The sequence below is a fragment of the Quercus suber genome, unplaced genomic scaffold (assembly GCF_002906115.3).
Source record: "Quercus suber isolate HL8 unplaced genomic scaffold, Cork oak 2.0 scaffold_100, whole genome shotgun sequence".
In the NCBI taxonomy this organism is placed as follows: Eukaryota; Viridiplantae; Streptophyta; class Magnoliopsida; order Fagales; family Fagaceae; genus Quercus; species Quercus suber.
The window spans coordinates 177,180-249,268 of NW_027069565.1; the positions used below are offsets into that span (position 1 = coordinate 177,180).

The 72,089-nt window shown below is 35.3% G+C and overlaps 4 protein-coding genes and 1 long non-coding RNA gene across 7 annotated transcripts in view; 2 read left to right on the forward strand and 3 right to left on the reverse strand.

The window, feature by feature from the left end:
• LOC111992707 (protein SHI RELATED SEQUENCE 1) overlaps positions 1-2,413 on the forward strand; it is a 2,640-nt gene extending 227 nt beyond the window's left edge. Inside the window, exons 1-2 of one of the 2 annotated variants that reach the window (XM_024024566.2) lie at positions 1-1,095; positions 1,721-2,413. The exon at positions 1-1,095 is cut by the window's left edge and continues 227 nt beyond it. In XM_024024566.2, the coding sequence (XP_023880334.1) occupies positions 456-1,095; positions 1,721-2,139 (1,059 nt within the window). In that variant the 5' untranslated portion in view covers positions 1-455 and the 3' untranslated portion in view covers positions 2,140-2,413. Of the gene's footprint in view, positions 1,105-1,720 lie in introns of both variants that reach the window. The other variant, XM_024024565.2, reaches the window with a different exon arrangement.
• A 1,609-nt stretch (positions 2,414-4,022) lies between these two features.
• Positions 4,023-9,086, reverse strand: LOC136068122 (uncharacterized). The gene is made up of 3 exons (XR_010629529.1): positions 8,853-9,086; positions 8,187-8,321; positions 4,023-4,093 (listed from the first exon to the last, which is right to left on the reverse strand). It is a non-coding gene; the product is annotated as an uncharacterized LOC136068122 (long non-coding RNA).
• Positions 9,087-21,003: 11,917 nt separating this feature from the next.
• LOC111992681 (uncharacterized) lies at positions 21,004-32,939 on the reverse strand. The gene is made up of 13 exons (XM_024024540.2): positions 32,662-32,939; positions 32,431-32,589; positions 32,090-32,338; positions 31,874-31,993; positions 31,108-31,188; positions 30,324-30,419; positions 29,183-29,278; positions 28,804-28,857; positions 28,520-28,723; positions 23,480-23,605; positions 22,924-22,989; positions 22,298-22,597; positions 21,004-21,836 (listed from the first exon to the last, which is right to left on the reverse strand). The coding sequence occupies exons 1-13, from the start codon at positions 32,722-32,724 to the stop codon at positions 21,360-21,362; spliced, it is 2,091 nt and encodes a 696-aa protein (XP_023880308.1). The 5' UTR covers positions 32,725-32,939; the 3' UTR covers positions 21,004-21,359.
• Positions 32,940-34,818: 1,879 nt separating this feature from the next.
• LOC111992712 (protein MICRORCHIDIA 2) lies at positions 34,819-55,326 on the reverse strand. 2 transcript variants are annotated; one of them, XM_024024572.2, is made up of 19 exons: positions 55,186-55,326; positions 54,821-55,078; positions 54,653-54,727; positions 54,041-54,075; positions 52,353-52,431; positions 52,159-52,248; positions 49,206-49,281; positions 48,384-48,462; positions 48,161-48,289; positions 47,845-47,943; positions 46,009-46,116; positions 45,258-45,407; positions 43,220-43,312; positions 42,798-42,849; positions 42,603-42,714; positions 37,889-38,066; positions 35,939-36,027; positions 35,396-35,438; positions 34,819-35,273 (listed from the first exon to the last, which is right to left on the reverse strand). In XM_024024572.2, the coding sequence occupies exons 2-19, from the start codon at positions 55,050-55,052 to the stop codon at positions 35,157-35,159; spliced, it is 1,836 nt and encodes a 611-aa protein (XP_023880340.1). In that variant the 5' UTR covers positions 55,053-55,078; positions 55,186-55,326; the 3' UTR covers positions 34,819-35,156. The 2 variants fall into 2 exon arrangements, with proteins under 2 accessions (XP_023880340.1, XP_023880341.1); XM_024024573.2 differs by having other exon boundaries at positions 54,821-55,062; positions 55,186-55,323.
• Positions 55,327-67,925: 12,599 nt separating this feature from the next.
• Positions 67,926-69,305, forward strand: LOC136068133 (uncharacterized). Its single transcript, XM_065774863.1, has 4 exons — positions 67,926-68,002; positions 68,432-68,678; positions 68,766-68,856; positions 68,932-69,305. The coding sequence occupies exons 1-4, from the start codon at positions 67,926-67,928 to the stop codon at positions 69,303-69,305; spliced, it is 789 nt and encodes a 262-aa protein (XP_065630935.1).
• Positions 69,306-72,089: the final 2,784 nt, after the last annotated feature.

The following is a 72,089-nucleotide window of genomic DNA, read 5'->3' on the forward strand; positions in this document are numbered from 1 at the left end:
AGCACGGTGCAGAAGAGCATGGCGGCGGTTGCAGAGTGAGTATGTGAGAGAGTGACATAGAAAGCAGCTTCGTTCCTTAAATGCTTTTTCTATGAATTCAACTGTGAAGGTGTGTGTGTATTTGTAGAGAAAAAAATTAAGGGAATTTGAGGCGCGATTAACGCTGTCAAGCAGTGAGGGACGTCTGTCACTAACCGACTAGAGCTGCAATTAACCTCTCTCTCTATCTTAATCTCTCTCTCTCTCTCTCTCTCTCACAAACACAAACACACTCTTCGAGAAACCAAAACATACACTCATATACAAAACACACAACTAGAATTTCCATCAAAGAACCACACCCCCTAAAGAAAGGAGCAAAATTGAGGACTACCCATATCTTATTTGGGTTCCAATTTTTTCAGTGGGAGTGGAATTTCTATTATGGATTTTTTGTCACATTTAAGGTCCGGGTCATGCTTACAATGGCTGGGTTTTTCTCATTAGGCGGAGGAGGAGGAGGAGGAGGAGGAAGAGGAAGAGCAAGTTCAAGCCAAGAAGATCAAGAAACTAACAACAACCCACCAAACGAAATTCCCCCAGAGAGTTTGTTCTGGTACAAGAATAATGAAGAAGTGTCAGCATACAAGGGTTTCGAGCTATGGCAACAACAAGAACAACAAGTACTTCTCCAACAACATCAACAGCAGCAAGATCTATATACTGGGTTAGGTGTGGGACCCAGTAGGAGCTCAATCAACGTGTCTGATGATTCGTCGTCGAGATCGGCTTTCATGATGATGAGGTCTTCTTCATCAGGAGGAGGAGGAGGAGGAGGAATAGGAGGCATAAGCTGCCAAGACTGTGGGAACCAAGCTAAAAAGGACTGCATTCACATGCGGTGTAGGACTTGTTGTAAAAGCCGAGGGTTTGATTGTCAAACCCATGTTAAAAGCACTTGGGTCCCGGCTTCTAAGCGCCGCGAGAGACAACAACTTGCTGTTTTGCAACAGCAACAACAACAACACCAACACCAACTTGAGCATCGTGGTGGAGAACATCCCAAAAGACACAGAGAAAATCCAAGTACTTCCTCACTTGCTCGTCTGCACACAGGTGCGTCAGGTACCCAAAGTTTCTTTCTTTCTTTCATTCTTTGTATATATATATATATATTTTATATATATTATAACTCACAGACACTCACTCACAGTTGAACTGATTGACTCTTTGAAAGAATTTCTTAGACGCAGTATGAGAAATTCTGAAAAGAAAGAGAGAGAGAGAGAGAGAGAGAGAGAGAGAGAGAGAGGGGTTTTGGAAGTATACACTCACAGTTGAACTGATTGACTCTTTGAAAGAATTTCTTAGACGCAGTATGAGAAATTCTGAAAAGAAAGAAAAGAAAGAGAGAGAGAGAGAGAGAGAGAGAGAGAGGGGTTTTGGAAGTATACCCAAAACAAGACCATGATATCGATTGCGTGTGATGGAATAAATCGACCCCCTCCATAGTAAAAACTCCCATCAGCTTTTCCTTTCTTTTATCCAAAATACTGTTATTCAGTAATCCTGACGAGTATATTGACAGGGAAGAAACTATTTTTCGTCTTTGTGTGCGTGAGTGTTTTGTGGATATCTGTGTATGAGCGTGTGTGTGAATGTGCTGCTTTTTAAATATTATCATTATCCGTTGTGTTCTTTTTCCAAATTAACCTGTTGTCTAAACTAATATGGATTTTAGGGTTAGAAGTGGGAAATTTTCCATCAGAAGTGAGCTCTCCTGCTGTATTTCGTTGCGTAAGAGTGAGCTCCATTGATGACACAGATGATCAGTATGCATATCAGACGGCTGTGAACATAGGAGGCCATGTTTTCAAGGGCATTCTCTATGACCAAGGCCCAGAAACTAACTACTCCTCCATGGGTGGTGAGAGTTCTTCCGGTGGTGGTGGTGTTGGTGGTGGAGGAGGAGGAGTTCAACCATTGAATCTTATTGCTGGTGCCACTACTAGTCCCACCACAACTCATGGTGGTGCCGCGGCCATGGTTTCGTCGGCCATGGTTTCGTCAGCCATGGCTCTTCTTGATCCTAGTTTGTACCCAGCTCCGCTTAACTCATTCATGGCTGGTACGCAATTCTTCCATCCCCCAAGATCTTGAAAAACAAACAAACAAAAACCCCCCACATTCTTCTCTCTCTGACCAACTTTTCACTCTGTCAGCAATATTTGATAATGTTGTAATAGTAGAGTAAATTTGACAACCATTGAAGTAAAAAAAAAAGAAAAGAAAAAAAGAAGTGAAACAAGAGGAAATGCCGCCGAAGTCGTTTGTTTTGTGCAATTTCAATGCAAGTTTTTTTTTTTTTAAAAAACTATTGCCATTATTGTTATTTCATTTTCTTCATTAAAATCTGAAGTTATTTTCTGTCCGAGTCCGAGATCTTAGTGTGTCTGTCGGTTATTTTGTTTCTATTTGTTAAAATTTTCTCTAACTGGGTTTGAATTTTTTCATTACGCGTTTCTGGCTAGTTTTGAACTTTGAAGCTGCTTTTTTCCTGTTTACCCGTATGTTTGCCGGTTTGAAATGGGAACGAATTTAGTTTCGTATTTGGTTGGACAAACTACAAGGAAAAACATCTTTTCATTTGGCTATGGCGGTCCAGCCATGCATGAGCATTTAAGTTCAAAAGGCGAAGGAAATTTCCTTGTCTCTCTCTCTCATACGCTCATTCATGTTATATGCTCATACATACATACATTAATGTGATAGTCATACATACATACATACTTGTATCTGTGCATGCACGTACGCACGTGAGTGCGCTGTTTTATGTTGCTTAAATAAGCATGCATGATGTGACTTTGATGATAAATGAGTTTATCGTTTTATCATTTTGCTCCTGTTTAATGCACCTACTAGTGGGAACGTATACACATGGTGCAGATTTGTTACTATTTAGGTAGAGATATTTTGTGTGTATATATGTTGATATATACTAGTATACAGTACATAAAATGAGACTGTTTCTCCATCAGTGAAATTGACGACACTTTAAAATGGAGACTGGTTACATACTTAAATTTTCTTTGAAATGGCCTTTTACAAGCTATCTGCAGACGCGTAATGTGATCTCATATTTTATCATTAATGGCCTCAACGAAAATGAATGTCTCACTTCCCTATAGTACTTTATTAAGTTAAAAAAAAAAAAAAGTTATAGTAGTTTTATTTATTTATTTAATATATAAAAAATATTTATATGAAAATTTAGACTTTCTTTTGTAAAATGTATGCTGTCAGATCATGAAACTGATTGCATATTTTCTTTTGCTTTCTATTTTTATATTTGCTTGTTTGTTTGATTTTTTTAATTTTTTTAAAATTTTTTGTTTGAAATCCTTACATGCTCTTCTATTTAGTTTACATTATATTTGCAATGTAAGATTCACATTTTAGATTAAATAGATGTGTACAATGTTGTACATATTTATTTAGTCTAATGTGAATCTATAATAACCCTTCCTATCTATTTCAAGGAGGCGAGGTATTACCCTTAAGCTAATAAATAATTGTATCATAAAATACACATTATTTTAACTAAGATAAAGCATGACCAATATGTTGCTTAATTAAGTGTAAATTTGTGTAGAATGTCTAATCAACAATGTTAGAGATTTCTTCTCAAAAAAAAAAAAAAAAAAAAAAAAAAACAATGTTAGAGATAGTAAATTTTCTCTTTTTAGTTAGAGATTTCTTCTCAAAAAAAAAAAAAAAAAAAAAAAAAAACAATGTTAGAGATAGTAAATTTTCTCTTTTTTTTCTTTACAATTCGTTGAGGTGGCAAATTATAATTAAAGTAACATAATTTTCACTCAAATAACTACCAAGGTTTCTTTTATTGTACACCAACTGCAATCTGCCATCATCCATAATAACTATGAAAGATGTTATGAAATTTGTTATCTTTTTAAAACTCATTGATGTCTGATAATCAACTTATTGTACTCTAGCTTTGACCATTGTAGTCATCTTTGCAGCTTACCCTTACTGATTTCAGAGTGGGACGCTACTAGCTAGATGAAGTGTGTTCCATTGGGATTGAATTTAGAGGCTGCAAGCAATATAAACAAAGATTTTAACTCGACAAAAATGAAAGTTGCAGTCAAATCAAATCTCTCTTTCTTAACTGCAAATCAAAGTTCTCTTCTTAGTCTTAATATAAGTACACCAATATTAGTCTTTGGAAAAAAAAAAAAAAAAAGCACACCAATATTGAAAGCCACGTGTATATCAATTAACTCAAAAAGTTTGTTTCTTGGTATCAAAAAATGGTGTTTCCTGAAACTATTTTTCGATTTAAGGAAAACAAAATTATTGAAAATCTTAAATGAGTTTTCTATTGGTTATCTGAAAACAAAATTTTAAAAATAATTTTATGAAAACATAGCCAGACAAGTCCAATCTGACCTTGTCTACTTGCGTTCTTCCATGTTATTAATTTTTAAAGCATTTTTAATATTGGTTACTGTTTAAATTATAATTGTGCATTTGTTAATAGATTAGGCTTAGGCATTAATGAAGGCACCGTAGCATATAGCCTTGTTTAATACAACTCATTTTCAACTCTTTGAAAATGGGATGCTTAGAAAAGAGGTATAGGGTATATGATTTTAAAAAATTGTAGTTTGAAAAGGTGTGGTTTTAAACGGGCCCTTAGTTAATCCAAATTGAGCCTTAAAGAGAGTGAAGGGTCTTGCACTCCCAAGTTAGAAGAAAAAAAAAAGAATATATGTGTGTGTACTGTAGTTTGAATAAGTGTGGTTTTAAACGATCCTCTAAACTGGCCTTAGTCACTCAAATTTGAAATTTGAGCCTTAAAGAGAGAAGAGGGTCATACACTCCCAAGTTAGAAGAAAAAAATGGATGTGTGTGTGTGTGTGTGTGTGTGTGTGTGTGTGAATATTGTAGTTTGAAAAAGTGTGGAAGTGTGGTTTTAAACGATCCTCTAAATGAGCCCTTAGTCACTCCAATTTGAGCCTTAAGAAAAGTAGAGGGTCTTACACTCCCAAGTTTGAAGAATTGATTGGATATATGTGTGTGTGGCTTTATCTGACTAATTACTTATTCTTGAGATATTTCTTTTTAGATTATCACTAAAATTGTATGTTAGATTTGGGAATTCAGTGAGCCTCCAATTTAGTCTGCAGGGTTATTGTACATTATGGATAATTATCCTATCAATGTATTTTCATAAAATGAGTTGATCCCCTATAGAACTAACCTTCTTTAGCAAGAATTTAGGTAAAAGTAATGATGAGTAGTATAAGGAATGTATTTGAAATATATCAAGTATGGTATCATGTTAGTTGGAATCAAGATTAAATGCAAGTGTATATATATGTGTATGATTTCTTGTTGATCTCCTTGGTATAAGATAAGATTGGATTGATATATATATATATATATACCATAGACATCAGTTTTAAGAGAAAAAGAGATTTAAAGAAAACTGTTTCATTAAAAAAAAATACATATATGTATAAATATTTTAATTGTCTTGGTCCGTCTCTCTGGTTTTGTTTAGAAAGTAAATTTTGAAATGGATAATAAAACTTAACATGTAATAATCTTAAATCTTACAAGAGCAAATCAATACGACCATTTCAATAATTCTTCATATTTAGGAATGTATGCACATTATAACATGTCCATTTCCACAACATTTTGGTGTGTTATGGGTTTGAATACATTTGTACACAGGTGCCTCTATGTATGTGGATGAATAAGGTTCTTAAGGTAAGTCTTCTCTACATTATAGATTGCCTAAAACTATTTTGGATGATGATGTTGAGAATTTGATTCTGAGATACATGAACAATGAACAGCTTTATAGGAAAATTTAATTGTGGTGCAATGGCAAGAATCCTTCTGTTTTACTTTTAAAAGTTTTTAAGGTTGATTAATTCTATAACATAGGGCTCTACATCATAAAGCAATCTTTAATGATGGTAGAGATACGAAGTCAAAAAATGATGGTAGAGATAAGTTTATTTCTAACAATTGAAAGGTTTCAGAATGGTAATAAGAATACAAGAAAAAGGCATGTTTTTCCTATTTTACTTTTGGTCCTTATGTACTGGCAGATGATATGGCTCAAGCAAAGCTGAACGGTGACAAATAATCTGTGTGGTTGTGTTTTAAGGCTTAATTGAGTTGATTCAATTTTAGATACGCATGTAATTATTTATATCTGTAAGGAATAATTAGTTTTAAATTTAGATAGAAGCAAAATTGCGTCTTTCATGCATTTACAGCAACATGAGAATAAAAAAGAATGTTCTTTTTATGTTTTCTCATATTCTAATGGTAAATAAATTTCTTAAATGTCCCTATTTCGGTAAGTTTTTTTTTTGTTTTTTTTAACCTGTCTCAATCTTTTTTAATAAGTAGATGAATTGCTTTATGAGAAGCTTTATACAAGAACAAAGGAAATAATGGACAAGGAGGAAAGATTACTAAAAATAATGCCTAATATCATAATGTGATGTAAGTACATATGTGAATTTTCCACAAGCAATTTCCTCTATAAGTCATTCCTGGCATGTCTGCCCATAGTTTATTACCATCAGATTTTGATTGCTTGTGAATACTTCAAGCAGAGTTGTAAATGTTTAATCTAGGTAACTGATTTGGGACTGTTGAAGCAATAATGTTACTTGAGCATGAAAACAAAACTGAAGTCAGCATTAAAGCCATCACTCATCAGGATGGGGTCAAGAATGATAGAACTAGATTATGAGTTGAGTTGTATAGAGTTGCATAAATAGAATAATATTTGTTCTTATATAGGATTTGATTTGATCTTCTTTCTACATTGCATTTGATTGAAATCATTAATCAGAAATGAATATGAAAACATATTCCTTTTTTCTTTTTCTTTTTTATTTTATATATATGTATGTGTATATATATATATATATAGAATAATATCAATTTGAAATCATTGATATATTAGACACAATTTGAAATCATTGATGTATCAGAGACAATTTTGAATTTAGTGCGGCATGGAAATATTCCAGAATATGACACTGGTTGGTAATTTGTTCGGAGTTTTCTTAGCTAGAAAGGGAATCTCCACCTTGCATACACTTAACATGACTTTTATGTGAAAGAAGTAGGTTCCTCAATGGTCCCTTATATATATGAGGAAACCTAACTGTAGCATTTGGGCTAGAAGAGTGCAATGCCTATCTGAATGTGTAGAATTGGGTTGTGTGTGATATTTTATTATGCCATAGTTCAGCAACTCCAGTGCAATCTTATTCTTTGTCATTACTTTTTGTCTTTATCCACTTCACCCTTCGTTTCTTTTATTTTAGTGCATGTCTCTTCCTGACATAAAGCTGGAAAACACGTTTCATTAGACTATGCAATTCTGGCCTACCTGATAAACTCACCAAAGCCTTACTTTATTGGAAACATACCCAAGTTAACCTCAAAAAACAAAAATTTCACATTTTACCAAGTGATCAATTCTGTTTTATTTTTTTGGAAAGACTTGCTTTGTAAGAAATGGAGCCCTAGGAAGTATGTGACGTGAAGGTATATATATATATATATATATATGAATTTTGCTAATGTGTATATAATTGTTACCTCACAGAACAGAAGTGATGATCTTTTGTAGCTCAAAATCTTTGCATTTTTTTTTTTTTTTTTTTTTAAGATTCTCATGTATTTTTGACCAGCACAAAGAGCTCTGTAACTCTGCACTTGACAAAGAAAGGATATTCCTTGCTGCTACAACTTGGAAAGCAAATTTTAACTCGTCAGTATTTTAACCCTTTATCGAATTCTCCATTTACGGTGTGGGAGATCATTTACTGTTAAAAATTCGTTGAAGGAAACAGTAGGAATCAAATTGTTTTGTCATATACTTTCTGTGGTACTTGTCCTTCCAAAATCATAGAGAATTTTTTAATCCAAAACCCTAATTATAGATTATTTCACGTTCCAAAACTTACTATATATCCAAGCTTCCTATATCATATAGACATTTCAGTACACACTCAATTGGTTACTCTTCTTTCTTGGATGAATTTTGTATTTTGTTAATAAAAAACATGAAAGTATTTCTCAGCAAAAATATATGAACTATATAACATAATTGTATACGAATTTATAAGGGGAAATATACCCACCTCTATGGTAGTCTCCTTTTGCTATATACAAATCTCTGGTCTTTAGGAGAGCTCATAAGTCCATAGCCCAACACCTCCATTTGTATCGTGGTCTTAATTAAGGCAGCTGTCCTGACGTATTTCCATGCTCAAATCCTGCCACCAGACACTAGCTATTAGCTTCATCAATTTTTCCTTTTCTTTTTGAGGGGTGGGGGGGTTGTTTGGGCAATCATATACTCCAGAACTGTGATATGGCACTGCCTTACTGGTCATGTTTGGCAGTATCTATTTGGCAGTTTATCCTTTATTATTAATTTTTAAAGTGCTAACAATAAATTTAGTGAAACACAAATTTCACAACATGGAGGTGGAGCCTAGTGAGTTAGCAAGTGCCTTCTGTCAAAAGCGATAGATCGTTAGTTTGAGACACCTTTCTCAGACTTCTTAGAAGTAAGAGTTTTGTGTACTAGATTCAATTAAATTTCACAATATATTAAAGTGATCAATTATAAGTGGTGGACACTTTCTGCACATTACTTTTTACATAAATTCACAACATTTTCTTTACCACCACTTCACTGTTTTTTGTAAATGGGGTCCCCGGTATTCTAGGTATAAATATACATAAAGCCAATTTATAGTCTTGTGTGTGTGTGAGAGAGAGAGAGAGAGAGAGAGCCATACGGTAATAATTAAGCATCTCACGCGGATTTCCTTGTAAGCCATGGCACAACTAAAGCCATTCGAGAGAATAGTAGGGCTTGTTATGGTATTAGGGCAATAAAGATGGTTGGCATTTTCAGCTTTGGGTGGTATAGAGTGAGCCCATAAAGATAGGAGTCTAATGCACCATAATGTGGTTCTGTCTGTGGTCCCAACATCTCGTCTGGTTAATGTCTCAGGCTTTTCTGCTGTAAAAGGTTGCTTAGCTCATTTGCTGTTAGAAAGCCCTATTTGCTTATGAGAAAGTAGGAGACAGCCTGTGTGACTATCCTTGTAGCAAATACTTACAATTTTTTGTTCCACGAAATTGCACTGTGTGTGAGCAAAAGAAGGCTGCAAAGTGTGATATTTGAGGTCTGTCTTTGAGGCTCGTTTTGAAGGTCCGAGCTTGTTATCTGATTGAAATACTGAATTGTCTCTTCAATTGGGTCAGCATAACTCTTTGGTTGCAGGAGCTGTGCTGTGAGACTTTCATTCTGTTGCATGTTTCACGAGGAATGTTGTGGTTAAGATTCCTCTTTGACACACTAAACAAAAGCAAATTCCAAATAGAAAATAAGGATGATGTAACGTTGAAATTGAGAAGACAAGAGAATCAAAAGAGAAACCATCTACCTAGATGAAAAGACCCTTTCTTCTTTATACTCCCATCTCTCTTTTCGGGGTTGTCTTAAAACAGAATTTCTTTAATTAAAACTATCAAGTTTTTAATATCTTACTGGATTAGGATTTAAAATAATAACTTGACATGAAGTTTTGAGAATTTGGTACGAACACAACTAATCCACTCCTTTAGGTCAAATGACATTTTCTAACATTTATAATAAAGTGTTTATAGCAGAGATGTATATGGTTCACACTCCTCACTCCCACTTAAAAATGTATCAAAAAAAGTATTTGGTGAATAAACTCATGTATTTCTTCAAACAAGATGTATATATAAGAGCTATATGAGCTATTTCAATAATAGTAGTCTAAAGGCACTTGCCCCTAGGTAATGATTAATATCCACTGCTAGTCTATAATTGAAATGCTGTGTGTCCAATCTACCTACCAATCAAGAGTAGGTTGAACAATTAACTTCAAATTATCATGAAAAAAGCCACATGGTAAAAAAAAGAAGTCTCACTATTGCAGACTACATGTAAAATAATATAATAAGTTTTCTAATTAAATTCAAACACTTGGGTGCATTGGCCAATAAAATAAAAATAGTATTATCTTTTTTAGGAATAATTAAATTCATACAAATCAAATGTTTGAATTCAATTAGGTGATCTAATGTATTGCACTTAAGGTATTTTATCTAAATTTTACCTAAAATCTTAAAAATAGAAAATTTGAAATATATTAGGTTACAATCTTGAAGTATTGTGAGAAAATATAATGAAATATCATACTAATAAAGTATTAAATATCAGTTACTACCAAAATTTCGATCTTGATCACAGTTTCTCTGTGAAATCTCCGATTTGAAATGATCAACATTTTTGGTATTTAAGACCTTGGCCTATCTCTAGTAATAAGCCTATTATGAATAACTAGCCATATTAAAGTAATTTGAAGGGGTTAGTCTAGTAATTTCCAAGGTCTTATGATATCTATGAAGTCTTGAATTTAAAACTTTAGAGTAATATCTTGGGGTCAATCCCAAGAAATTTTTTCATGTAGTTATCTAATGTTTACAGAAAGAGGGACTACACATACCTATAGCAATAATCATATACTTGAAAAATGAATGCCTAAATGAAAGGGAAAAAAAACATATGAAATTGGGGTTCAGCTTCTGTCCAGTGGCCACTGGCCACTGGACCCGTCAGGATACAGACACATGTCCAGTCTTGGACACGTGTCCGCAATCCAATGTGTCCAGTGGCACTGGCCACTAGACAGAAGCCGAATCCATGAAATTGAAGATGGGCATCATTTAGATAACTCAATTAAGATCCACGACTTTACCACTGGTTGGTACCCCTAATAAATGGCTAATTGCGTTTGTTTAGATGAACCCCTAGAACGCAATTAGCCATATAACAAAAATGTTCAACTAACAAAAAATCTTCTTGGGAACCTAAAATTTCTGGAAATGTACTGTATATATGAACTATGAATAGAATTTCCTCTCTCTCTATATATAAGGGGTCCGATTAATGTATGCTCTTAGAGCATACATTAACAAATCCATTTTTAGAAAATTTTTATTGAAAATTGAAACAATTTCCAATAAAACTTTTTCAAAAAATGGTATACTATTGTATGCCTTTAGGGCACACACTAGTAAAATCTATATAAAAGAATAAGAATCTTAGACCTGACTACAAGCCATCTCAAACTGCCTTGTGCGATGACGTACACTAGATACTTCAGCTTGCATAGAACTGGCTGAGCTATATGTAATTCTATGACCATAAATAGAATATATATAAGCCATTATTCATACCATAAAACCCACATGAAATTTAAAAACAATTGAATCTAACCAAATACTAGTTAATTAAAGAAAGAAAGGGAATAATTAAAAAAAAAAAAAAAAAAAAAAAAAACACACACACACACACACACAGCAAGGGTTATGGACTAGTGAACTGTATATAATGGTATGTACTCGGTCCAAAATTTCACAGGTGGTCAGTATGATTAGTCATTATATGCATGATCCAGAGAATGGTTACTGGCAAGTTGCTAAATGGATTTTGAGATGCATTTTGGGAACCATTGATTGAGATAAGATGGTTGTTTTTGTTGTTTCAGACAATGTTGATGATAGAGATAAGTTTTGTTATTCTACAAGCTGCTTGTTTACATTTGCCAAAGCCAAAGCACTGATGAGTTGGAGATCAACACTGCTATCTACTGTTCCATTCAATCACTGAGGTTGAATAAATGTCTGCGATTGAAACTATTAAGGAGGCTATTTAACTATATGGTTTGATTGAAGAATTAGGGGTTAGTAGCATATTTGTGTATTTTGTGATAGCTAGAGTGCAATTCATTTAGTGAAAAACCAAGTTCACCGCTCTCAAACTAAGCACATTGATTGATGTATGCTTTCACTTTGTTCGTGAAATTGTTGATGAGAGAGATATTCTTCTTCAAAAGTTTGGGACTACAAAGAATACAGCTGAAGTGATGGCTATATACCAACTCCTTTGTACAAGTTTAAGCATTGCTTTGACTTGACAGGTGTTTGTGTTGGGGATCAAAGGGGTAAAGAATGAATCAAACAAAAGACAATGACTTGGAGGCACAAGGCAACGTTGTCCTAAGTAATATTTGCCCCCAGCACAATGTTTGCTAAAGGGTTATTGTCAATTTGTCATCAAGATAAAACTAAGTCAAGAATTCAATAAGTAGCAACTTGGAGAATTCATATGATTTCTTTGTAATGATAGGAAAGTTCCGTAAAAAACTGAATATTGAAACACTATATATAGACAATGGGGTGTGGCCCTCAAGAGGCACCTTTGAAAAATCTCCTTAGTTGATTCGAACACCAAAATACGTTACAAGACATTTACTGCCGTTCGAGACAACAAAGATCGTATTCTGTAAAATTTTGTTAGAAAACTTTCTATCTAAGGTCTGCTCAAGCCAGCCATATGTTCCATTAAGTTGGATTTAATGAGCTGCTTGAGCAGCTTGTCACACACTCCCTCAAGAATTTATCAAAAAAACCGCTCCCTCAAGAGGATGCGTTTAATTCTTCCACATGTTTGTTCACTTCACTAAACTAGGATCTGATTGACTTTACTTAGTGGTCTATTTGGATTAACAAGGGGAGAGAGAGAGAGGGGGATAAGAGCAGAGTTGGCTAGAAATTAGTCTAACTTCTGGCCAAGTCTATTTTACTTTCCCTCGTTCTCCCTCCCCCTTCAATCCAAATAAGCCATGAGAAGGCTTGTAAAAAAAAGTTTCTCCAGTGGCTAGGCTTGAGTGTGTGCCACAAATTTATACTATTTTTATTTTTCTATTCTTTAGTATTTATGAGAGATAATCTTTTGAGTTTATTTATTTGAGTAATTTCATCTTCCGTTAATTATAATCTCCATATTTTTGTTAAGGAAATTTTCCCCTTATTATAGTACATGGACATAGGCTAAAAGTTTAACCACATAAATTCTTGGTATTTTCTTGTGTGTGCTATTTTTCTTTCAACTTTCTTGGTTCCTAGTATTTTTCATAGTCAATCTAGTGTGAAAGTTGCTTTTTTATTATTATTATTTTTATTATTTTTAATCGCAACAAAAGCTTCAACTGCTACAACAAAGTGGTAGTATTTGAATAAAATGCTATATAAATTCCACCAAGCAATCTTTCAAACCAAGTCAAAGTAGGAATTTCACCTTAATACATAAACAAGAGTCACAAATTGAACTAAACGTAACAACATTTTTCCACCTTGGCAAAATTTGCAAAGAACCAAAGTTCATGAAATTCCTTGCATCCTTGTAAAGAATTGAGCCAATAAATACCAATTCATAACAAATCTCCACCTTAGTGAGATTTCTCTCAAGACACGAATGCCTCTAAATGAACAAAGTGCATAATACCTAAAATTACCTCCAAATGCGCTAATGAGCACCAAATTCACCCAAATATAATGCCAATCCCAAATTAGAGCCCAACCAAAAGAACAAAGTAAATATCACACTACCTCCAAATGTACTAATTGGTTTTAAAAATGAAGATTGTGGGGGAGATTAGAAATTGAGGAGACTCCAATTGAGACATTAATATAAAGTATATGGATGCCACTTAACCCAAAAGATTAAGTCAATAGATTTGAGCTCAATTATGTTAAATTAATCACTCACTATCATCATTATTTCTTAATGTGAGACTTTACTATTTAACTAACAACACCACTCACACATGAATATTTAACAAATAAATCATTCTCAATCCCTACTTTCCAAATACCAACATAGCATTTAACTGGAAAATGTAAACATAAATAACAAAACAAGAGGTTTTCAGTTTCAAATTAAATGTTTTCCCTCAAATCAATCAACATCTTAACCTACAACAACTTCTACTGTAAATCAAATGAAGAAGTTATTCCTTTTGATGTAAAAGCTCAAAATAATCGAATGCAGAACTGTGCTATATTTATAAAAGAAAGCTCACGTACGTAAACAGAAAAATCAGTACCTGCTGAAACCTTTCCTTGTCCTCTCAACCTGCAAAAGAAAAGTTTTCTTAGAAAACCAACTATATTTATTAGCTAATAAATATAGTTACAGCTAAAGACAATTATTTGGAAACATCAGTACCTGCAAAAAACAATTGTTACAGCTAATAAATATAGTTGGTTTCTTAGCTATAGTTACAGCTAAAGACAATTATTTGGAAAAATCAGTACCTGCAAAAAACAATTGTTACAGCTAATAAATATAGTTGGTTTTCTTAGAAAACCAACTATATTTATTAGCTGTAACAATTGTTTTCTAAACGAATCCTAGAAACCTACATGACACAGTGTAAGAACTCAAGGGAATGAACTTAATGGTATCAGAAAAAGGGAATGAACTTAAAATCACAGCCAAAGTTGTTATAGGCTATAAATACGCGATGCTAGAGCAAAGCTGAATTAGAAGAAAGAAAAACAACACCCCAGCATGGATATGACAGTGTTTATAGGAGAACCCTGGGATAATGCATCCATCACCATGTAACCAAGGCCTAGTTTCACTGATCCACCACAAGGATCCTCAGCCAAAAATTCCAATGACCAAATCAAATGTGATGCATAAGAAAAAGTAATGCTAAAATTTTCGAGTTTAAGAATCTTTCTCAAGCCCCGTGAACAACTATTAGGTTTATTATTATTATTTTATTGTACTGTTGTCTCTCGGCAAATACTGCCTTTTATCTTAAGCAACAAAGATCCCACTAGAAAAGAATCCAAAGAAGCTTTACTATTAAGGCTTTATCCCAATCATCTAACCTCCTAATTGGCAAATTGCAAAACTTTATTTCCTTTAGCAGTAAATACTAAATTATTGTCGGTCAGCTTACGTGTGCCACTCTAGCTTAATCTGTTGTTTCCTTCCAAACACAGGCATTGATTTTTTGAAAGTTCATTAATAACCTTTTTTTGGGGAAAATAAACACATGATAGTTTACTATTCTTGTATAATCAATACAAATTAAACATATTGAATTCTGCCAGAAAATTATCAGAAGCTTTTAGGTGTCCACGAATTTATTCTACCAAACAATTTTTGAACACCTCTAGAATACTATTGATTAGCTTCGAAAATATTCACTATAAAACTCCAATTAATACAGTTTTAAGCTTTAATCAAATCAATTTTAGTTACATCTAGCCACTTGATCAGAGCGTTTAAAATAATACAAATTTCCTAACCATCTTTTGAGAGAAATTTCTAGCTATTCTACTTCCTTGAATGAATGCAAAATTACAAATTGATTAGTGCTTTCAAAATGCAAAAGAGAAGCATTTAATCTATAAGCCATCAACTTGAGGATGCACCTAATACCTAGTGTTACAGCAAGAAGTAGGTATAAAGTCATCCATTCTGAAAGGGTACTTAAATTTTATGCACTAGAGTTAGGGTTTTCATTTATCTTAGCTATTTATGAATGGTTAGAGTTCAGCTAAAAATATGTTTGTTTGTATTCATTTTTTTAACAAACGAGCAAAGTTTAAGCTTAAGTTTGAGTTTGACTATTAAACAAGTTAAATTCAAATATGATAATATGTTTGTGAAGCTCATAAGTATGAGAATCGATTTAAGTATATAAAAATAATATATGTTTACTATATGTATAAATATAAAAAAAAAATACTTATATAGATTATTTTTATTTTTATTTTTTATAATTCAATAGTTGGGATAGAGAGATTTAAACAATGGATATTTCCATTAAAAACAAAGATGTGCCAATTATGCTACAAGGCTATTAGCACTTATATATATTATGTAAGTTTGTAAACAAATTCAAAAGACACTAAATTAATATTTGTAATTAATGGATAATATAAATAGTCTAATTTGTAATTAATAAAAATTATATTTAACAAAACAAGATCAATTGATAATTTTTATAAGTTTATAAGTAAAAATTATTCTATTTATTTAAATTGAATAATATAATTTCAACTATAATTTAATTATTAATTATTAACATTGATTTTTGAAGTAATTTTTTTTTAGTAATAGTGTTTACTGCACATGGAAAAATAATAAATCAATCAAGTAGCTTATGAATAAGTTCGAGTTCATTTGAGAGAAAAATAAATTAAGCTTAAACATATAATTTAATTTGTTAATGAGTTCTAGTTGGACTCGTATTTGAAATAAAATAAAATAAATAATCTTGAACTCTTAATATTTGACTCAACTTGGCTAATTTGCAACCCTAATTAGAGTAACAGCTTGTTTAAAGATACAATAAGAGTAATTGAGTGGAATCATCATCAGCTATGTCCTAAACTTTGTTGTAGAAGTGAGGGTATACCCATAAGGTCCTAGGGCTTTTCCACTATGCAAACTTAAGAGTATTCTTCACTTCATCTGAGTATCTGGCTTGTGAAGAAAAATTTTCCTTGCTTCAATAATTTGATAGTTTACCGTGTAACAATTTGCTGAAGAAGAACCTAAAGTCTTTGGTGAAAATCAATAACTTCATCTTTAATAATAGTGTAACTTTTCAATTTCGTGTCATCAATAGAATATAGATATGTATTAGTAGCCTTTCTAATCTTCACAACTTCAAAGAAATAACGCGTGGTTCCTTAAGGAACATCCGAATAAAAAAAGAAGAAAGGAACCCCCAAATTGCTTTTACATGAAGAAGATTTTACTCAATATGTTTTATTCGATATGAGTGGAAAAAAAAAAAGAAGGAGAAATCAGAACCAAGCAGCCAATTTTCGCATTATAAAAGCTTCTTAAGTAGAACTTAGTTTTCTTCTCAAAAAAAGAAAAAAAAAAGAAAAGTAGAACTTAGCTTAACATAATGGCTAAGATAAATTTTCTCCCATTGAATAATTTTACTATTACTAGGATTATCTAGCAGAACCTTCTAGCCCTATCTAAATCAAATCTTCTTTGCAGCTTTAACTCTATCAGAATTATCACTCATCAAAAAAAGAAGAAAAAAAAACTCTGTATGAATTGTCACTCTCTTTGTTCTTTTATTATCTTTTTTTGGGAACAATCAGAGATATCTCCATATTTAATTAACTTTTTTGAAGGCTTTCAGCTCAAGTTTCTGAAGCTTCATTGTCTTATATAATCTGAATGATGGTTTGCTATTAACATCAGCCTGTTAAACATTTTAAACAGTAAGCATAAATCTTCATGATCAGTGTAGAAGTTGAATTTTAAATGGCTATGATCAGACACATTCTTTAAAGTAAGAGATAAAAATAGAAAAAAAAAAAAAAGTGGTATTAAAACCCAGGAAGCAAAAATTCCACAGTAGAAGTTCTTACCTATGAAGCCAATCTCCTGTCTCCATGTAAACAAAGTCCCATTATAATATTGATGATCAAGTAAATCAGATTGAAGAAGCAAGAAAATGTAGAAGCTAGCGTTGGAGCTTTTTGGGTTTGGAGGAGATGAAATTAGTGGGGGGCAAGAATTCTCTTTATATTGATGGTGTTTTGTGGTAATGTAATGCTAAAAGGGAATATAAATATATGATCTTGGTTTGGACTTTGAACCATGACGTCCCAATTCGGCTTTCAGTCAATACGAGTGGGATTTTCCAGAGACAAAGATACTTTCATCATTTCCCTTACAGCGAATATATCTGGATGTGACGTACAGAGATAACATGACAATGAGAGAATTCGAATTGGAAAAGAAAGCCACGAGCCACGTCAATATTATCCAGAGCTCACAATCAATCATGATACATTATTATATTAAGTGATAATTGATGATACTGGTACAATAAATTTTAGGATAAAATACAGATAACATTTTTATTAATTGGGCTAATATCAGTCAGGTTTAAAATATTTTAAAGTTGACCAATATGATCATTAATCGCTGTAACAAAGATGATAAAAATGAGTAATGGTTTAGGAACTAAGTCGAGTTTGAGGACTAAATTAATCAGTTTTGAAGTATCTCGGAATTGACTAATATTAACTTAAATCTCAAGACCATTGAGTGAAGTTTACTCTAAATTTTACTATGTTAGTGTCTAAGCCCAATGAACTTTAAACCTATCTTATTTTACTTATCTTGTACTTATATTATTTGTAGGGCATGTACTTATATTTGTATAGGAATTTGCACTTACAAGTTGTGTTACATTTTTGTGTCTGCTTATGTAAAGTTATTCCCTTGAATAGTTTTATCATGGAATACAATAAAATTGATTCACAATTATAACATACTATATGAAATTTTATAAATTGATGTATCACCAATCACAATAAAAGTGATTCAAATATTCATTTATCATGTTGTTGAATTTCACTAATGACTTCCCTTGTCATATCAATTTGTAAAATTTATGTAGTAAATGTTGTAATATCTTTAGCATTCTTCATTCATATATTACTTGTGTTTATGAGAAATTCTAGCATTGGCCAATTGCTAAATGACATGTGTGGTATGAGAAATAACGAGTGTGCCAATGACATAGGTAAATTAAAATTTTAAGGCATGTCTTTATTATGTGGCAATCAACCATTAGTTGATCAATCGGTTTATAGTTAACCAACAAATTAAACGAAAGGACATAGGGCTCAACTAGGTAACAATCACAATCCAAAAATGAAGAAAGAAGTGACAATGCATTGATATGACTGTCTCAGAAGATCGAAACAATGACACACGTCCTACAACAATTATCAATAATTGTCAAGCCTCAAGAATGAAATATAAATAGTAAGGTCGACATTTCTAAAAAAGGGCATCGACAATAATGTTATACCTAAATTCTTCTTATTTATCATTCTAATTTCCACTTTTTAATGCAGAATAATCCAAAATTATAGATGTATTGTTATTATAGATACACTCCATTTTGATATAGCCTATGACCCTATATCTCTGGTTCCCAATAACAACAAACCGTTGGGGCGTGACCATCATTGTATAGTGTCCTTAACCATAAGTCCAACCCACTTTTGAGAAAGATCAAAACAACGTGTGTTGTAAGTGAATTAATGGGTCCATTGTCTCAAAAGTGCAAGACAACGTCTTGGTCGCACTGATAGCACGTCATTCACTCATAATGTGTGTCGTTCATATTCAAATTCTACACGAAATAAAATTATGTCAAAGTAAAAGAAATAAAAATATGTCAAAGTTACTATTGAAAATGAGTCCACTCTTAAAAAGCTAATAACGTAAAAGAAAACGTTTTTTGCAAAGTTTAATTTCGACAATCTGTTAAATATATAATGCATTGAAAATGAGTCCACTCTTAAAAAGCTAATAACGTTTTTTGCTCTAATAAGTTTATTTTCGTGACCACAAAAAAATATTTCTATTGACTTGTTTTTTGTGCTAATAACGTTTTTTGCACTAATAACCATATTTTCGTTTATCACAAAAATTAAAAAAAAAAAAAAAAAATCTTCTTTTGCCATTAGGCCATTTTGGAAGGACACAACTTAAATATTTGCAAACACTTCCAAGTCTATACCTAATCTTACAACAGGTTTGACTTAGCTCCAGTACTTTTTAAACTAAATATATTCTTTTATTTTAAATATACAATGACAAGTGGTAGTAAGTTTTACACATTATTTGGATTTCCTTGAACTGAGTAGTTTTGTTAACTCATAACTCAAAATCGATGGAGCCCACAAGTAGCATGCTTGTTTGGATGAATTTCCAAACCATTAACTCAGTGATAATATCTCATAATTTTGAGTGATGGGGTGAGCAATTTTGGAAACACGGTGAGGTTGTTTTCAAGTTAACAGTTTTGAGTTATCAGTGGTAGTTTTGTAAATTTCCAACAAATATGGGTCCCATAGCAATGTTTCGTCCCATCATTGCAGGCTTTTGTGAGCAATGGATATTTTTCCTCATTACTTTCTTAACCACCAGACCATACTCTTCTTCATCACTTTCCCTTTTCCCTTCTCCCAAACCCACAAGACAAGCACAACCCGATCCAAAAGCATTTTTGTAATCCATTTGAAAATCTTTTGCTCCAGTTCCGCCGATCAGCACAAGGCCCAACTCCAACGAAGCTCTATTCACCAATTCCATTTTCAAGTGAGGCCCAAATGCTCCCTCTCCATCTGTTTACATGCCCGAAGCTACTGGGTTCTACCTTTTTTTTTTTTTTTGGCTTTGTGTTTACTCTCTATGTTGGTTGTGAATGCTTGTTTACTCTTGAATACCCTTCTTTTACTCTTTATGTTTATGCCTCTTTTTTTGTTTTTATTTATTTATTTATTTATTTTATTTTAGAAGTTTCTCTGTCTTGTTCCTTTGTTAGAACCATGGTATTATGAACAATGTCTCAATATTTATAACCATGTATTGTGGGAGTTGTGGAGAGAATGGAAAGAGAAGTTGATGAGATTTTGTAGGAAGGGCATGAAGAGGAGAGAGGTATTACACGCGGATAGTCTGTTGCCGTTGTAGTTCTTTTGCAATGTAATCAATGCTATATGGGACCTAGTGAGTGACATAAATGTCAGTTTTTGAATTTGAGATAATTGTAAAAATCTTTAGCCAAACGAGCATAAGAGTGAGTTATGAGTTTTATTGAGTTAGAGTTGTGAGATATTAGAATATGAGTTTGAGTGATGAGATTTGAATTATGAGTGTTGGGATATGAGTAAGTGACAAACCAAACAATGCCTTAATCTTCACATTTTATTTAATTAATAAGTGATATAACAGTGTCTCATTAAAATAAAAATAAGTTCCTTAAAAAAGAAAGAATTGAAAATAAGCTCAACCCTTTCACAGCATACCTTTTCTAATTCAAGTGCATCGTAGGTACTGCCGCAGACATTCAACCAAAAAAAAAAAAAAAAAAAAAAAGGTACTGCCGCAGACAAGGCATCCAAAACCACTAATCACAGCAATAAGTTTTCCACAAATGCAGCTGGTAGGTTCCAAGGATGAGATCAGCAATTTTGGGATAAGAAACAGTATAGAAGGGAAACAAATATATTATAAAATTATATCCCAAAATTTTCTATATGCATGGACATTTCTTAAGCTACATGAAAACCTCGATTTGTTAAGTCCCTGACAACATAAGATTTATAAATTGTAAAGCAACTTCCCCTACAAAGTAAATGAACCGCCACGGTAGAAACAAGTTGAACGAAGGGAAGCAAAAAGTCATCAGAAACTCAGACACCACTGCACCTTCTTTCTCTTCCCAAATCCCCTTTATCCCACACTGCTCCCCAGGTTTAGAAGAGAACTTTCACTCAATTCTTCTACCATTATGTTTGCTTCTCTTATCAGCTGCTGTCAATTTTCAATTAGTGTAACACTAGTTTCACCGAGGACCAGATGAAGGGCGAGGTTTCCCCTTAATGGAATTCAAGTGTTGGGTGACAAATATGACTCCCATCACAAGTATAAGGCAACCAACCAGTGTGCTGAAGAACAGGGCACCTGGTTGCCTGGTTTGGACAAAGCCATATACCCCACTAGGGGTTACAACAATAAGATCAGTGAGTCCATCATTTGAGAAGTCCTCGCAGATAAGGGCATGTGTTGGTGTTCCAGGAAGATCAACTGTTGTTAAGGGACTTCCTCCAGGGGATATCACTACAGCTTCTTGATCTCCTGCTGCAAGAATCAGTTCTTGATTATCATGCACACGCAAGGGAAAGGCCTTTAGTGTGGGGACCACCGTACCAGCTTCCATCATACCCGATGGAGACGGAAGATTTGACCATGTAGCACCAGTTGAGAGCTGCCATTGCCAATCAGCACCATGGCCATGCAAGCCAGGGGAGTATGACGTTACCTGAAAGGAATAGAATATTCGAGTTTCCAATTCAGAGAAACGGTAATGCAGGGTAATGCTACAGGAGGTGTTCAACTAGTACGCAGTACACAATAATCCCATTCCATTAATCATGATGAGCATAATTTATAAAATTCCACCAAAAAAAAAAAATGCACCAATTGTATGCTATAAAAACTTAGATTCAATCAGCTTTTAGAGGCAACCTCTCTTGCCATAAAGGCCATATTTCTGCCTCCAAATGCTATAATAAACTGAAACAGACCAAAGTGCATTGGCTCAAATGGCACCTCCTTCCTAAGGTGGAGGATGAGGTTGTGGGTTCAGGACCCACCAGGTGAAGTATAATTTGGCAGAAACAGAAAAGTTTACTTTGATTTGGTGCCAGAACAGAAACCCCTTGATCCAATTTCAAAATAGGGAGAACAATAGAAGGCAATGTATCAAGATTAGCAGCATACCTCCCCACGATTTGTCAGGAAGATAACATCACCATGGCTTCCCTTACGATGCCTATGACCATCACTTCTTGGGATGAGAATGGGTGTTGCTACCTCTAAAGAATTCACATCTGCTGTTCGGCCATAGTATCTTGAAAAATCTCCATGTTGCAAAAAGTTAAAGGGGGAATGATGACAAATTGAAGCATTGAAGAGTTGTTCTCGTACTGGTACACCAGAGGTTGCAACAGCCCAACATGGTCGCAGCACATCCATGGATCCACTAACAACAGTCTGCTCAGCACCATTTCCTCCAACAGCCTGAAAAGATGATAGATTTGACATTTATTACCCAGATATCTAGCCAACAGCTTGTAATAAATGGTTGTCATCATTTCACGGAAAATTTAGATGAATTCAGTAATTTAGGGACAAGACTAACCACATCCTAAGTATAGAACGTGAAATTATTTGGCTAGTATTAATGCATAAGTATCTTAAAGAAAAGAACTTGTACAAGATATGACTCACTACAAGAGGCATTAATTTCAAACACCAACTGATTGATTTCTCATAAATTTACAAAGTTTTGTAGAACCTACTGAAATTGAGACGAGACTAGAGATAGAGAAGAAACAAAAGTTCACCTGGACATGATCTAGGACTCCATCACCATTAATATCAGCATGAAGGCCACCTTCTTGAAGATGAAGCTGTGGAAATCAATGAATTTCACATAAAACCTTGGAATTGTTAAAGATAATATGACAATAAAATGACAGAACTCAAATGTAATGTAGCCAAAATGGCACTTGTTAACAGGAAGGTGTTAAATATTGTATACATATGCATAAGATCTAGATTTTTTTTTTGCTGAAGACATAAGATCTAGATATTAGACTATTGAAGTGCTGTTTAAAAAACAGGGTGCTTTACTTGACAAATATGAATAGTTGGCCATTTTATAGTTCTAATTGCACCATGTACATATACTGTAAGAAGTTTAACAGCTCAGGAGAGAACTTCACATCAGCAACAACATAATTGTTCCATACTTGATCTTAAGCCAAGAGGCTGAGGGGAAAAAATGCATATCTTGTTAATGCAATTTTTTTAATCTATGCATTGAGTTTCAAAAAAAAAAAAAAAAAAAAAAAAAAAAAAAAAAACTTGACGGAATGTGTGTCTGTCTGTGCTAATTACCTTACAAGCAGTGCGACCCGATGCCAAATGAAGAACTTCTATCCCTTCCTTTTGATGAGCCACAACAACATTAGGAACCCACCAAATCTTTGTGTAGTTTGTTATGGTAGGAATATAAGGTCCTGGCTGCACCAGCAAGTAAAACAGGATATAAAAAGGGAATTGTAAAATACAAGTCTCTTCTTTTAGTTGTGAATAAGCAAGATATACATTTATAAGGTGACCAAGCCAGAAGAAGACTTGGTGGTCAATACTCTCACAAATATGAAGCTCAAAATCCCATGTGGATACAACAAGCGAAAGCAATCTGGGAAATACTGGTTTAGATACTTTCTTAAGCTTACCCCAATTCATTTTAACTTACCAAGTCATTAATTTTCAACTCAAGTCCAAAGCATGAAACTTAATGATGTCAGACTCTCATAAAAAGCATTCCAGTGTCTTCAAGGCATACATGCAATGGCTCATTAGGCCAGTGCGGGAGCTAAAGACTTTCCTTTTGAGGTGTTAAAGACAAGAAAAAAAAATATAGAGAAGCGGAAGCAAGAAAGAGAAAGAACACAAGGATTACGTGGTTAGGCCAACGGCCTACATCCAAAAAATAAAACCCTAGAAGCTACATTTTTACTATATACTCAAGTCATCAATCACAGTGAACCCTTAACAGGGTATATATAGAGACTAGAAGCTAGGGTTAGCCCAATATGGACTTACAATATAACTGGGCCTATTGGGCCATTACATCAACATAAACCCAATACTTTAACAGGGCTGTATAGTGTTATCTTGTAAAATAATATTATCATAAATTTCTGTAATTTATGTCAATTTATTTAAAAAGCACTAAACAGGGGTAGAACCCAAGTATTCAGGAGGCATACAAGAGAAGATATCTAGGAAGCACGGGTGCGGATTCAGGTTCGGGTGCTGGTGCAGTGCAGTGACACAGCAATTTGTGAAAAAATAGGATACCGATGCGGCAGGATACGTTTATTAATAAATTATTAAATATATTTTTATTTTTATTTTCTATATATTGCTAAGCATTTTTTTTTCATATAATGGTAAACATATACCAATTTAAAAGCATTAGTAGATAATAAAGTGAGGGATGGAGGGAATATGAGGGAGAGCTGGACTGCTGGAGCCATGGGTTAGAGAGAGAGAGGAGACGGAGAGAACGAGAGAGACTTTGAGATGATTTTAGGGTTATTTCTTTAAAGTAGGTTGTCAAAACAGTGTGTTTTGATGAAGTATTTTACCCTTTTTTTTTTAACAATTATTTTGGCCCATATCGGCCTGTTTCAGACCGAATCAGCCCAAATTGGAAAAAAAAAAAAAAAAGGTTCAGCCCTGGACATGTGTGCAGCCGTGTCCGTGGCTGCACTGCGTGTCCATGCGTATCCGACTAGGGTGTGCTGGCCCAATCAGAGCACCTGTGCTTCCTAGGAAGAGATACACCTAAAAGATATCATCTAAAACTAAACAAATCAAGAAATTCAAACAGATTAGAGAAGGAATGACCAGTCAAGGTACTCGTCTGACAATACAACAAAAAAAACAAAGCTTTAGTCCCAAAATTTTGGGATAGGCTATGGATTCTCAACAAATTAGTTAGGGTCGGTTACATGTATTTTTTTTCCTCCATTCTATTATATCTAAAGCCATAATCTCTGTTACTTTCTTGATTGACATGCACTTTTTTAATACTTCTACTAATGTGATTTTTGGTCTTCCTCTTCCTTTTTTCATTCCCTCCACTTGGATCAATTCACTCTTTCTTACCAGTGCAAAAAGAGCATTTTCAAGTCCAAAATTGACCTCTCTTTCTCTTCAAATGTATGAGCATTTCTTTCTCTCCAAGTACACCACATCACAATGGATTGCATTCCCAATATCTATATTCCAATGCCAGCCAAATCATCCCTTCCAACAAGCTAAAAATCCAATGCCCTATTAGGCATAAGCCAATAGATCTCAAATGGACAAAACAGCATCGACCACAATCCTCAAGTGATATCACTATGAAATAGTACATGATCTATGGTTTCCCCACTCTTCTTGAAAATGTAACACCGATCCACAAAAACTATATTCATCTTCCTTACGTTGTCCCTCACTAGATCTTTCCTAATGCCACTGTCCATGTGAAAAATGCCACTCTTTTGGGGACCATGACCCTCCGAATATTTTTCCAAGGGAAGGATGAATCACTATTGGCATGTAGAACATTGTAGAAAAATTTTGCCTATAAAAAAATAAAATTTCAGAAACTTGGCTTCTGTATGGTGTCCATCATTTCCTGCCTTCACCTGCACTCCTTATCTTAAAAGAACAGATTATATCAAGAAAAAAAGAAAAAACTTTCAACACTAAATAATCTAGAACTCTAGTGAAGGTAAAATCCCTATGAAAATTGACACTGTTCCAGCTCACCCTGCCGCATAAGCCATTTTAGACCACACACTTCAATAGAATTCTGGGAATGCCTCATTTAGAACATTTTACCAGCACCATAAATCATGCCAAAAACAAACAACATAATATGGGTTATGATATGATACGGGATATGGCAACCTGGCATTTCTTGAAAAAAACTAGGATACAATATGTCAAGAATACGGCAATAATTAATTAATATTTATTTCATATATTTTTGGACATAATTTTTGTTTATTTTAGTTTTAAAATTAAGTATTAGCCATCAATAAGAATAAAAAACTATCTAGATTTCATTTTAAAGCAATAGTAAATAGTAAAGAAATACATTGATACCTACAAAATAATGTTAAAAGTACAAGTCAAGAGAAAAAATAACTACAATAAACGTAGTAACTCAGAAAAGAGTGCTAATACTAATAGTGTTCATTATATAAAAAAGGGAACATGCGTGGACAAAGCTTCTGTGCCACAACCCACAAATTTTGTCACAACTTTGATGTGGATGTGGTTGAGTGATGGGTTCATGTAAAAGTGATATACAATCACTCATAGTTTGCCACATCAGAGTTGTGATAAAAGTTATAGCATAAAAGTTAGGCTAAAGTGCAAAACACACCCCTGAAGTTTAGGGGTCTTTGAATTTTACACTCTAAAGTTTCAGAATTTGGATTTACCCCTTGAAGTTATATTTTATTTGTATCAATAGCCCCTCTATTCATATTTTTTGTTAAGTGCCACATAAACTTGTCATGTGTTCAGTTCATCTAATAAAATGGCATGATAAAAATGACGTGGCAACTTTTTATTAGACGAACTAAACACATATGGCAAGCTTATGGGCACTTAACATAAAATATGGATGGAGGGATTTGAGATCAAGTTCCAAAGTCACCGATCAACAGTGAGAGAGGGAGAGAAAAAGAGGAGCAAGAGGTGATGGTTCCAGAGTGAGAGAGAGATCTCCATGTGGAGTTTTTCCCCTTCATTGCTGTGTCTATCATTCTGTGTTGCCACTGTGTCTGGGCCGTATTCCTTTTTTTTTAAAATAAAGTATCTGGATTTTTTTTTAAATGATCTGGATAAACAGGACACGCTGGCAGGCATGTCTGCACGGTATCAATGTCCGATATGTGTTAGACACATGTACGTCACCCAATTGGCTGTGTTTGTGCTTTATAGTTAATACGAGTGCCATTTCCCACCTCAAATCTAATAAATCTAGAAAAACTTCCCCAGCCGCTCCTAATTTGCTACCTTAGGCTTTACACCATATGGACCACTCACCACCCCTGAACAACCCCTTCCCCTAAAACTCACTACCATACTTTTTATCAAATATCTTAGTGCATCTCTCTCCACTACTTAATGACATTGCAATTTTTCCAACAACACTTGGTTGAATATCTCGTGCTTCTAATATCCAAGCTCCCATGTTAAGAGAAAATGCTTTAAGAATACACCAAGAGTCTTGTAGCTCAAATGGCACCTCTTGGTGTTTCCAATGGAAACATCTAGGGTTCAAATCCCCCCACCCCCCAATTATCAAATTATCATAAAAAAATAAAAGGTTTAATTAAGCATACAGAAGGATACGCAATCTTTCCTAAAGAATTACAAACGAGAAAAATTAGGTTCTAAAACAAAGAGCCTATCATATCTGCAAAGTAACAAGGGGGTAGGTATGTGGCTTACTTATATTGAATAATATATATGGGGGGATATAATTTTTGATATTTAATTTTATTGAAATAATGCATACTAATATTTAACTAGTACCTTTACCTTATTCATGTACCCACCAAAAAAACATCTCGTAAAATCATATGACTAGAAAGTGATACATGTTACGAGAATGGAATCAAATTATAAATGAGATGAGTCATGCGGCCATGGGGTAATTCCCTAGAGGACTGGGGAGCCATGCTTCTATTTACAAAGGATGATGCATCCTGGTATTTTATGTAATGCGGTTGCACTGGGAAAGGGGTTGGATGAAGATGAAGATGAAGATGCACATTATCGCCAGCTCAAAAATATAAATCATACAGCATAGACTATAGAAGTTAAAAGGCAAAGGCGACCACTCTATACATATTAGCCTACTCACAGAAAGTCCACGACAAATAATTTGTGGGTAAGTTATATATGCACTAAGTCTTGAACCCATGATCTTAGCCTCCATCTCCTAGTTGGTGGAGGATGTTCCATTTGAGCTACAGCTCATTGGTAAAGTGGATGAAAAATATTGTTAGATACCCATCGAAAAGAATCTAAGGAACATACTGCTACATATTATTTGGATTTTCTACAATGAACCAACTTAGCAACTCACGCATCTTTTGTTGATGGCATTTTCTTACGCACACAATATAAGCAAGAGGCAACCTCTAATGGTAGGGAGTTTTTTTTTTTTTTTGGATAAGTAATAATGCTTCATTAATGTTGAAAAAACCAAAGGCCTAAGAGCACAGGCACAGGCTGTGTGCTTAGGATACAATAGAAAATCAGTCAAGATGACATCAATCTAGAAAATCTTCTAAAAAACCAACCTCTAATGATAATTTTAATGGCAATATATTGATAAATGGCAAATCTTACCTTCTTAGTCTTTGCTGAATTTGCATAATTTGCAGCCTGTCCAATCAGGTTTGAAATTTTTTTAGATGAGTCTTTCCCTGGAGGATGGTTTTCCTCAGGCTTGTGAAAAGGGTAGTTTGTGGACTTTCCAGCTGTTTTCTTCGTGGTTTTCCTTTTGTGCCGCCTGAAGTGTCCCAGCTTCAACAAAGTATCTTCTCTCCTATCCTGATTAAAATAATATGTATGATGTCATCACTCTCTATCATATTAAAAAAACAATGATGATTTTTCACTCAAATACTTACCCAGTGATGTGGCATTACTCCAAGGATTGATTCTCTGAATTCCCTGCATTCAAACTACAATATGACACTATTATTAGGAAGATGTCCTTAACCTAGACAAATTACTGCCATCCAACAATATATTTTACAAGATGTCAAAACCACGAAGAAGAAAAGCAGTATCCTTACAGAATTTAAATAAAATGCAAAAATGTGTGTGTGTGTGTGTGTGAGAGAGAGAGAGAGAGAGAGATTCTCTCATGGAAGCTGTTTCAGTCAGATTTCAGGCCAGAAACACAATTTTTGTATTTAAAAGGCTAGAATAAAGTAAGTGCAAATCAGAATATTAAGTAACCACAATGCATAGAACATATGCACACTGAACAGCTTCAATGATTACCTCTCCAGGATGACGACTATTCATAGCATGAACATCAAGCTTGTAGTTGTGCTGTGGAATTAACTGTGACGCATCGGAAGATTGTGCTTCAATATTCTAAGCCACCAAAAGATGAAATCAGTAATTAGGTAAGGAAAAAAAATTATATATATATGGAAGTATGAAGGCACTACTAATTAATTAGATGCCAGCATGACAGCAACACAGCCAAACGAGCCACATATAAAGTAAATTAAAATTTGAACATTCAAATATTTTTTGCAACATTTTTTATCGGTGAGTTACACACACCCAATGGATTTAAACCCATAGCTTCACCCTTCACCTACTCTTGTGGCAAGAGGAATTACCATTTCAGCTAGAGCTCAAGAATTTGCAACAAAAGTGAGTGGCACATAATTTCAAGTGAATAACATTGGGTTAAATTTGGTAAGTTACACTTGCACTCTGTGGATCTTGAATTCATGACCTCACCCTCCATCCCATTACAAGAGAGGAAGAAGCGCAATTTGCTCTAGAGCTCATTGACGAAATCAAGGAGTAGTAATCAGCACAACCATTTTTCAAAGAAGAGCTACTTTAACCGAGTGTTTCAAAGTTTGAAGGGAGAGGAGAGTAGAGCATAAGGGGGGAAGGAGAGGAGAGAGGAGGGGAATGGCTACCCTTCACCTTGTTTAGATGTTTAAAAAAAAAATTAAGTAGGAGGAAGGAGAAAAGATATCCCTCCCCTTCATTTGGATTTTTAAGAATTAAGTAGGGGGAGGAAAGAGGAGGGGGGATAGTCTCACATAAATTGACAATTATGAGTGTCATTTGCTATTTTTAAATAAATAGATATAATTGACATCAAGGGCAAAATTGAATTTTTTTTTAATATAAGTGGAACCCTTCCCCTTCCAAATTCCGAATTAAAAATGCAGGGTTTGGAGGGATAAGATAACCCCATATCCCATCAAACCATTCCACCTCCCCTTTAAAAAAAATTAAAAAAACCAAACAAGGCTCATTAAACCCTTCCATCCCCTTCCCATTACTTCCCACTCTAAGATATGATTATGCATAGGATATCATTTTCCCCAAAAAAATGGCGTACAAATTCTCAAACAAGATATAAGATAAAAGAAATTACAAAAGAGATCACCTCATTCTTTCTATCCCATCGAAGTATACCAGACCGACCAGCATATGCATAAAATGCAAAATGGCGTAAATCCACGGTTCCAGTGTTCTCAGGAGCCTAAGTAGGACAAACAAAACATGAAGTATCAATGTATCTTCTTCACTACTGAAAATAAAGAGAAATGTCACAAAAAAAAAAAAAAAAAAAAAACTGAATATGCCATACATGTTTTATTTCTTGAACACATGTTTTATTTCTGGTATTGAATATGCCATACATCAAAAAATAGAACATTGAATTGAGTAGCTCGAAATTGGGAAAGAAAGCATGGATGCTAATATATCGAGACTCGAGAGGTAAGTACACTAAAAAGAATAAATTGCCTCATTTCACCATTTAAAAATTGCCTGAAGAGGCACTAGTTCTTTCCTTATTCTGCTTTCCAAACTTCAGGAGGTGAAAGCTTCCACCAATTATTAAATTGTCTGATTCTCAAAGCTTTGCCCATAAAGATAATTAACTGAGAAGTGTCTAAAATTGATGAACTAAATAGAGGAAAACCACAAGGCTAAAAACACATTTCAATTTTGATAAAATAATTGGATGATATTCAGACTTAGAACATATGACCTGAGGTTGAACTAGTGAGTGGTAACCAACTGAGGAAAAAATGGCTTGAGTCCAATTAGACTAATTGTTCTCCTATTGCCATCTTTCTTAGTTCTTACTATGCCTGACAGGATCTGTAGACTGTACTTCTCAAGGAGAATTCTACAAACCCTTAGGTGAGAAAAACATGATATACCTCTTTTTCAGTAGCACTTCTTCTATGTTGCTCAGCAATTTTTTCTGCCATCCCAATTTCTTCAAAAGGATCCATGAAAATCTGAAACAGTAACAAAGATATTTGCAAGTGCATTGAAGATCAGTGATATTGCAAGTCTTCAATTTTGCACGTAGATAAAGTTCCATACCAAAAATAGTTAATGCTGAGAAGTGCGTAGATAAACATAAAAAGGAGTTTAGCTTTCATTTCCTCGAAGAATTGAGTTCTCAAAACAAGGACTACAGGAACAGCAATCTAAAATCCGATTGGCATGTACAAGCTTAATTTAATCTAGGTTTTTTTTTTTTTTTTTAATAATTTTTTCCATTACTTATAAAAATAAATAAATAAATAAAGACCTGAGTAAGATCAGGCAATACCTTGGTGTCTAGGATGTATAAATTAAAAGAAAATTGTATCCGCTAATCAAATTTTTTATTGATTCTTTTGAAGGGATGGACAAAAAACAATGGTGTTCCTAAGGTAGGACACAAACTTCTCAGCTAGGCATATTAATGAGGCCATCCATGACTATATGTATTATTTGTTGCTTCTTCACTCTGTTTTTCTAGATCTTTAATCATATGAAAAATCACAGGCCGATTAGATTGGGTCCATTTCCTTAGTCCATGTAAAACATTATCTATTTCTAACAGTAAACAGAGTAAAGATAACTTCAATGAGTTGATCTACTGACTTTTCTGTGCACTACATTACAAAAGAAGAAGAAAACAAAAAAACATACATGAGGTTGCAATTCCATTCTTCCACCAACAATCACTAATCCAGCATCGCCATGCCTAAGGGTATAACTGCTAATCGATATTGCTATCTCCCTGTGGTGAGTACTATGCGGGAAATCATTCTGCCAATGAGTAACAAGAATCAGAACTCACTCACAATAGACCCATTACCAGTTAACCCCACTACAAATAATTTAATGGAAATCACAACCACAAACCTGCAAATTGTGTTCCCACAGCTTTTTGAGGTTATGATCAAAGCACATCACGGACCAACCCGCGGTAACAACAACCAGGACCTGTTTCAACTTCTGTCCAGGCCTTTCTCGATCAACGACGCCCGCAGCCATGGCCACGGCACGCCTCCCAGACGCAATGCGGACTTTTTCAGGCAAGAGGCTCACCTCCGCGAGCACACGCGCATCGCTGAACCCCTCGTCCACGCGCCTCGAGTGTGGCTCTAAAACCTAACACGGCATCACACAAATTTTTTCAGCAAATTAATATTTGTCAAATTGCAAATGATCATGATAACACATATTAAAATGTGAAATTGGACCTGAATTTTGGCGTCGGGAGTGGCGACGAGGACTTCTTTCTTGCCGTCGCCGTTGAGGTCCGTGACGATTGGAGGAGGGAGGCGCTCGGATTCGAATTTGATAGGGTATTCATCGGAGAGATGCATCCACGCCTCTCGGAATGAGAAATCGCCCTCGTGCTGAAAGAAAATGAAATGGTTTGGTTAGGGTTTTGTACAGAGAATTATTGGAAGTGATGTTGAAATTGGTACCTGAAGCGAGAAGAAGATGGCGAAAGAGGCGAGCATGAGAATGGCTAAATCTCGCTTCCTCATACTGATTCAATTTTTTGAGTCTCTATATCTCTCGGGACTCAGCTGCAGTTGGTAAAAGCTAGTCTTCAATCAATCTTCGGAGAGAGTGATGGACTCTCCGTGTTGTGTGTGATGTGAGCTCTAACAGTTCGGGCTGCCCAAACTCGCCAACCAGTCTAGGACGTTCGTTTTCTCTTTATTCAGTTATTTGTCAACAAATTAAATCAAAACACCAAAACTTCTTCCTGATATGATATCGAAGATGTTATTAGAGAAATTTATATCATTTTCTAATGGATATTAATTAATTAATATATAATAAAAATTATGTCAAATTTAAATTTATAAATGATTTTTTTTTTCCCTTCTTTCCTAGTATTAGTATATTACTCGTTGGTGTAACGTAACAAAAATAAATAAAATCCCTTTGTTGAATTTTAGGGGCCATTTTGGTTTAACAAATATTTTATCAATGTACCTGTAAGGGCAGGTTTTGGATCTTAAACCCAAAAGGTAAATGGATTCAGGTCTAAAGAGCTCAATGCAATGAATTTGCAGAGAGTAAACTGAAAACTAGGCTTCAATAACTGGGACAACACTCATAATGGGAAAGATGATAAGAAGACAAAGACAAGAAAGTTTTATGTAAAGAAATTCTTCCTCAGTCAAAGTCCGAGGAGGGTAGTTCTTGATTATATTCCTTTCAAACTTGAATACAATTTCGGTTCTTAATGCTATAGTGCTTTCTTTTCAATTCTCAGATGAACCTACTCCCCATCCTTGGAGGATCTCTTATATTATATAGCCTCTTTTGTCTTATCTTGACTCTCTATTTGTTGATTATGCAGGCCACTACTCAAATGTTTGTCCCATCAGACGCCCTCTCAAGTCTTCTGTAAGTTACGGCAACCAATATAGTACTGTTCAGGGATTTTCTCCACATAAATGCAGCAAGAGAGTTTGGTAGGGTGTATTAAATGTGGTGGCAGCTACCATCCCTCCAATCATGTTAGGGCTAACCCCCTCTTTGAAGTTCTTCCTCTATAATGTGGCCCCCTATGGTAATGTGCCATTGACGTGGCCATTGCTCACCTCTTCGGCTTCACTATCTAAGTGTATGGATTCCTCGGAATTGTATTGGCCTCCTTGACCTTGGGTATGACACGTGACATTATTACCTTATTAAATTTCTATATCCCACAATACCATTTTGGAATTACTCACTATATATATATATATATATATGAAACAATAACTTTGTAAGAAGTTCATTGTTTTTGAGATCTCATTAACAACCAAAAATTCATTAAAAATTTTATAATGTTAAAAAGATATAAGAAATACAAAAGCTCATAAAATCTCATATATATATATATATATATGTACAACCCAAAATTTCGTCAAAATTTAATCTATACAACTCAAAATGATATGAGTTTCGTGGAATTGATTAGTACATGACCTACCGGTCAAAATTTTGACCAAGATAAAATAAATAGGTTAGTTATACTGATTTATGCAATTATATGAAAAATTATGGCCATTCCAAATGGTACAAAATGAATTTCAACTTTGGGTTAGAATATAAAAACATATTTTAACAAATGAAGTCATATTCTCTAATATAATATATCATTACTTTTTTCTTTTTTCTTTTTTTTTTTGCACTTAATATATCATTACTTATTACAATACAATACAACATAGTACTCACTCCTCTCGGATGAATAATTGGTCTCACTAATTTATATCAATATCAAATATCTATATAATATTTAAAAGTTAAAATTTAGCATTTATTGTTATCATATTCCTACTGAGTCACATTAGCATAGCATTTCGATCCAATTTAGTCCATTCTATTCATTTCGGTCCATTCGGTCTACTTCATTTCTTAGATCCATGATCCATCATTCATGTGAGATGAGAGAATGCTACTACTTGGAGTATTGAATTAGGAAAGAATCTACTAAGTAATAAAGCTTGCAAGATCATTTGATCCATTATGTGTTATGAATCTATGATGAAAATGGTACATTTCGTTCTTTGAGCAAATTAATACAAGAATCTTTGAGTCCATTTTGTTAGCATTTCAATCTTTAAGAGGTCATCAAGTTGTAGGGTCAAAATTATCCTTCCGTGCAATTTCATTACTACAAATTATACAGACCCCACTACAAACCACGTGTATTTCATGCACCAATCCTGTGCCCATATGAAAGAGCAGACAACAGAAATAAACTTTACAATTCGATCAAGTAAGCCTAATCTCAAAGAAGCTAGCCACATTACAAAAAATGGTTTCCTAGTTCGTACTTAAGACTTGACTATTTACACATGAAAAAGTGTACTATACATAATCTGATAAACTACGAAGGCAACGTAACAATATTCAGGTGAGACTGTTAGTGAGGTATTTTTATAGTACGCTCAGTGCTTCAGAAAGTAATTTCTCAAACATCTCCAATTTGTGGCTCCACAATCTTTTGCTTCTTCCTAGTCTCCAGGTACAAAGAAAGTTGATCACGCTTCATTTTGGCTTCCTTCAACTCCTTCTCCAAGCCCTCAATCTGTTCCATTTCAGCAACACAAACAAAATTCCCTATTACATTATTTATTCATATTTACAAAAATTAATCATCCCCTCCAACTCATGAACCACAAGCATGCTATGAATGCAAATTTTACCTACCATCTGTTTCAATTCATTCTCCTTCTGCATGTGTTCCTCACACCTGCAGAAAAGAGTTTCCAGGTTTCAGTTCAAGAACAAAAGCATAGGAGCAAAATAGCAATTAGCCTAAAGCCTCAAAAGAAATCAAACACATAAACCAGTACTTGAAAGATAGCTGTCCATATACTGGTCAGGGATGTATGGATTCTCAAAAAGAGAGGAGCCATGGTGCCCAACCCTCCCCCGCAACCACCCCCCAACCCCCCCCCCCCCCCCCCAAAAAAAAAAAAAAGATTAGAAAGAACAAAAAAAGCATACAGTGCAGGGTGAAAACCTCATTGTCCATTAGTGCAAGTATGGACCCTCCAGTAGCAAGCCTCAGCTGAATGCTGCTTTCCCCATCTCCCCTTCTGTCTCCCTCTTTTTTCTTTTTAATTTTATTTTTGAAATATAAATACTAGAAAGACTGAAAAACTTAACCATACATTACAGGCCAGGCCAGGCCATATTTATGTTACTGATCCTCGGAACGTTTAGATCATAAAATATGGAATCATTTACCTCATGAAGAGTTGTATGTTCTCTTCACATATTTGATCAACTGAAATAGGCCCTGAACCATCCATAGATGCTAATTGATCATAGGAACCCTGCAATATGTAGACATTCAACAAGGACTTGCAATTAAATATGGTATTTTACCTACCACATAGAATGCAATATGAATGGTAATTTTACTCAGAAACAGAGGTGCATGATTGCCCATCCATCCACATAAAATTTATAAATATATACACATGGATAAGAATTGACATAACAGATAGGTATGGGTAAAGATCAAGCAAACATGTTAAGTATTTGAAATTTAACACACAAATACAGAGAGAGAGAGAGACCTGTCATATGAACAGATGTGAAAAATGAAAATGCCTGATTTCATGCAAATTATGTGATAGTACCGCATCTGTTTGATTGGTACACTATTAGAATGAATAAGAGGGGTCAACCATCAAATTTTGGCTGCCGCTTCCACAGAAAATTGCAACAACTTTCTTTTTTATAAATATTAGTTTGCAAATTGCAACACATACCATTTTTTTTTTTTTGGTAAATTGCAAAATATACCCCTGAAGTTTGGGTTGTTTGGATTTTACACCCCAAAGTTTCAGAAATTTGATTTTACACCTTAAAGTTTGGTTCCATTAGCAATTCGTCCCCTCCAATTAGTTTCTGCTATTAAGTGACGCATCATCATATTGACATTTTTTTTTTTTTTTTTTTTGCCAAATCACCCCCAAACGAAAATCCCAAACCCATGCCACCGATTAACCAAAGCTCCTAGATTACAAGAATTGCCACCATTGAAATCCCATTGACGCCGCCACCGCAAGAGCCACCACCACCATTACCCTTACTTGACCAGTACCACGCCGCCGCAGTTACACTAGCAATCCAGGGACCCTATATCAATAGGTAATTGTGGGGTTTTGTTTTTTATTTTTGAGTTTGGCAGCTTTGGAATTTGGCTAAAACAGTGTCTTATAATTTGAGTTTTGTGTATTCACTTTGGCAAAACAGCGTCATTTGGGGCTGATTTGGCAAAAACAAAACACGTTAGTGTGATGATGTGTCACTTAACAGTAGAAACTAACCAAAGGGACGAACTGCTGACATAACCAAACTTCAAGATGTAAAATCAAATTTCTGAAACTTCGGGGTGTAAAATCTAAACAACTCCAAACTTCAAGTATATTTTGCAATTTCCCCTTTTTTTTTATAGGTAAAAAACCTTTAAAACATACCATATTTAAAATATCATGCATACAAATTGTACAAAGAGTGAGCATAAAAGCATGCATCTAGGCCCAGTGGAGCCATCACTAAGGAAGGTTCACTCAGGCAAAACATGGCAGTAGATTTATCCATGACAATTAATTTTGGCTGCTGCTTCCACAGAAAATTGCAACAATTTCCTTTTTAATAATTACTAATTTGTAAATTGCAACACATACCTTTTTTTTTTGCTAGGTAAAAAATCTATTACACATACCATGTTAAACATATTATGTATACAAACTGTACAGAGAGTGAGCAGAAAAGCATGCATCTAGGCCCAGTGGAACCATCGCTAAGGAAGGTTCACTCGGGCAAACCATGGCAGCAGATTTATCCATGACAATTAATTGGTTTTAGAATAGTGTGAGAGCCTGGGTCATGTCCACACAAGATGCACACAGTATCAGATATGTCCCCAGCAACAGGTAATCATCCCGTGTACCAAAAGATTCCCTCAAATTTTTGCACAATCTCACTGGGCCTACCATTTTGAGGGTAACAAATAAGAAGTGTGGAGCACATTCGCCTCAAAATTTTGGGGGTTAAATGATGCAGAGATTCAACCAAAAAAAACTAAAAATAAATAAATAATAATCTAAATCATTCATAGTTGGGCATCTAACAATAGTGTACAGCACGTAAATCCTGTTCCAAAATAGTTTTGCAGCCACTTACAGTGTGTCCATTACTCAAACCCTGCCCTGTGTTAGCTGGAAGACTAACAATAGGCTGTACAACCTCCTGCCCCAAATTAGCAGCAAGTCCAATAAGAGGTTGAACAAGGGGTTCCTTTTGCGCATGATGTGGTCTGAAATTTGGAGGCTGATATCCCATTAAGTGACAGTGGCCTTTCCTGTTTTGCCCAAACAAATTTCACCAAGTTAAAACAATGTCCAAATTCATAACTCTAAAGATGACAAAGACATTCAAAAAAGACCATTTAAACTAGTTAATATAAGTGCAAGATATAATCTATTATAACTAACAACACTGACATAAATAAAACATTATTGGTGAAGGAAATTGTACAGCATCACCACTGCATAATAGTCAAGCTTCATATATACAAAACCCAACCCTCCTAAAAACTCACAATTGATAATAAAGAGGAATTTAAGAAACAAAAGACAAAAAAAACAAACATATAGCACATGATAAGATTCTGAAGTGGTTGGTAGGCAGCCTCACCCCATTTTTTTTTTTCCCAATTATTGTTAAATTACACACCCCTCCATCCTGTTAGCATAGAAGAAGGAAGTCCAACTGGGCCATAGCTGATTGACGGTAGACAACCTTGACCTCGAATTTTGAAGAGAAACACAATAAGATTCTAAATACCAAACCGCCCCCCCCCCCCCCCCCCCCCAAACCAAAAAAAAAAAAAAACACACAAACAAGAAAAAAAATTCTACCATCATGCCAAAGGAGAAAACACTCATTGCTTTTCTACAAGATAAGGGGATAATGGCCGTTAAGATGTCGATCATGTGAGGAGGATTGAATCTCATCACAGGAACTGTGGGGAGGGGTGATCATCTAACATTCCCTATACCTTCAGCCTAACACTACCAAGGTTGATAGGGAGCAACCTGTAGAAATTTACAGCCAAAAGGCAGACTCAGGGGTCTGGCTTTTGGAGGATGTGCCGAAGGAGCTAGGGTTTATCACAGTGGTGACAAAGGAGGAAGAGATGATGCTGAAGTTGGACAACCGAGCCATTGTAGTGTATAAGGAATCCCCTGAGCCAGGAGGCGAAATAGGTATGACCCCTCACAGCAACACTTGTCAGTGCCTCATTGCAATGATGCCCTCAAGGTCACCCCTACTAAGTTCCCTTGGGGGCAACACTAGTTACCAAAAGCTGGATTGCAACAAGCCCTTGGACTAGGTTCTAAAGCAAATCAAGGATTTAATAGAGTCCTGGGGGTGTCTTTTGAAGGTTTAAAAGACAAGGTCATGACAATTTTTGAGGTTATAATGGCCAAATGGCAACAGAGGGGTAGCAATGGAATGTGTCCAAAGCAAATTTCGAAACCAACAATTATGGGGCTTAGAGAACTAAAGACCCTATTATCATTGGTGAACTATGACCAACAAGGCTCTAATCAGTTGGTGAATGGCCATAGACCAAGGGGTTTAGTGTTGACTTAATGAATCTAAAAATCATCTCATGGAATGTCAGAGGTCTAAATAACAAGGAGAAGAGGTTGCAAGATAGAAATGCTCTCAAGATGTGGAAGGCTTGGAAACTAAACTAGAGGTAATCCACTGAGAGGTGGTGAGAAGTTTTTGGGGTAATAGGTTTGTTGACCGGGAGTATCTGGAAGCAAATGAGGTCACAGGAGGAGTGTTAATACTGTGAGATAAACAAGTGGTTGAATTTCTGGATTGTTTCAAAGGTTAGTATCCAATCTCTTGTAAAGTTAAGAGTGTCAAAGGCCAGTTTGTGGATGCAGTTTCTGGTGTGTATGGCCCTAATGTAGATGCTAACAAAAAATGTCCATGGGAAGAATTAGTGGGGTGTTAGTTGGTGACAAGTGCCGTGGTGTATCGAAAGCAATTTTAATGTGGCTCGTTGCCCTAGTGAGAGACTGGGCAAGGGAAGACATATAACAGCTATGTGGGAGTTCTCAAATTTCAGTTCAGAATTGGATTGGTTGGATTTGCCACTGATAGGGGTAAGTTCACCAAGTCCAGTATTCAAGAGCCTCCGTCTAAGTCTAGGTTAAACATATTTTTATTCAATGGAGTAGGAAGAGCATTTTTATGATCTAACCCATAATGTGTTGCCTCAGATACTTTCAGATCATTTTCCATTTGTGCGTCATAGTGGAAGGTTTCATCCCACAAAATCTCATTTTAAGTTCGAAAACATGTGGTTACAACTGGCTGACATTGTAGACAAGGTGTGGACATGCTCGAAGGGCTATCAAATTTAACCTCTTAGCTTTGTTTTAGCAAGCAAGTTAAGAGTGTTCAAGGAGGATCTAAAGAAATGGAACAATGTGTTCTTTGGTGATGTGGGGATTTTTTTTTTTTTAAATGTTATTAATAGAGATTCAGTTTTTGAAAGGGAGGAAATCAGGCCCTCATCTTTGGAGGATAGAACAAGGAGAGTTGGTACTTTGGCGAAGTTGAAGAAAACCATGTTTTAAAGGAAATCTCTTGGTGACAGAAATAAAGAGCCTCGTGATTAAAGAAGGGGATAAAAACATAAATTTTTTCCATCGCCTTGTCATTAGAGAAATAACTTTATTGCCAAATTATCCAATGCGGAGTGGACTTGGGACACTAAGGATAAGATTTGGGATTATATTGTTAATTCTTGGAGGTTTACTGTGCCAAGTAACACTACAGATCTAATGATGATTTCACATCTATTATTCACACACGACGCCTTGATCTTTTATGTTAATGACCCCAGACAAATTCATCATATGAAGTATTTTTTGCTGTGTTTTGAGGCTTTTTTGGGGGTTAAAAACAAACTGGGGAAGCGTGAGACTAGTTCCTATTGCTGTACCAGAAGTGGAGCAATTTAGCCCATATCCTTGGTTGTAAGGTTTCCAATCCACTTATTAAGTATTTGGGGCTGCCATTGGGTGCAAAATTTAAATCTAGGGAGATTTAGAACCTTATTCTTGAATGGAGAAGAGGTTAACAGGGTGGAAGAAACTCTATTTGTCTAAAAAGGGTTGACTCACACTAAGTAAGAGTAACCTCCCAAGTTTGCCAACTTATTTCCTTTCCCTTTTTCCCATTCCCCACAACATTGCTAAGCACATTGAAAAGGTGCAGAGGGATTTCCTTTGGGGTGATATGGGTGATGGATTTAAATGTCATCTTTTTAATTGGAAGCGTGTATGTTCTCCAATTCAACAGGGGGCTTGGGAGTGAGATATATGGTGTCATTCAATTAGTCACTGCTTGGCAAGTGGCTATGGTGTTTTGCTACAGAGAGAGGAGCTTTCTAGACAAAAGTAGTGAGTGCAGGTATGGTAGTGAATGGGGTTGTTGGTGTTCGAAGGAGGGTGGGGGTGGGTATGGTGTTTGCTTATGGAAGTATATTAGATTAGGGTGGAGTCAATTTTCCAGGTGCATTAGATTCTCAATTGGTCATGGAACTAAGGTTCGCTTTTGGCATGATTGGTGGTGCAGGGAAGGTGCTCTGAAGAATGCATATCCAAAGTTGTATAGTACTGCTCAGGATAAGGAGGCTGCTGTGGCAGACTATTTATGTTGGAATGTAGGTTCTATGAATCTATGCACTGGGAAATTACTGTCATGGGAGCTATTCATGATTGGGAGATGGATAAGTTTGACCATGTTAAATTACCGATTGTCCCAAAAGCTAAGCTATTGGGATATGGTAAATTTAATCATTTAATCACATACTTCTAACACTCCCCTTCACGTGTGGGCCGAAACTACCTTTAATAAGTGAGGCCCAACACGTGGGAATTTTAATGGGAGGTAGAGTGGAAGAGATAGGGATTGAACTCAGGACCTCCTACTCTGATATCATGTTAAATTACTAGTTGTCCCAAAAGCTCAAACTATTGGGATATGGTAAATTTAATCATTTAACCACATACTTCTAACATACCACTTTTATGGACCTCATCTATTCAACAAAAATTAGGAGGGATATGGAAGACCAACTTGGTTGAAGGCCTATCAAGAGTGGGTTATTTGAGGTGAAACCTTTTTGTAAAGTGCTTTACATTGGAGACGTGGGCTCTTTCACTTTGAAGAGTATTTGGAAGGCTAAAGTCTGCTTAAGGTAGCTTTCTTTACATGGACTAATCTGTTGGGTAAAATTCTTACGTTAGATAACTTACACCAACTTTGATGTTCGTAGTAGAATGGTGTTATATGTGTAAGAAGGACAGGGAGAATGTAAATCACTTGTTGCCACATTGTGAATACGCTAAAGAGTTGTGGTCTCTAGTGCTATGTTTGTTTGAGGTGCAGTGGATTATGCCTCATAGAGTTCTTGATTTGTTAGCATGTTGAAAGGGGAAATTTTCTAAAAATGAGAATAGTGACATTTCAAATGCGGTATCTCTGTCTTATGTGGACTATTTGGTGGGAGCATAATAATAGAGAGTTTGAAGGTTTGGAAAGGACTATGACGGATCTAAAGATGATCCTTTAACAAGCGTTGTTTGATTGCATGGCTGTTTTTCCTAGCCTGTCTTACTGCACTGTGTTAGAATTTGTAGACTGTTGTAACTTTTTTTGAGTTTTGACAATATATAAGCACACATCCTGTGTAATAGGTGGTGTCCTCTTTCTTTGATAAAATATTCTTACTTATCAACATTTTTTTTTTTTTTTTTTTTTCTGGTAAATCTTCTTAAACATTAATTCTCACATGTTAACAAACCAGTAATCATTTAGCATCTGTTTCAGCCTAGCTTCTAGCCGGATAAACAGCGATGATCGCTCAAAATCCTGCTTGTCATGTGCTGGCTCTATAAAATTTGCTTCAAGAACTCCTACAACATAAAAGGAAAAAACAATGAATAAATGAAAATTTGATGGAAGTGTTTGACACAAGAAATCAAGGGAAAGAGGGTACCAATAACACCGCTCCCTTTTGAAGAACCATCAGCAGAGACTTTCCAGAAAGGCTAAAAAAATATGAAGAACTAACCAAGTCAGTAACATCAACTTGTATCTCAACAGTCCCACTATAACACGAAACACATTCCACTTATCATATAAGCAGCATAAAAGTTAGCAGAACTTCCATGAATTTATTCAACTCCCTAAGTCAACAGAGTATTATACAGTCAAGTTTGACACAGCATCTCACACAAAACAATGTTCTGGGTTTAAACCAATCCAAAAGTTAAAACCTCAAATATAAATATAAGTACATACATAGAGATAAAATAAAATAGGAATACACAAAAACAAAGCAAAAAAAAACACACACACACACGCACACAAGCATATCGGATTACATAGAGAGGTTACTTCAGCTTTACCAAAACTTACCCTGATGAGGCGATTTTTATGGTACACATTGAATCCACAAACAGGAATTGAAGGAAACTCCTTTGCAAATCCAATAGTTGTTTCCACTGTAACCTAAACCAAACAGACTAATCAAATTTTCAACTTCAACAAAATTGTATATCAGGTCATGAGCTAATATGAACTTCCACAAATTAATAGTGCCTTTAGAGGGGCCAAAATTTGACACAAGGTTGAAGTTTAAAAATCCTTGAAAAACATAAAAATCTAGTCATCCCATAATATCCAAGTTGTATACACCCGGTATACCTGGATGCTCTATTTTTGAGATCTCAATAAAAAAAAAAAAAAACATATCCAAGTTGTCAAATGCATACATTTTTAAGAAGACACAATCAATTCTTAATCATCTCCAATCTTCAAAACTACTTTCCAAGTTTACCCTCTTAAAAAATGAGGATGTGGTGGAAAAGTATAAGCGAAGAGTATTGTGGAGAAATTTAGAAAATTTATGGTTTGATACTTGGACCAGGACAAACATTATAGACAAGAAAGGTTGCAAATTTAAGCATACATTGTGGGATGGAAGGAACATCAAACATGAATAGTGAGAAACATAAAAATCTAGTCATCCCATGATATCCAAGTTGTATACACCCGGGATACCTGGGTGCCTCTATTTTTGAGATCTCAATAAAAAAATAAAAAATAAAAAAACATATCCAAGTTGTCAAATGCATAAATTTTTAAGAAGACACAATCAATTCTTAATCATCTCAAATCTTCAAAACTACTTTCCGAGTTTACCCTCTTAAAAATGAGGATGTGGTGGAAAAGTATGAGTGAAGAGTATTGTGGGGAAATTTAGAAAATTTATGGTTTGATACTTGGACCAGGACAAACATTATAGACAAGTAAGGTTGCAAATTTGAGCATACATTGTGGGATGGAAGGAACATCAAACGTGAATAGTGAGAAACATTCATCCCATAATATCCAAGTTGTATACGCCTGCTATACCTGGGTGCCTCTATTTTTGAGATCTCAATAAAAAAATAAAAATAAAATATCCTAGTTGTCAAATGCATACATTTTCAAGAAGACACAATCAATTCTTAATAATCTCAAATCTTCAAAACTACTTTCCAAGTTTACCCTCTTAAAAATTGAGGATGAAGTGGAAAAGTATGAGTGAAGAGTATTGTTGGGAAATTTAGAAAATTTATGGTTTGATACTTGGACCAGGACAAACATCATAGACAAGTAAGGTTGCAAATTTGAGCATACATTGTGGGATGGAAGGAACATCAAACATGAATAGTGAATAAAAGTAACAAAGTACGAGTACAAAATGTAATTCCCTTTTCATTATTATCATATTCTTCTTTTTTGATAAGACTAATAATTCCCACTGATAGAACCTATAAGAGATTTTTGCTTTCCAATTATACTACAGAAGTGAACATCCATTCTTATCAAAGCAACCATAACACCAGAAAGGGTCACAAAATACACCGCCCCAAAATGAATAAGTGGTGAAGTTATCACTTCCAATTTTATTTGTTAAAACTTTGACATAACATATGTAATGGATGACTGCTTAAACAATTATCAGGTTATGACTTGCACTTGTCCACGCATTTCGATATAGGGAAGAGCATCACATGACAAATAAGGTACAGTATTAGATTCTCGAACAATAAGACGCAAAAACCCTACTATATTGTATTTTTATTTCACTTCTTTGTCTTAATGAAAGGACATTCTGATGAAATTTTCAAGAGTTCTAAGAACTCTTTATGGAGAACTATCAGGAATTCCAAAAATTTAAAATGCCATTTTGATGCTCCTTTAAGGCTGGGTCCTCATCTTATGATAGTTATCCATTAAGGAACATATAGAGACCAGAATTATTAAATAATTACCATGTTTATATTGTCTACATCTACCACCATAATCATTGCACCTCTTTTGGCTTCTTCTTCTTCTTTTTTTTCTTTTTTTTGATTAGTAACAAACTTTATTAAAGCAAAAACTTCTAAGTATCATCAACTCTTACCTCTTTTGTTCCCAGACCTAGCTGGGGCTTGTAACTCACCACATTTGAATGTTGCAACTCATCAGCAATATTTAACTGATGCACAGGTTTCCCCCTTAATACAATACTGAAGTTTTTAAATTTTCTTAGGTACAAAATGGAAACGTAATCCTGTGCAAAGATATATAAATAAGTTAGAAAAATTTGTAGGAATCAAACAAGTGATACAAACAAATAGAAAATGAATAGGCTAAAATGCAAATTGCATCCTTTAAAGTTTGACTGAAATTCAATTCAGTCCTCTAAGTTTACTTTCATTCAATTGAGTCTACTAAGTTTCAAATTTATTCAATTCAGGAATTTCGTCCAATTTTGTTAAAAAATTGCCATTAAAAAAATATTTTTCACACACGAAAAATATATAAAATTAACAAAAATATTTATAGATTTTTTATGTGAGAATTTTTTTTTTTTTCCAAAAAATCTTTTCCATTGGTTAATTGCATACTTATTATTGGAAATTTTTTAATGGAATTGGACGAAATGCCTAAATTGAATAAATTTGAAACTTAGAGTACTCAATTGAATGAAATTAAAGTTAAAGGACTAAAACGAATTTTTAGTCAAACTTAAAGGTTTAATTTGCATTTTAGCCAACTAAATATGTAAACAAAAACTATGAAAGAAATCTAACAAGTGACACTGGCAAAAGGGCAGAGAGAGACAGAGAGAGAGAGAGACCAAACACAAAAAGTACAATATAAAAGGTTACCCTTAAGGAATAACGGATGCGGTAAGATATATGGGATTGGAGCTCCACTGCTTTTTTGTTTAATTTTGTCAGGCTTCCACGGCTGGCTTCATCTCGCAGCCTTATATCCTACATCAAAGATCAAATGAGAACCATGCTTGCTTTTGTAATTAAATTTATTTAACATATCAAAATGAGAACACCCTACATCATTAACCACAACAAATCAACAATAAGAAAACAACCAGCATATTGAAATACACATACAAGCATGCATAGACCCCACCCAAAACCATGGCTGATAAAACAGCAATCAGGATCAAAAGATTTCTTTTTCTTTTTTTAATTATTGGTACACATGTACACAGTGGGTTATGAACCCAGAAGCTCACCCTCCACCTTGGTCTTGCAAGGAGAGGAGATGCCATTTGAGCAATGGTTCAATGGCCGGATCACAGGATTTTCTTGATTCTACAATCCCAGTTTTTACAAATGATCCAAGTTGTCCTATAATTGGCAGTCAAGTAGTATTTTCTCAAGCTCGTAGGATTATAAAAACGATAAAATCAAATTGTTAATCAAACTAGGATTAGAGCAGCATGTAAAAAGGTACTTGGGCTCCTTCGTCAACCTTTTGAATCAACAGCCATATAAAATTATATCACGGTTATGAAGAATTAACCTTGAAAAACAAATGATATAAAAGATGGTAAGAGAAGGAAATATTAACACTCATTATAGACCACATCAACTGAAATTTGTAGTCCCTTCAATTTTTGAACAGAAATTAACAGGAAAATTTTTCGTACAACTATTCTACTAAAACCATTGAATTAATATACTACTTCTCATTAAGAAATATTATAACAAACCAATATACAAAACCCCAAGGGGTAGCACAATTGGTTGGGGACCAACTCATGAAGCAGAGATAACCAGTTAAAACAAATAAATAAAAATTTTCCTTCCCCCTCCCCTTGGGGTCAAAACTTACTTATCAATATATTTATACCATGGAAAATTGCATGCTTGACATTAGAAACCACAGTGGGACAGCGGTAGTTAAATCACACTCTTTGCCCAGTCCTTATTCAATCCAAGTTTTAATATGGCTCCACAGTACATTTGAAACAATCAACCCCTACGGTTTTATAAATTTTCAGAATGGTCCAGTGATTAGAAGCAGATAAAAGTTTGTATTTATGACCATTCAGATTCAAATGCATATGTTTTAGAAATTTTCACAAGATTAAGATCAAATTCTTAATTGCATCAATCCCAATCGAAAATTGTTCCATAACTTGGTAAGTGCTAATCACGCAATCAGTTGAAACTACCTAAAAATAATAATAAAGGAATCAACTGAAATTTGGGTCAAACTAAGGGAGAGAGGGGTAGGGGGAGGGGGAGGTGGTGGTTGAGAAAATAATTGCATAATCTTTTGATTTTGTACACGGTGGTGGTTGAGAAAATAATTGCATAATCTTTTGATTTTGTACACTTGAGAATTAATGAGTTCTTCAACAAGCAAAGCCAAGAGTTAAAATAAAGAGTTCAGAAAATAAAATTTTTATTCATCAATAATACATTCTACAGGAACAAGTTCCAATTATTGTGTAAAACAAAAATAAATACCCCTCAAGAGTTACATATTAAAAAAATAATAATAAAAATAAATAAATAAATTAAAAAACCTCCAAGAGTTGCATCTAGAGTTAACAATAATAAAATAATCAGAACAAATAGGCACTCTAAATCTTTTCATGCCATTCAGATTGCCTAAAAACATCTAGTTAATGCAGATCCATAAGAGAAAACTCATATTAAATAACAGTACACTGCATAAATGCAGCATACCTCATCGTCATCATCAAAACTCAATTCATAAATGCCTTCATCATTCAGCCACAAATTGTATATTATTATTTTTGTTCCATGTGGTCCGATATCCTCAAACTGAAAAATGGGAAACGAGTGAGTCAGCGAAGAAAGCACATAGCACACACGCAATAAGTAGAAATAAGCAACGTTTAACAGCTCAGAGAATATTTGATTCCAACTTCACTGGTAGCATCAGCCATGGTAGCCAAAACATTAGTTTCCCTGGGAATAATTCCAACAAAACCTATTTATACGGTCTGAATTTAACAAAATTGAATGTAGTAAAAGGAACCTGAAGCATGAGCTCCTCCTTTGATGGAAAGGGAGACCATTCGAGGATGATTTTCAAGTTAGCAGACCAATCATCTTGGGAGCCATATATAATTGGTTCAGCCCAATTGCCAGAAACATCATAATCTATCTGCAACCATAGTGAGGCCAAAGAAATGAAGTCTAAAAACAGAAGTTAATTGCTAAGGCTAAAAATTTTGAACATTAAGGATAGAAGGAATCACCATTGGAACAATTACGTCATCCTGCCCAGTTCTCCGCAAAAAGGTATAGGATAATAAACCAACACTCTGAGTTGCTCGGCTGAAACACATGCAAAAAGAAAAATATCATAGAATACAGCAGAATAAAACTTAATTCCAGCAATCAGCAAAGAATTTTCTTAATGACCAAAAAAAAAAATAAAGAGGCTACATCACATACGATACTACCATCTAGAAGTGATGGTATTGACAGCAAGGCACATTTAAAGGAAGATAAGCTCAGACAAAGACATGACCTTAATGTATAGAGATTTGAGGTTACCTTCACACTCATAAAACCAGAACATCAAATGCATCTCACATAGCATAATTGTATTTTCTCAAATAGATGCTACTCAAGTAGGATTCATGAAGTGAAGTATTGTGGCTAATACAGTTGCCCATAAGCCCCAAAAATTCAATCCACAAACAAAACCTTAAGCCATAATGTTTTCAAATCCCAACTTTGTAACCATAATCAAAATTTACTTTGCATTAATAGCTCAACAACCTAATATTCCTACAAGGTTGGATTGATAGTGCAGATATCTTCTCAATAGTAATATACAGACTTACATACACATCCACTCACATGAACAAACACATAAATATGTCAAGTCAAGATAAAAAAGTGTTTAGAAAGAATGACCATTTCACTGAACCTTCCACTGGAGTGATATAATTAACTACAATATATAATGGAATGCAATTAAAGAAAATTCCGAGCATACAACCTGTGACCAAAATACAATGAATTTAAAGCATAACGCAGGAGCCAAAACAGGGGGAAAAGCTTAAAAATACCTTGCACTAGTTGCACGACTGAGAACGATAACATCAGCACCAAGTCGCATGGTACTAGTCTTGAATCCATTACCATCTGAAAATAAACACATAACCTTTGGTTCAAAAATAAGAAAAACATACAATGATCTTGAAGTTGAACGCAAGTAAAAAAAAAAATTACTTATTAAAAAAAAAAGAAAGGAAAATGAACAAAACTATAGTAAAAATCTGAAAAACAAAGATTTAGCTGCAATGTTACTCAATTTGCTTCTGGAGCTCAGCAAGGGTTTAGAGACATTAAGTTGATAAACATATGTGCCCCGGAGCTGTTCAGAGGAACAGTCTATATAAAATTCATGTCACTTTCCTTTGCTGGAACATCATTTTACAGGAAAAAATAATAATAATAATGGTTTCAGAGGTGGAAAAAATTTAGAGGATTCTTTTTGGAACATTGGGAAATAGTTCATACAACATTTCTTTTTGGAAACATTGGGAAATAGTTCATACAACATTAGGCGTTGTGGAAGAAGATTTGTGCACAAACAAGCCGTAGGTGGAATGCCAACTAGTATTAACCATCTGAATTTATATATGAGCACCCTATTCCCTCATATCTTCTTTATGTGCCTGAAATTGCTGGACAAGATTGCAAAGGTGCTTGGTTTATCAAAACAAGGCAATTTTGAATCTCCAGTGTTTCACAAGGTAAATTTCTATGGATAAAAATGTCATAAAATAATGTTTAGATCTCCAAGAAAAAAAAATTCTTTTCGTTTTAAAGGACAATTAAACTACTATATTCACAGAAACCACAAAAACATGCACTAGACATACATTAGAAAGCAAAAGGAAAAATAAGATGTACATTTCAACCATAGACCCTAACATCACAATGTACACACATAACCCCAGACTCCATAAATTGTTTTCTTTGAAATAATAAAAAAATGCACCAAGCAGGTGTAATAAAAAGGGACCATGCTACCACTGTCATAGGACTCCTCAATCTCTGCCATCTCCTAGCTGTGTGTGCGTGTGTATATATATATATATATATAAAATGGCCCATAAGACCACATATAAGATTAAAAATACAAAGAAACAAAGAGTTTAAAATCTTCAAAATTGTTTCTCTTTTAAGAATCCTATCAACAGAGAGGTTGGTATGTTTCACGTTTTTTTTTTTTTTTTTTTTTTTCTCCTTGATAGAAACAAGCAGACCTTAAAATGAAGGAATTGACAGCAAAGACCGTAACCAACCAAGTTAGTATTTTATTTTCTTTCAGTCCAAGTTTTTTTTTTTTATTAATCAAAAAAATATTTAAAAGTCAAAGTAGGACTCCTAATGCTTATAGGATAGGAAAGAACCTCTATATAAGAAGGGATGGAGTTCATTAATGAAATTGTTGAGTGTTTTGAACATTGAGGCATGCTGGCCTTTGTGTGTTCTTTTCTTCCTTTATCTTCTTCTCTTTCTTGTGGTGCTGTTCATAGGTACTATTCATACAACCCCTGAACACCATAAAAATCCTCTCTTTTTCTTCTTCCTTAAAACCTCAAATCATCTTTCTTTTACCAATAAAAACCACTAAACCCACATACTTTCTTCTATCAAACAGGCATCAAATAATTCACCAAAATTTTAAGTCCTATCACAACTGATAACCATTTCTTCAACAATTCTAAACCCTTGATCCAAAAATTCTCCAAAACCTAAATCCACCACAAGCACATCTTTGAACCAACAAGAGAGAGACAAAGTACCACTCCAAAGGCCAAAGTCTATTTAGTGTTTACTTTTGAGAACAGTTTCCCAACACTCCCATGTCTCCCCTTCTTCTCCAAAACTCACAAGCCACTTTCTTCAAAAATATAGCATTCCAATTTGCTCACCAATGTCAAAAGTCAACTTTGCCACATTGATCCCTCATTGCAAGACTTAAATTTTGTCAAAACACTCGTATCTAAATGTTTTCAAAAACATCCAAAAATGACCATAGTGTTTAAGAAATCAATACCATATTTAGAAACTTAAGATTATGTGACTTGCAAAAAAAAAAAGGCAGAATATGTATTCAAAATTCTAATTGAATGGAGGAAAAGAATACATGTTGCCAAAAGATTCCTTCTCGAGTAGTTTTCTTTGTTTGGACTGCTGCTTTAGGGAAATGCTTAACGATTGACAATCTATGGAAAAGGAAGATTTGGATATTGGATTGGTGCTATATGTGCAAGTGTGATGGTGAATTGGTTGATCATCTCTTTCTTCATTGTCCAATTGCAATGGATTTGTGGGCTATGGTGTTTTGGTCGTCATCGAAATGGGTATATATGGTTGATGGTTCCCCACTGCTTATTGTGATGTCTTTGGAGGGAGAGAAACAGTCAGTGCTTTGAAAATAAGGAGAGATCCATATCTAACTTGAAACTATTTTTCTTTAGAACTTTAATGGATTGGTTGGCTGTATTGTGAAACCAATCATTTTTATCTTTTCTTGATTTCTTAGATTCTTGTAATTTTTGTTCTTGATTGTTTCAACCCTTGTACACTACTTGTGTACTAGGGTGTTCCCCTTTTTTTGACATCAATAAACTTATTACTTATCAAAAAAAAAAAAAAAAAAAAACATGTTGCCAATCCCAACTAAACTATTGAGAATCCATAGCCGACCCCAAAAATTTGGGATTAAGGCTTGTTGTTGTTGATGTTATATGTATCCAATAGTCTCACTATTTTTTTTTTTTTTTTGGTAAGTTACGCAGCATCACTAATGACCCCACTATCCACCTTACTCTTACAAAGAAATGAGGTGCCATTTTAACTAGAGCTCATTGGCACTAAAAATTGCTTCTTAACACCAATCAAAAACAAGAACCAGAAGTTCAACATAAAAATATTAGACAATGTAATTATGCAAATTAATCCATTAAGCTAGAATCAATGGAACAAGATGATCATAATGATTACACTGTCCGATTGTTGTATTTGACTTCTTAGAAGAATAGCCCAAGCTCATGCATTTCCGAATACGTGCGGGGTCCATTCCACCACCATCATCTGAAAGGACAAAAGGTCTCCTATTTGTATATGTTATTAAACCACATGCATGAAACCACTAAACATAATTACAGTAGCAACAAGTAGGCATATGGATGCCAAACCTTGGAAAAGCAAAGCCGGAGAGTTATCCTTCATAATATCAATTTTATCAACCTTCACAAAAGTTGCACCATTGTGAATCTGAAAAGATAGCCAAACATTAAAAAATAAAAAATAAATTATAAAAATAAAAAATAAAAAAAACAGTTAGTTCCCATCAAAATTTAAACAGTACTGTCTTAAGCAGCTGAGTAATTCAAGCATACCACTCAGATTACTGATCCCTTTCAAGCATGGAGGATTCAGTTTAAAAAAGAATAATAAATGTTTGTGTGGCAATAGTAGATGAGGCAACCATGAGAGAAATTCTGTCCAGTTAAAAATCTCCATTACTTTTTTTCTTTCATTATTGGCTTTAACATACCGTTTGGTTCACGTTTCAAAATTCCTATAGGATTCCTAGGCTTTTTCCTTGTTTAGTTGCAAACCAATCATGGGAATCTAGATGCTCACAGGCATCCAGATCCAACAAATCTCATCCTTGTAGGAATATGGGCTCTAATGAAAACATGGATATCCATGTTCTCACAGCTAGGTAAAGTTCTATTTTTTCCAAAATGGTAATAATATCCTTATTTAATACTATCTAACTAAAAAAGATGTAACCCCTTTCTCATCTTGTCAACCACTCTCTCAAATTTCCTCCATACAAGGTTATTTTGGAAAACATAGATAATTGCTGCAACGTTTGCATGTATGTTTTTGGTCATTTATGGGCCAAATGAAGACAATCTTAGAGGTACTTTGGGGAGTTGTCTAGTGTGTTTCAGAGTGGAATGTGGGGTGGTGTATAATCGGGGACTTCAATGTAGTTCATTTCCCATGTGAGAGGTTGGTGAATCTCTTCTGCCATGTTGGAGTACTTGGAATTTATTTTGGAGTAAACTCTGATTGACCTCTCATTGGAAGGAGGATCTTATATGCGGTTGAATAACCCCAACAGTCCTTTCATGTTCCATATTGAGAGGTTGGTGCTATGATTCTATTATCCAAGAATGCCTACGTTTTGTGTTAGTCAATAAATTAAAAGCACTCAAGGAGGATTTGAAGAGGTCAATAAAGCAGGAATTTGGAGATGTGGGAGTAACCAAAAAGCTGGATATTGACCGATATCAAGTGGATAGATACCAAAGAGATAAGTGAAGGCCTTTCCAAGGGTAAAGAAATCAAAGAGAATTAAAAGCTAAGTTGGGAAAACTTGAACAATTAGAAGAGATTTTGTAGCGTCAAAAGTCCCAAGTTGCATGGCTAAGGGAGAGGGTTAATAACAGGTTCTTTTATGGCTGGCTAATTCCCAGGAGGTCAAATTTTATGAAGCTAGACGTGGAAGGTGCTTGGCTTACAAACAGGAATGAGTTAGACACGATAGTACAATTCTATGAAGATTTTTATAGAGAACTATGGATTGGCGACCAAAGGCTGATTTTTATTTTTTATACACATTGTGAATCCCAGAGCATCACATGGTAGCAGACTTTTATTTTTTATATTTTTGGCAAAGCATTAGCCAACAGACTTATTGACACGATATAAGAACTATTTACTTTTCCTTTTGCACAGCTTAACCAAGAAAAATTTAGCTTTCGTGACAATTTTTAAAAGCAACTCACACACAGTCAATCGTATGATGTTGATAATTACAAGTTACTACTTCAGTTACACAGTAAAACATAAATGATATTTGAGTTACCTCATCAACAGCATTATCCAAGAGCTCAGCAATTGCTGCCACAAATCAATCAATCAATCAATTAACAAGAAAAATCAAGTTGTAAATATTTGCATATGTTGAGCATTCACATACAAATATTCTAGACTTTTGTCTCTTTACATTATTTCTTTAATTAGTAAGCTAAGTTACTCGCGCAACCGGTGGATTTTAAACCCAAGACCTCACCTCCAACCCCATTATTATAACAGGAGGAAGGTTCAATTGTGCTATAGCTCATTGGCTATTCCAAACTTTGCCTCTTATCTATGGAAATTCAAAACAACTAAAAAAAAATAGAACTCTATGAACTGTTTTACTGCTCCAGTGATACACAATTTGATCATCATTTCAAAAAAAAAAAAAGAGCTAAATTTCAGAACAACATTGTCAAGTTGCACAAATCGTCATTGCATAAACTAAAGCAACTAAAATTACTTTAAAAATCACCCGATTCCAACACAAGTTTCGGATTCTATATACATTGTCATGCATTTTATTTAAGCTAAATCTCAGCTTCAAGTTATATAAATTACGCAAGTAAAAACCAATTGAATTGCAGTTTGATGTTAAAAACAAAAGCCTAAAGCTCACCACCAAAAGCCCATTTATGAGAAGTGGCATTAGAATGAAGAAACTTGGGGTGAACTCGGGCGTGCTCCAATTGACCTGCATTACAACTTTTTCAGTATACAAAAAGTTACAATTGAGAAGAAAGAATTGAATATCATCATCAACATGATAGTTGAAAAGCAACGCAACCGTGGTCTAAAGGGGGTCTTGTGGTGGGACCCACATCGTAGGCCCCGGCTTTCCAGAAACTTTGAGAGACGAGGTCTTTGTTGGATGAGACCGGCGTGAGTGCAACGGAGCTCTGTTGTTGCGACGTCGTTTTGTTGTTGGTTGGTGTTGCTCCGACTCCGCCATTGGCTTCATCGTCGCTGATATCAACTTCAATGACTTTGGCAGGTTCTTTCTCTACTTTGGGCGGCATTTTTGGAGTCCTTGAGTGAAGAGTCACTGGAATTCGTGTTAGTTTCGAGGATTAGGGGTTTGATGCATTTCTAGAAAATTAGTTTAGTATAAAAGTTAAAGAAAGAGCAAAATTAAGTGGTGAACTTGTAAACCTTGATTGCGTGAAAAGTAGAGTTTGAATGAAGCCGGAGATGGCTGCCAATCGAGAGAAGAGAGAGAGAGAGACCCGGTGCCCGGAGTGAACGGAAGATGGAGTGTAGAAGAGGACAACCGGACGAGTGAAATGGAAACGGTGCGTTTAGCTTGTTTAGTAAAGTAAAGGTTTTTTTTTTTTTTTTTTTTTTTTAATCTAGCTAACAAGATATCCCACCCAGGAACTCATCTTTAAACCTTCTACGCAGGTCAGCAACTGAGGCCATCTAGCCATTATGCCAAGAATCGAAATTACAAAAGGACTTACAAGCTCCCCGCTTGACCTTGCTAAACCCACCAGTAGAACTTACTGACACGACTACGTGCAAGCTCCGAATCCACGGACTCCTTCTTTCTTGGATTCTCTACTCAACTACAAGCTCCCACGCTTGATACTCTTAACCTATAGAGATTGAAAAAAGCAACTACCAGAAAACCCAGTGTAAAGTAAAGAAGCTCTTCTAGATCTCACAAGAGATTTACACAAAACAGCAAAGTATGAGCAACAACTCAACTGGAGCAACTCTAAAAATGTGGCTAGGGTTTTTCTTTATATACCTAGGGTAAAAACAGAAAACCAAAACGTTTAATGAGTTAGGGCTGAGTTGGAAAATTCTGCAGAAAAATATTCTGCCCGAGATTCGATCAATCGAGTCTTTCTTTCGATTGATCGAGCCAGGCTGAAATGCACCAATGCATCTGTAGCCTCTCGATTCCAACTTTACATGAAAGACCCAACTTTGAGCAAGCCTAAACAAGACTAAACAACCTGTTTTGATCATGGTTTGCCAACAATACAAATTAGAGTTCTAAATACATAAAATCCTAAATCTTTAGAACCTAACACATTCCATTCTTACTCAAACCGTGGTTTTTCATCCCTTTCCTGAGTTTTCCACGTATATCTTGTGTCTCTTTTTACATTCTTACCATCACTTTCTTCTTCCCAAACGTGTGTTATGTCAAAACTAGTATCCTTGTCGCTTATAAGCTTTTTCATGTAGATGTACTGTTAGATAACTTATTTTATTCTTTTATATAAGCTCAAATATAACTTGCACGTACAGCCATTTAGCAACTATTTCAATAGTTGACATGTTTTTGAAACATTTTTGCAAACTAGCATCTTGAGTTTTAGANTTTTTTTTTTTTTTTTTTTTTTTTAAATAAAGTAAATAAATTGGTGCTATAGAATTTCAAATTATAACATAGGCTTTGTGATAATTGACTTTACTAATTGAGCTTAACTTGAACCCACTTGAGTGTTATACTTTGTATAAGTTGAATAAAACTTAATCCAACCCACTATGAGGTTTTTTGCCATTGTACATTACATTACTAAAGTATTGAGAATGCATATATAGTTGAATCTAGACCCTGCACGTGGAATGGCTATGAGCAAAAGAAGAGGAAGTGTTGGCTAAAAGATTCTATTCTTGGTCCGTGCTAAAGGCGTGACTGCCTTGGAAAGGAGATTCCAACTTTACATGAAAGACCCAACTTTGAGCAAGCCTAAACAAGACTAAACAACCTGTTTTGATCATGGTTTGCCAACAATACAAATTAGAGTTCTAAATACATAAAATCCTAAATCTTTAGAACCTAACACATTCCATTCTTACTCAAACCGTGGTTTTTCATCCCTTTCCTGAGTTTTCCACGTATATCTTGTGTCTCTTTTTACATTCTTACCATCACTTTCTTCTTCCCAAACGTGTGTTATGTCAAAACTAGTATCCTTGTCGCTTATAAGCTTTTTCATGTAGATGTACTGTTAGATAACTTATTTTATTCTTTTATATAAGCTCAAATATAACTTGCACGTACAGCCATTTAGCAACTATTTCAATAGTTGACATGTTTTTGAAACATTTTTGCAAACTAGCATCTTGAGTTTTAGAGGCTTGCGGTCAGTGAAGAAATTCAAGTTCCATGTCCTGGCAATGCTACCGTGGAATTGTAATCCATGCGGAACTCAAGCCTTAAAAACTTAAGTTTTATAAAGGTGTTGTCGTTCTTCTGCTTTGTTCTTTTCAAGCAACCATCAACACCCAAGCCTCACACATTGCTTTGTTCTTCTCAAGCAACCATCATCACCCATGCCCAGAAGATTAAAGGCTGAAAAGATCCTATACCTAGAAGATCGAAACCAAACAAGATCGAAGGCTAGGGTTTATAAGAAGATCGAAGGTAATGGTTCTTGGGGTTTTTGAGAAGAATGAAGGCAATGGCTGGGGTGAAGAACGAAGGCAGTGGTTCCTAGTATTTCTGAGAAAAACGAAGGAAGGGGCTAAGTGAAAGGTTCACAGAGATGGCAAATTTGTTGGGTTTGGTTTTACTAGTGTGAGAAACTTGAGTTTTAAAGACTCAAGTTTCACGTGGATTTTTTCTTCCACATCAATTTGGTACTCGAGTCTCTAAAACTTTAGTTTCTTCATTGAACTCAAGCCTTTAAGACTCGAGATGCTAGTTTACTAAAATGTTTCAAAAACATGCCAACTAACGAAATAGTTGCTAAAAGCATGCTAAATGGCAAAAAAGCTCACCCACCAGTTGACACTAAAAAAAAAAGTATACTTTTAGGTTTTATTTGGTTAATCATCTCTATTGTTAATACTTAATACAATTATACTGCTTACAATAATGTCTTTTGTGAATGGACCAAATTTATTGAGATTAATTGTTATTTCATTTATCATGATCTTCTTCATCTTCTATTGACTCTTTTGAGGATCAGTTAGCTTACACATTCACCAAGTCCCTTTCTTCTAGCCATTTTTTACTGTTCTATCTAAACTCAAGTTTGTCTTAGATTTGTCCCCTTTAGTTTGAGAAGCACTGTATGGTGAAGCTAATTGGACTTAAACATTAAAATATACAAACCAAAGCTACACTTCTTAGGGCAAGCTAGGGGTGGAAAAATTTGACCCAACCCGCGAGCCCAACACCACTAACCCATTTATAAACAAGTCATAAGATTATAATCTAATTCAATTCAAGATCATCACAAGCTAGTTAAGTGGGATTAAAGACCTGGTTACTTGACCATAGGTGTGTAGCTAGCAATAAATAAGTGAAAGTTAACAAATCCTGGCATTCCTTCCCCCGAGTTATTGGTATTAGGAATTTCTCTATTGGAAATCAATCAATTTCATGCTTCATATCAAACATTAAAAAGTCTTGTTCAATGACATGTTATTTAAAATTTTAAATAATGTGATAGATCCGAGAAATAAAATCTTAACCATAGCAGACTCTCTTCATTTAAAATGAAATTCATTTTTCATCTTATTTAATGTTTATGTATATATACACACACAAGCAACCTGTATAGCATGTTTCATAATCCTTGTGGCAACTTAAATTTGGTGAGTTTTATCCTTTTTCCAAATGAACCCTACGGAATGACATAGCATATTGGTGGTTGCAGGGACTGGTAGCTTCAGCATTGTCCTTTGCAGTACAAACATGGGTTATTGACAGGGCTGGACCGGTATTTGTTTCGGTGTATCTACCTGTACAGACCTTACTTGTAGCTTTAATGGCTTCTGTTGTTTTAGGCGAAGAGTTCTACTTGGGAGGGTGGGTCTCATCTCTACTTTTGAATATTGCTCTTTTTAAAATAAATAAATAAATAATATATATAAATAAATATATATATATATATATATATAATCATTATGATTGGCAGCTGCAACATACTCCAAGGAAAGGAAAGTTCAGCAGAATAACATAACTTGTTATGATTTGGAACAACATCAATTTCACCTTAATTCAAGTATTCAACACTAAAACTACTTTTATTACGTAACAATTATGGCAAGTCAAGTAATAATAGCCATTAAGAAAAATTTTGTAAAACAATTGTGTCTTTACACTTAATGAAGTCTAGCAATTGCCCGTTGGGATCAACTTGTGAAGCCAGTTGCCTCTCTGTGCTCCCATGAACCTTGGATAAAGTTTGGAGTCTGGTTAGCTTGGTTGAAGTACTTTTTATGTTTAGTTGATGTCTCTTTTGACCCATGACAATCTACAATCTATACCGATGTGATTTTTTTATTTTTTTTTTATTTTTTTAAAAATTACCTCAACTTTTACTTAGTACTATATATATATATATATATATTTCTTCCTTTCTTTGGTAAATAAGTTATATAATTTTATATAGGCACTAACTATGCATACTGGAAAGTACTCATGAGAGCTTTCTTGCAGTCTTTAGATGAGAAGGTGTGGCAAGCTGTAGAGATTGGCTGGACTAAGCCAAAAGAAGAACTGGCCGATTGGGATGACGCAAAGATCAAGGCGGCTAACTTCAACAGCAGAGCGTTAAATGCCCTATTTAATGTAGTCACTAATGAGGAGTTCAAGAAAATATCCTCAACTGAAACTGCTAAGGAGGCTTGAACCATCCTCCAGACAACCTATGAAGGAATAAAGGCTGTCAAAATTCAAAACTTCACAGGCTCACTACAAGCTTTGAAGAAATTAAAATTGAGAAGGATGAGTCGTTTGATGAGTTCTATGCCAAACTCAAGGACATAGTGAACTCAGCCTTCAATCTGGGAGAAACCATCCCTGAACCCAAGGTTGTAAAGAAGGTGCTCAGATCTCTACCTGAGAGATTCCATGCCAAAATTACGGCAATAGAAGAATCAAAGGATATTGACAAAATTCCTTTGACTGAGCTGGTTGGAAACTTGCAGACCTACGAGCTAGGACTATCTAGGATTGGCAAAACAGGTAAAAGTAAGAGAATGGCCTTGAAGGCAAAGAGCAGTGATACAGATGAGTCTTCCGATGATGAAGATTCCAAGATGAAGTCCTACATTACAAGGCAATTCAAGAAGTTTATGAAGAATGGCAATAGGAGGAACTTCGACAAAGACCGCAGACAATCCAGTTCTTCTCAGTTTAAGAATCAAGACAAAGGGAAGAAGGATGCTAAGGATGGCGGTCAGTACACTGTTCCTGCAGGACCAAAGTGTTTTGGATGTCATGGATTCGGTCATATGAAGCATGAATGCCCGACATATCTCAAAAGCATTGGGAAGAGTAAGGCACTTGCTGCAACTTTGAGTGACACTAAGCCCGAAGATGATTCCGACAATGAGGATGACGGAATCTTAAATGCCTTCACTGCCACAGTCAATCCTACTGAAGGGATTGTTGAAGAAGTGGATGAAGAAAAAGAACTAGTGGAGTCCAAATTTGAGAAGATGGATGATCAAGATGATATCCATTCAGCCTATGAGAAACTTTACAAGCTCTCTGAGAAGCATGAGAAATTGTATAGGCTGGCCACCAAGAAGCTCAGTGATATGGAACTTAATCGTGAAGAGTTGTCCACAAAGTTTGATGAGGCGAATTAAACTATTGGAGCACTGAGGTTTGAGAACAACTTTTTGGCTGAGAAGACCAAGAAGCTTGAAGCAGAGCTGTCTCAAGTCAGAGCTCAATTGGAGAGGACTTCAAGTGCAAAGCTTGATGAGATGCTTAGCAATCAGAAATCTGCTTCAGATCGAACAGGCTTAAGGTATGGTCTTTCTTTCTCTAATACTGCTTCTACTAGTAATACTGTTTTTGTTTCTCCTGCTAATGACACTGAAATTGAGAACACTGATGTTAAAACTGAATTAGCTAGTAAGAACTTAGACAAGGGTAAATCTATCTTAGGAGCACCCCCTAAGCAGGATAAAAAAGATGTTAAAAACCTTAGGATTAAAAATGCTAACTCTCAAAAGCCTAAACAAAATAAGTATTATCTCTATCATCATTGTAGAGCTGTCGGTCATACTCGATCAAATTGCTATAAGTGGCTAGCCACTCAACAAAGCAACAGCATGATAGCATCTAGAACCCAAAATCAACTTCAATCCTCTTTTGCTCCTCTTAGAGATCTTCTGAAAGCCCTCATGTTCCTTTCGAACTTGAACGATTTCAATTCTTCCCCCTCACCGCCGGTTCAAAGGTTCAATCAAAGAAAAGGTTCTTCTAAAGTGTGGAAGAAAAAGGACTCTAAGTGATTTCATCACTTTCTTTTCCCTTCTTGTTTTTCTTGTTTGTTGCATTGCTTGTGTGTTTTGCATTTTTGTTGAGTCAGTCTAGTTTTATGCTTTGCTTTGTTTAACATGTTTTAGTGTTTTTACTTTCAGTTTTGTTTATTTTGTTTTTAATATAAAAAAAAATTGAAAAATCAGAAAAATACAAAAACAGTGTGTGTTTTGTGTACTTTGGTACTTGTGTACCTTGGATGGCCAATGAAACAAAGTTTTCTAAATTTTGTATCTCTTGTAACTTAGATAAGCATCTCTATGCACAACTAAGCAAGTGAGCTTTGTGGTTCTTGTTTGTGATGAGTAAGTTTAAGTTATCTCTTGAACTTAACACTCATATCACTCTTTTTGACAGGTAAGACTAGAAAATCCTAAGAGAAATGCATAAATAATCATCTCACTATTGTTGCCCGCCAATCATAATATGACACCTGTATACTTCGGCATAGCAAAAGTGCAGCGTCAAAGATATTTGTATGTTTCGGCATAGTAAAAGTGCGATGTCAAATGCTTAACATATTGGGTATTTCTTTTCTCTTTTTTTATGTCCATGTATGATATGCTAAAAACAAAAGAAAATAAAAAGCAAAAAGATCAAAAATGCTTTAAATATGGTTGCAAACGTGTATTCTAGGAGATGTGGGAGTTATAGGATGTGCCTCAAATGTGATAGTCCTCATCAAACAGTTATGATTGTGTGTGAGTTAAAGTTATTTTTTTATATCTCAGATCGTCATAATATGTATACACATATGCAATCTTGCGATATTTTTCACACACAACATGTAATATTCTTTGCTACTTTTGATACATGTGCAGGTACAATGTGATTTGGCTATCACAGGTTTTATATATGCTAATGTATGCTCACTAAACTGTCTTGACTTGTTTTTGAAAAATAAAATTGGTTAGACTTATTGTGTGTGTGTGTGTTTTTTAGGATCCATGTGCTTAATTCTTTGTTGAGAAATGATTTTGAGAGCTTTATATGTTAATTGGATTAATGGTTGAGGTGTATGTTGGATTGCATTCATGGCTGTGTTTTTCACTTCTTGAAAATTTGCTTTTAACTGCTGGCTCGACACCTTCTCGATACCTGATTAACTGTCAAGCTTCTCAAGCCTTTTTCTTATAGCAATCTCGACACCTCTTCGACACCTGATGGATCGATCGAGAAAGTTCCTGTCTCCTCGATAGCTCCTCAATACCTGGTCGATTGATCAAGCTTCTGTTCTTTGAAACTGGTTCTTATACCTCGACACCTCTCGATACCTTCAACTGTCGACGGCCATTTCCTCGACACCTTACTCGATAACATCCTCGATACCTCTCGACACCTCAGCTGTCGAGATTTACCGAGGTGTCTATATAAGCTCAGTCGCGATTCTTTTCTCATTTCACTCGATCTCTCTCAATTTGTCCCAGGCGGTTCCTCTCCCAAACACCCTTTTCTCACTCAAATCTTCAAACCCACTTGATTTTCGGTCTTCCCTTGGTTTCAATCACTTGGTAAGATCTTATTTCCCTTCCTTTCTCCTGCATTTCATGTTTTGAAACTTAGGTTTTGAGATTTTTGGAAAATTTTGAGGTTTTTCAAAATTAATGAGTTTTTCTTGAAATTTTGGATTGGGTTTTCACTTAAATGTTTTCAAAATATCATACATTGCATTTCATGTGCATTAGAATGATATTTACATGCATTCAGATGTGTGCTCTATGTTTGTGTGCTGGTAGGATTGGATTGGGCTGAGCCCATGATGTTCTTCAATTTGCATGTCACATGTTCATGCATTCCCATGCATACGTACTTCTTGTTCAATATATTTGATATATGTGAACTGTGTTGGGTCTTTTCTGATTGTCTCCCTCTCTATCTCTTTCTCATTCTTTTACGTTAGTAGTGTCTATGGCACCTAAACGTAAATCCACTCTGACTCGGAACCCTTTGCGTTCTAGAGCTTCCTCTTTCTCTAATTCTGCTCCTCTTAACCTTCGGTTCCGTGATGGGGATGCCCACAAGGCATTTTCGGAGAACTTTGCTCGACGAGGTGTTCATTCGTAACGCCAAGTCATTTTGGTGAATTTCGCCAACACTGACCTTCCCTCTATCATTCACAGTAGGGGATGGGAGTCACTGTGTGACGTCCAGGTCACTTGTCCTCTCTTGCTAATTCAGGAGTTTTACTCCAACATGCACGGAATAGATCGTTTAGTACTTCTCTTTTTCACTCGCGTTCGAGATACGCGCATCCCTGTCACACTGCAGCTCGTTGCGGATGTGCTTAGGGTTCCTAGGATAGAGTTTTCTGCCTATCCTTCCTGTGAGCGTCTGAGGACTGTGTCCAAAGATGAGCTCATTTCTGCCTTTTGTCAGTACACATCATGTAGACCTTTTGCTAAAGGTCCTAGATTTCTTAACATGGTGATGACTTTTGTACTCCATCCACTCTCTCACTACAACTCCATCACAGAGCCTCGTGCTCAATTTTTGTTATCTCTCTTAGAGCATCTTACTATAGATTTTCCTTCTCACTTTATTCTTTCTATCATAGATGTTCATCTTGATTCGGCATCCCGTGATAAGCCCATCTTTCCTTCCGCTATCACGAGGATTTTACGCCATTTTTCTATTCCCTTTCCTGTGTCCAACCACTTCACACACATTTGTGCCATAGATGCCGCTACCGTAAAATGTAGTGAAGCTCAGTTTAGGTTGCGACAGATGGATTCCACTCCTCCCTCCCATTCAGCTCCATCCAGATCTGCTCCACCTACATCTACTCCTTCTTCCTCTACGGGCGATGTATCTCTTGGAGACATCATGGCACAGTTGCAGCGCATGGATGCTCGCCTCGATATACTCTCCTTTGAGTTGTATCAGGTGAATGTTCGTGTTGGTCGTATTGCACGACAACAGGCGACCATGGGTGGTTTTGCTCCAGAGGCTACTCCTTCACCACCTTCTCCAGTAGCTTCAAACTCAGAGGATGATGATGATGGAGATGCTAGCTCTATTGATGAGATGTCTACATGACACTCTACCCTTTGTCACTCGTGACAAAAAGAGGGAGTAGTTTTGGGTTATGAGAGTAGTCATCTTAGGGGGAGAGTTAGTATAGGACATTTTTTNTCGAAAGGAACATGAGGGCTTTCAGAAGATCTCTAAGAGGAGCAAAAGAGGATTGAAGTTGATTTTGGGTTCTAGATGCTATCATGCTGTTGCTTTGTTGAGTGGCTAGCCACTTATAGCAATTTGATCGAGTATGACCGACAGCTCTACAATGATGATAGAGATAATACTTATTTTGTTTAGGCTTTTGAGAGTTAGCATTTTTAATCCTAAGGTTTTTAACATCTTTTTTATCCTGCTTAGGGGGTGCTCCTAAGATAGATTTACCCTTGTCTAAGTTCTTACTAGCTAATTCAGTTTTAACATCAGTGTTCTCAATTTCAGTGTCATTAGCAGGAGAAACAAAAACAGTATTACTAGTAGAAGCAGTATTAGAGAAAGAAAGACCATACCTTAAGCCTGTTCGATCTGAAGCAGATTTCTGATTGCTAAGCATCTCATCAAGCTTTGCACTTGAAGTCCTCTCCAATTGAGCTCTGACTTGAGACAGCTCTGCTTCAAGCTTCTTGGTCTTCTCAGCCAAAAAGTTGTTCTCAAACCTCAGTGCTCCAATAGTTTAATTCGCCTCATCAAACTTTGTGGACAACTCTTCACGATTAAGTTCCATATCACTGAGCTTCTTGGTGGCCAGCCTATACAATTTCTCATGCTTCTCAGAGAGCTTGTAAAGTTTCTCATAGGCTGAATGGATATCATCTTGATCATCCATCTTCTCAAATTTGGACTCCACTAGTTCTTTTTCTTCATCCACTTCTTCAACAATCCCTTCAGTAGGATTGACTGTGGCAGTGAAGGCATTTAAGATTCCGTCATCCTCATTGTCGGAATCATCTTCGGGCTTAGTGTCACTCAAAGTTGCAGCAAGTGCCTTACTCTTCCCAATGCTTTTGAGATATGTCGGGCATTCATGCTTCATATGACCGAATCCATGACATCCAAAACACTTTGGTCCTGCAGGAACAGTGTACTGACCGCCATCCTTAGCATCCTTCTTCCCTTTGTCTTGATTCTTAAACTGAGAAGAACTGGATTGTCTGCGGTCTTTGTCGAAGTTCCTCCTATTGCCATTCTTCATAAACTTCTTGAATTGCCTTGTAATGTAGGACTTCATCTTGGAATCTTCATCATCGGAAGACTCATCTGTATCACTGCTCTTTGCCTTCAAGGCCATTCTCTTACTTTTACCTGTTTTGCCAATCCTAGATAGTCCTAGCTCGTAGGTCTGCAAGTTTCCAACCAGCTCAGTCAAAGGAATTTTGTCAATATCCTTTGATTCTTCTATTGCCGTAATTTTGGCATGGAATCTCTCAGGTAGAGATCTGAGCACCTTCTTTACAACCTTGGGTTCAGGGATGGTTTCCCCAAGATTGAAGGCTGAGTTCACTATGTCCTTGAGTTTGGCATAGAACTCATCAAACGACTCATCCTTCTCAATTTTAATTTCTTCAAAGCTTGTAGTGAGCCTGTGAAGTTTTGAATTTTTGACAGCCTTTATTCCTTCATAGGTTGTCTGGAGGATGGTTCAAGCCTCCTTAGCAGTTTCAGTTGAGGATATTTTCTTGAACTCCTCATTAGTGACTACATTAAATAGGGCATTTAACGCTCTGCTGTTGAAGTTAGCCGCCTTGATCTTTGCGTCATCCCAATCGGCCAGTTCTTCTTTTGGCTTAGTCCAGCCAATCTCTACAGCTTGCCACACCTTCTCATCTAAAGATTGCAAGAAAGCTCTCATGAGTACTTTCCAGTATGCATAGTTAGTGCCATCAAATAAAGGAGGTATGATTAATTACTGTCCTCTATCCATGACAAGCAGGGGTCAATGGATCAACACAGCAAAGATTAAACCTAATCAGAGTATGCCTGCTCTGATACCACTTGAAAGACCACAAATTGAATGACCTCTTGTGATTAAACCAATTAATTAATTAGCCAAGTTATTAATAAATCAATTTATCATGCAATTGCGTGGAAGTACAAACAAATCACCAAATAACTAAATATGTAGCGGAAATTAAATAACGCAGTGATTTATTTACGAATGGGAAAAAACCTCGCGGCAAAAACCCCACCGGGTGATTTCTAGATCACCACTCCCGAAACTCCACTATTATCAAATCAAGCGGTTACAAGTAAAGGAATCCCAAGTACCTTACCAACCTACAGTTGAACTCTTACCCCAATACCCAATTGGACTTGATCTGTAGTGACAATTTTCCTTTTGATGCACGGCTCCCAAGTACGTGACTAACCAATGCGCGGATCCTAGTATGCGACTTCAAAACACCAACTAAGGAGGAGAGGTTGGCTGCAAAGTTCTTCAGTTCATCCTACACGATGAAGATCAGGAAGATGCTTGGTCACAAAACCCTTTGGTGCAAATACACAGCAACTTCTTCAGAGAAGATGAACTAGGTCAAGAACTTCGTCTTTGATTACAATTTACTTGAACAGAGATTGCTCAATACTTTTGCAACTTGTGTACAACTTGATGGCTCTTAAAACAATCATTTTATATGTCTAAGGTTTGGAGAAAAGAATGCCCAAAAGCATATTCATGGATCCCAAGGAAATCAGATCAGAAAATCTGAAATTATAAATCTTGACAGATAGCAGGTATTGAGGTAGCTATCGAGCAGGTGTCGAGCTTTAATGAATTTGCACTTCAGCTTGCTTTTTCTTGGACAGACTTGATAACTTCAACACTTAACCTTAAAAAATTGTTTCTTGAAGTATTAAAAACACCTAGAATTACCCAATTACAAGTAGAGTGCGTTTTGTCAAAGAATTTGGCCAATATACATAAATAAGTGACATATGTTCTTAACAAGTGAAAACACATATGTCCTAAAACCGCTGAAACGGTCGATTTAGGCCGAAATTCATTAAAAAAAAGGGTGCAAAATGCACCATTTGAACTTAATAACAAACCCTAAAGGGCCTAACCTCTCTCACGCATTCTCACTTCATTCAAACTTCAACTCTCTCTCACTCGTCTCTTGGTGCTCTTTGCCTCTCTATCTTTGCTCTCTGTCTCCCCTATGAGACACTCAGGCCTCAGCCACTCAATCACACACATAATCTCACTCTCAACTCACTTTCACACTCATATAATCTCACTCTCAACTCGCTCATAACCTCACCAACCCTTTCTTAATCTCAAGTTCTCAACTCAACTCAAGTCTTAACTCTTAGTCTCAAGCTTGACCCATTCTCAAGAGTCTTAACTCAGGTTTCAAACTAAAGCTTTCAATCTTAGTTTTTCAATTTTTTTAAGCTCAAGCTGATCTAATTTTTTTAGTCTGAAGCTCACCTCACCTGATTTGATTTTTTTTTTTAAAAATTTTTTATATAAGTTGTAATGTAATAATGTTGTGACTTGGGTTTGATTTTTTATTTAGTTAATAGTTATTACTCATTGTGAATTGTGAATCTGTGAACTTGGGTTTGATTTATTATTAATTTATTTAGTTAATAGTTATTATTTGTAGGTTAAATTGAATCTATTGAATTTGAAATGGATGAAGCTACTAGCACAAAAACTTCACCATCATCTAATCAAGAAGTGCCAAATGATGAAGCTCGTCTTTGGCAGTATGTGAATTAAGTAGAAAAACCACCTGGTTCTACTATTAAATCAGGTGGAAACACATACTTTAAGTGCAACTATTGTGGTGTAATTTATTTGGGATCCTATTCTAGGGTTAAGGCTCATTTATTAAAAATTCCTAATAAAGGTATTAAAGCACGCCCTAAGGCGACATCGAGCTATAGGCTGAAAATGCAGCGAATGCATGATCAAGTTGAGAATGATAAATTAGAGAGAGAACGGAGAAGTCAAAATCCCTTACCCCCATCTCCCCTAGGCCGTGGGCCTATACCTATTTCCCCATTTCGAAGATAGGAAGGGAGTGATAGTACAAATCCGGTTGATGGTAAGAGGAGGAAGGTGACTGTGAATTCTCCTTTAGAGAGAGCATTCCAGAATAATGTTAGACATGAATTTGATAGTATAATTGCTAGGATGTTTTACACTGATGGGCTTTCGTTTAACTTTGCAAGGAACCCATATTATCGTAGTTCTAATGCATATGCTGCTACCCATAGCATTCAGGGTTATGTTCCTCCTAGATACAATGCCTTGAGAACAACACTTTTGCAAAAAGAAAGAGCTCATGTTGAAAGACTTTTGAAACCAATTAAGGACTTTTGGCTTGAAAATGGTGTAAGTATAGTTTCTGATGGGAGACCTCTTATTAATATTATGGCTGTATTAGATCGGGGTCCAGTGTTTATAAAGGCAATTGATGGGTAAGGTGAGTTTAAAGTCAAACATTATATTACTGGGGTGTTGAAGGATGCTATAAAAGAGATTGAACATGAAAAAGTTGTCCAAGTCATCATTGATAATGCTAGTGTGATGAAGTTTGTTGGAGCTCTTATTGAAGGTGAGTATCCTAAAGTATTTTAGACACCTTGTGTTGTCCACACTCTCAATCTAGCTTTGAAGAATATTTGTGCAGCAAAAAACACTGAAAAGAATGAAGTTACATATAAGGAATGTAGTTGGATTACACATATTGCTGATGATGCATCCTTCATCCGTGTTTTTATCATGAACTATTCAATGAGGTTGGCAATGTTTAATGAATTTTGTCCATTAAAACTGCTCCAAGTTGCTGATACTAGACTTGTTTTGGTTGTTGTAATGTTGAAAAGGTTGAAGTTGATAAAAAGATGTCTTCAAGCCATGGCAATTAGTGACCAATGGGCTTTTTATAGGGAGGATGATGTTGGAAAAGCACAAAAGGTGAAAGATATGATTTTAAGTGATTTTTGGTGGGATAATGTTGATTATATCCTTGAATTCACAGCACCTATTTATGATATGCTATGAGTAGCCGACACAGATAAGCCTTGTCTTCATCTTGTGTATGAGATGTGGGATTCAATGATAGAGAAGGTGAAGGCAGCAATATATCAGCACGAAGGCTTGGAAGATGATCAGTATAGCTCATTTTGGAGTGTGGTGTATGATATACTCATTAATCGATGGACTAAAAATTGTACACCACTACATTGTTTGGCTCATTCCTTAAATCCTAAGTAAGTACATATATTTTCTATTTTCCTTAATTCCCCTTTCTAGTAAAACAAACGTTTCATTTATATTTGTTTTTTAATCTTTAACTAGGTATTCGGAGAATCCAAAACGCATCTCTCCACATCGAGATCATGGAATTTCTATGGAAAGGAGCAAGTGTTTGGATCGATACTTTGAAGATGAGAAGGAATTAAAGGTGGTGAAGTTTGAGTTTGCTGCATTTTTAAGAGGGAGGTTTCCTTCACCAAATGCCTTGATAGATAGGTAAGCCTTACAACCTTTGGTTTGGTGGCAATACCATGGCTTCGCATTTCCAATTCTTCTAACCCTTACCCTTAAAATTCTTGGAAAACCTTGTTCATCCTCATGTGTTGAGAGGAATTGGAGCACATACAAACTCATTCATTCCTTAAAAAGAAACAAAATGGCTCCTGCACGCGCTAAGGATTTGGTATATGTGCATTCTAATCTTCGACTCTTGTCAAGGTGCAATGATGAGTACGTAAATATAGCAACAAAGATGTGGGATATTGCATGAGACTTTTGGAATGAGAGCGACATACATGGAGGAGCTGGAATTCTTGAGAATGTAGCCCTTACACTTGGTGAGCCAGAGTTGGAGGTCATGGTTATTGGGAATGCTAGCACTAGTGTTACTATTAGTGAAAGTGAAGTTCGAAGTGAAGCTATTGATCTTGATGATAATGATGTTGGTGTTTGATTGTCTTGTTGATTATCTTTTATTTTGTTTTAGTTTCAAACTTGTGAGTTGTATTCTAATTTTCGAACATCATGGAATGTTTTAGTTTCAATATTGTGGGTTGTATTTAATTTATGAACATCATGTTTTAGTTATTATCTACTATTGCTCTTAAATTTGGCATATGTTTATATAATGTGAAAAAGTATGCTTAGCAATATATTAAAAATATAAATAAAAATATTTTTAATAATTTTTTAATTGCCACACCCCGTCGCACCTGCACCCAACTTTTTTTAAAATTGCCAAGTCTCACACCCGCACCCGAGTCCCACTACAAAAAAGGGGTCTATAGCCACGTTTTAGAAACACAACTATAGACCCAAAAAACGCAGCTATAGGTTCTAGCCGTGGTTTCTATAGTCGTGTTTTCAAACTCGGCCTTTATTGTGCAACAATAGGTCCCTGTGGGTCTATAGCCACGTTTTTGTAACTGCGGCTAAAAGTCAGACCTATAGCTGCGTTTCCTAACTGCGGCTATAGGATTCGGGCGTATAGCTGTGTTTTTTAAAAACGCGGCCATAGGCTAGCTTTGAGCTGCGTTTGTAGTCGTGGTTATAGCTTCAGGCCTATAGCCGCGTTTTAAAAACATGGCTATATGTTCCCCCCTGCTATCACAACTTCTTGCTACATCCCAAAATCACAAGTTCCATAAACATCCCACCAACACAACAACAAACCACAAGTTTCCAACATCACAAGTTCCATAAACATCCCACCAACACAACAACAAATCACAAGTTCCCAACATCACAAGTTCCATAAACAAGTTCCCAACAACAAATCACAAGTTTCAAACAAATATACAAGAAGGATTTTTTTACATTCTAAACTGGCCTTAAACAACCACAGGTAGCAAGCAGCAACATAAATAACCTTGTGTTAACAAAAATATATATACAAATGTTTGTTCATGTCTATTCAGAAAAAACTTTAGAACATGCTTAGAATGTCCACAAGGTTGTGAGGCCTCAGAAGTTTCCTCAGTTTCATTTGCTTCCATTTTGAACGGAAACGCTTTCTTATCCACTTCATGGTAAAAACTACACAAATTATTTGCCAATGCTTAGATGCACATTTGCATCAAAATGCATGATCATGGAGCAATTTGGCAGAATAATGTTATGAGGGAAAAAGACATCACTTGGCATTATTTTTTGCCTAATTATGGAGTGATTTGGCTTTTCAAATGCGAACATGAAAGGGAAAAAATTAGAGAGAAAGACTAAGCAATAGTTCAACTATTCTTTAATAATTTAAAAAGAGTAGTGTAGTAACATACTTAGTCAATTGATTAGAGTTAAAACTTAGAGAGAAGAAAAAAATCTAGTCAAAACTTCCAATTCAATCAAGTTTAGCAATACGTTATTGACATTGATAATGAGAGCTATTGTTTTGTTCCTTTACATTACGTATTTTGCATGTGTCTTGTCAAGGAGATGTGAATATGCCCAGAAACTGTGTTCTTCATGTTTTAGGTGGCAAATAAGAATGCGATACTCTAGAGTAGTCACTATATCAAACACCTTTGAATCAACTTATATTACAATAATACAATTGCATTATGAGATTTTATAACATATTCACTAGCTGAAAGTTTTCTTTCCTCATGTACTGACTACTGAAGTTCATAGTTTATCCATCATAGCATGGTATATACGTATATATGTAGGCTACTGTTTTTAGAGAAATTTTGTTTTACCTCATGATTCACAGTTTCATTCCCATCAAGCATTGGCACCGTAAAATATATTAAAGACATCATATTAATATCACATAACAATGCATTGCAAAAAGTAGTATTGTGCTAAATAACA

Coding starts and splice junctions, on each gene's coding strand:
- LOC111992681 (XM_024024540.2), bottom strand. CDS start 32,724: ATGAGGAAGCGAGATTTAGCCATTCTCATGCTCGCCTCTTTCGCCATC. Junction 28,858..29,182: donor ATAGTCGTCATCCTGGAGAG/GTAATCATTGAA, acceptor GTCATATTGTAG/TTTGAATGCAGGGAATTCAG. Junction 22,990..23,479: donor CGGGTCGCACTGCTTGTAAG/GTAATTAGCACA, acceptor TGATTTCCACAG/CTTCATCTTCAAGAAGGTGG.
- LOC111992712 (XM_024024572.2), bottom strand. CDS start 55,052: ATGCCGCCCAAAGTAGAGAAAGAACCTGCCAAAGTCATTGAAGTTGAT. Junction 38,067..42,602: donor CAGATGCTAAATGATTACTG/GTTTGTTAACAT, acceptor TGGGCAAAACAG/GAAAGGCCACTGTCACTTAA. Junction 36,028..37,888: donor GTTTGAGTAATGGACACACT/GTAAGTGGCTGC, acceptor TACATATTGCAG/GGTTCCTATGATCAATTAGC.
- LOC136068133 (XM_065774863.1), top strand. CDS start 67,926: ATGGATGAAGCTACTAGCACAAAAACTTCACCATCATCTAATCAAGAA. Junction 68,679..68,765: donor CTCTTATTAATATTATGGCT/GTATTAGATCGG, acceptor GGGGTGTTGAAG/GATGCTATAAAAGAGATTGA. Junction 68,857..68,931: donor TGTTGGAGCTCTTATTGAAG/GTGAGTATCCTA, acceptor ATATTTGTGCAG/CAAAAAACACTGAAAAGAAT.